Source organism: Pseudophryne corroboree, chromosome 9, assembly GCF_028390025.1.
Source record: "Pseudophryne corroboree isolate aPseCor3 chromosome 9, aPseCor3.hap2, whole genome shotgun sequence".
NCBI classification, from domain to species: domain Eukaryota; kingdom Metazoa; phylum Chordata; class Amphibia; order Anura; family Myobatrachidae; genus Pseudophryne; species Pseudophryne corroboree.
This window is the reverse complement of record NC_086452.1, coordinates 133,556,241-133,628,329: the sequence shown is the minus strand read 5'-3', so window position 1 is coordinate 133,628,329 and position 72,089 is coordinate 133,556,241.

The following is a 72,089-nucleotide window of genomic DNA, read 5'->3' as shown; positions in this document are numbered from 1 at the left end:
GGCCGACACAAACACCGGGCCCATCTAGGAGTGGCACTGCAGTGTCACGCAGGATGTCCCTTCCAAAAAACCCTCCCCAAACAGCACATGACGCAAAGAAAAAAAGAGGCGCAATGAGGTAGCTGTGTGAGTAAGATTAGCGACCCTAGTGGCCGACACAAACACCGGGCACATCTAGGAGTGGCACTGCAGTGTCACGCAGGATGTCCCTTCCAAAAAACCCTCCCCAAACAGCACATGACGCAAAGAAAAAAAGAGGCGCAATGAGGTAGCTGTGTGAGTAAGATTAGCGACCCTAGTGGCCGACACAAACACCGGGCCCATCTAGGAGTGGCACTGCAGTGTCACGCAGGATGTCCCTTCCAAAAAACCCTCCCCAATCAGCACATGATGCAAAGAAAAAGAAAAGAAAAAAGAGGTGCAAGATGGAATTATCCTTGGGCCCTCCCACCCACCCTTATGTTGTATAAACAAAACAGGACATGCACACTTTAACCAACCCATCATTTCAGTGACAGGGTCTGCCACACGACTGTGACTGATATGACGGGTTGGTTTGGACCCCCCACAAAAAAGAAGCAATTAATCTCTCCTTGCACAAACTGGCTCTACAGAGGCAAGATGTCCACCTCATCTTCACCCTCCGATATATCACCGTGTACATCCCCCTCCTCACAGATTATCAATTCGTCCCCACTGGAATCCACCATCTCAGCTCCCTGTGTACTTTGTGGAGGCAATTGCTGCTGGTCAATGTCTCCGCGGAGGAATTGATTATAATTCATTTTAATGAACATCATCTTCTCCACATTTTCTGGATGTAACCTCGTACGCCGATTGCTGACAAGGTGAGCGGCGGCACTAAACACTCTTTCGGAGTACACACTTGTGGGAGGGCAACTTAGGTAGAATAAAGCCAGTTTGTGCAAGGGCCTCCAAATTGCCTCTTTTTCCTGCCAGTATAAGTACGGACTGTGTGACGTGCCTACTTGGATGCGGTCACTCATATAATCCTCCACCATTCTATCAATGTTGAGAGAATCATATGCAGTGACAGTAGACGACATGTCCGTAATCGTTGGCAGGTCCTTCAGTCCGGACCAGATGTCAGCATCAGCAGTCGCTCCAGACTGCCCTGCATCACCGCCAGCGGGTGGGCTCGGAATTCTGAGCCTTTTCCTCGCACCCCCAGTTGCGGGAGAATGTGAAGGAGGAGATGTTGACAGGTCGCGTTCCGCTTGACTTGACAATTTTGTCACCAGCAGGTCTTTCAACCCCAGCAGACCTGTGTCTGCCGGAAAGAGAGATCCAAGGTAGGCTTTAAATCTAGGATCGAGCACGGTGGCCAAAATGTAGTGCTCTGATTTCAACAGATTGACCACCCGTGAATCCTTGTTAAGCGAATTAAGGGCTGCATCCACAAGTCCCACATGCCTAGCGGAATCGCTCCCTTTTAGCTCCTTCTTCAATGCCTCCAGCTTCTTCTGCAAAAGCCTGATGAGGGGAATGACCTGACTCAGGCTGGCAGTGTCTGAACTGACTTCACGTGTGGCAAGTTCAAAGGGCATCAGAACCTTGCACAACGTTGAAATCATTCTCCACTGCACTTGAGACAGGTGCATTCCATCTCCTATATCGTGCTCAATTGTATAGGCTTGAATGGCCTTTTGCTGCTCCTCCAACCTCTGAAGCATATAGAGGGTTGAATTCCACCTCGTTACCACTTCTTGCTTCAGATGATGGCAGGGCAGGTTCAGTAGTTTTTGGTGGTGCTCCAGTCTTCTGTACGTGGTGCCTGTACGCCGAAAGTGTCCCGCAATTTTTCTGGCCACCGACAGCATCTCTTGCACGCCCCTGTCGTTTTTAAAAAAATTCTGCACCACCAAATTCAAGGTATGTGCAAAACATGGGACGTGCTGGAATTTGCCCATATTTAATGCACACACAATATTGCTGGCGTTGTCCGATGCCACAAATCCACAGGAGAGTCCAATTGGGGTAAGCCATTCCGCGATGATCTTCCTCAGTTGCCGTAAGAGGTTTTCAGCTGTGTGCGTATTCTGGAAAGCGGTGATACAAAGCGTAGCCTGCCTAGGAAAGAGTTGGCGTTTGCGAGATGCTGCTACTGGTGCCGCCGCTGCTGTTCTTGCGGCGGGAGTCCATACATCTACCCAGTGGGCTGTCACAGTCATATAGTCCTGACCCTGCCCTGCTCCACTTGTCCACATGTCCGTGGTTAAGTGGACATTGGGTACAACTGCATTTTTTAGGAGACTGGTGAGTCTTTTTCTGACGTCCGTGTACATTCTCGGTATCGCCTGCCTAGAGAAGTGGAACCTAGATGGTATTTGGTAACGGGGGCACACTGCCTCAATAAATTGTCTAGTTCCCTGTGAACTAACGGCGGATACCGGACGCACGTCTAACACCAACATAGTTGTCAAGGACTCAGTTATCCGCTTTGCAGTAGGATGACTGCTGTGATATTTCATCTTCCTCGCAAAGGACTGTTGAACAGTCAATTGCTTACTGGAAGTAGTACAAGTGGGCTTACGACTTCCCCTCTGGGATGACCATCGACTCCCAGCGGCAACAACAGCAGCGCCAGCAGCAGTAGGCGTTACACGCAAGGATGCATCGGAGGAATCCCAGGCAGGAGAGGACTCGTCAGACTTGCCAGTGACATGGCCTGCAGGACTATTGGCATTCCTGGGGAAGGAGGAAATTGACACTGAGGGAGTTGGTGGGGTGGTTTGCGTGAGCTTGGTTACAAGAGGAAGGGATTTACTGGTCAGTGGACTGCTTCCGCTGTCACCCAAAGTTTTTGAACTTGTCACTGACTTATTATGAATGCGCTGCAGGTGACGTATAAGGGAGGATGTTCCGAGGTGGTTAACGTCCTTACCCCTACTTATTACAGCTTGACAAAGGGAACACACGGCTTGACACCTGTTGTCCGCATTTCTGGTGAAATACCTCCACACCGAAGAGCTGATTTTTTTGGTATTTTCACCTGGCATGTCAATGGCCATATTCCTCCCACGGACAACAGGTGTCTCCCCGGGTGCCTGACTTAAACAAACCACCTCACCATCAGAATCCTCCTGGTCAATTTCCTCCCCAGCGCCAGCAACACCCATATCCTCCTCATCCTGGTGTACTTCAACACTGACATCTTCAATCTGACTATCAGGAACTGGACTGCGGGTGCTCCTTCCAGCACTTGCAGGGGGCGTGCAAATGGTGGAAGGCGCATGCTCTTCACGTCCAGTGTTGGGAAGGTCAGGCATCGCAACCGACACAATTGGACTCTCCTTGTGGATTTGGGATTTCAAAGAACGCACAGTTCTTTGCGGTGCTTTTGCCAGCTTGAGTCTTTTCAGTTTTCTAGCGAGAGGCTGAGTGCTTCCATCCTCATGTGAAGCTGAACCACTAGCCATGAACATAGGCCAGGGCCTCAGCCGTTCCTTGCCACTCCGTGTGGTAAATGGCATATTGGCAAGTTTACGCTTCTCCTCCGACAATTTTATTTTAGGTTTTGGAGTCCTTTTTTTTCTGATATTTGGTGTTTTGGATTTGACATGCTCTGTACTATGACATTGGGCATCGGCCTTGGCAGACGACGTTGCTGGCATTTCATCGTCTCGGCCATGACTAGTGGCAGCAGCTTCAGCACGAGGTGGAAGTGGATCTTGATCTTTCCCTAATTTTGGAACCTCAACTTTTTTGTTCTCCATATTTTATAGGCAGAACTAAAAGGCACCTCAGGTAAACAATGGAGATGGATGGATTGGATACTAGTATACAATTATGGACGGACTGCCACGGTTAGGTGGTATAAAAAAACCACGGTTAGGTGGTATATAATACAATTATGGATGGACGGACTGCCTGCCGAGTGCCGACACAGAGGTAGCCACAGCCGTGAACTACCGCACTGTACACTGGTTGATAAAGAGATAGTAGTATACTCGTAACAACTAGTATGACGACGGTATAAAGAATGAAAAAAAAACCACGGTTAGGTGGTATATATTATAATACAATTATGGTTGGACGGACTGCCTGCCGAGTGCCGACACAGAGGTAGCCACAGCCGTGAACTACCGCACTGTACACTGGTTGATAAAGAGATAGTAGTATACTCGTAACAACTAGTATGACGACGGTATAAAGAATGAAAAAAAAACCACGGTTAGGTGGTATATAATACAATTATGGTTGGACGGACTGCCTGCCGAGTGCCGACACAGAGGTAGCCACAGCCGTGAACTACCGCACTGTACACTGGTTGATAAAGAGATAGTAGTATACTCGTAACAACTAGTATGACGACGGTATAAAGAATGAAAAAAAAACCACGGTTAGGTGGTATATATTATAATACAATTATGGATGGACGGACTGCCTGCCGAGTGCCGACACAGAGGTAGCCACAGCCGTGAACTACCGCACTGTACACTGGTTGATAAAGAGATAGTAGTATACTCGTAACAACTAGTATGACGACGGTATAAAGAATGAAAAAAAAACCACGGTTAGGTGGTATATAATACAATTATGGTTGGACGGACTGCCTGCCGAGTGCCGACACAGAGGTAGCCACAGCCGTGAACTACCGCACTGTACACTGGTTGATAAAGAGATAGTAGTATACTCGTAACAACTAGTATGACGACGGTATAAAGAATGAAAAAAAAACCACGGTTAGGTGGTATATAATACAATTATGGTTGGACGGACTGCCTGCCGAGTGCCGACACAGAGGTAGCCACAGCCGTGAACTACCGCACTGTACACTGGTTGATAAAGAGATAGTAGTATACTCGTAACAACTAGTATGACGACGGTATAAAGAATGAAAAAAAAACCACGGTTAGGTGGTATATATTATAATACAATTATGGTTGGACGGACTGCCTGCCGAGTGCCGACACAGAGGTAGCCACAGCCGTGAACTACCGCACTGTACACTGGTTGATAAAGAGATAGTAGTATACTCGTAACAACTAGTATGACGACGGTATAAAGAATGAAAAAAAAACCACGGTTAGGTGGTATATATTATAATACAATTATGGATGGACGGACGGACTGCCTGCCGAGTGCCGACACAGAGGTAGCCACAGCCGTGAACTACCGCACTGTACACTGGTTGATAAAGAGATAGTAGTATACTCGTAACAACTAGTATGACGACGGTATAAAGAATGAAAAAAAAACCACGGTTAGGTGGTATATAATACAATTATGGTTGGACGGACTGCCTGCCGAGTGCCGACACAGAGGTAGCCACAGCCGTGAACTACCGCACTGTACACTGGTTGATAAAGAGATAGTAGTATACTCGTAACAACTAGTATGACGACGGTATAAAGAATGAAAAAAAAACCACGGTTAGGTGGTATATATTATAATACAATTATGGATGGACGGACTGCCTGCCGAGTGCCGACACAGAGGTAGCCACAGCCGTGAACTACCGCACTGTACTGTGTCTGCTGCTAATATAGACTGGTTGATAAAGAGATAGTATACAATACTACTAATATACTGGTGGTCAGGCACTGGTCACCACTAGTCACACTGGCAGTGGCACTCCTGCAGCAAAAGTGTGCACTGTTTAATTTTAATATAATATTATTTATCATGTACTCCTGGCTCCTGCTATAACAACCTGCAGTGCTCCCCAGTCTCCCCCACAATTATAAGCTTTATATACAATACATTGATGTGCAGCACACTGGGCTGAGCAGTGCACACAGACTGAGTCACTGTGTGACTGTGTATCGTTTTTTTCAGGCAGAGAACGGATATATTAAATAAAACAAACAACTGCACTGTCTCTGGTGGTCACTGGTCACTGTGGTCGTCAGTCACTAAACTCTGTCTGCACTCTCTTCTAATCTACAGTATCACAGCAATCTCTCTCTCTCTCTCTCTTCTAAATCTAATCTAAATGGAGAGGACGCCAGCCACGTCCTCTCCCTATCAATCTCAATGCACGTGTGAAAATGGCGGCGACGCGCGGCTCCTTATATAGAATCCGAGTCTCGCGAGAATCCGACAGCGTCATGATGACGTTCGGGCGCGCTCGGGTTAACCGAGCAAGGCGGGAAGATCCGAGTCGCTCGGACCCGTGAAAAAAAAAGTGAAGTTCGTGCGGGTTCGGATTCAAAGAAACCGAACCCGCTCATCTCTACAGTATATAGGGGCATTTAGTGCACTGATGTGGTGTAGTATATAAGGGGATGTAGTGTAGCATATAGGGTATGTAGTGCAGTGCATATGGGAATGTAGTGTAGATGTAGTTCAGCGTGTAGGGGATGTAGTATAATGATGTAGTGCAAATGATAGTGGAATGTAGTGCAATGATGAAGTGTTATGATATAATGCAATGTATGGGGACACACAGAGGAGCATGTAGTTGAACACGCTGGTGGGTCATGTGACGCTTAGGGCATTTGATGCACATAGGGTAATATTGTCCAAAAGTATCTAATTTTTTCTATTTTTTTTATTATTTTAGTCTGACAGAGTTTGTTTTGCTGTTTTTTATTTTTTGTTTGTTTTATTTTGTTTGTTTGTTGGGTGAGCGCCAAATTACTGCCTTGCCCCAGGTGATGAAAATCCTAGTTTCGGCCCTGTTTCATGTACCGTATATAGCTTTCTTAAAATTTGTGTTTCCTACTGACATATATATATATATATATATATATATATATATATTTAGCTACCATGTGACCTATTTACTAAAGGAAAGAAAGATTTAGACATCCTGACATCTGCTGCATCTTAAATGATACGAATATCCATTTTAACCTTTCTTGACTTTGGGCCTAATTCAGATCTGATCGCAGCAGCAAATTTGTTATCTAATGGGCAAAACCATGTGCACTGCAGGATGGGCAGATATAACATGTGCAGAGAGAGTTAAATTTGGGTGTGGTGTGCTCAAACTGAAATCTAAATTGCAGTGTAAAAATAAAGCAACCAGTATTTACCCTGCACAGAATCAAAATAACATACCCAAATCTAACTCTTTCTGCACATGTTATATCTGCCCCACCTGCAGTGCACATGGGTGGACATTCCGAGTTGTTCGCTAGCTGTTTTCGGTCGCTGCGCAGTGATCAGGCAAAAAAATCAGCAGTTCTGCGCATGCGTATGAGGCACAATGCGCATGCGCGACGTACTTTCACAACACCCAAAGTAGTTTTGCACAATGTCTAGCGACGCATTTTAGTCGCACTGCTGGCCGCAGAGTGAGTGACAGGAAGTGGGTGTTTCTGGGAGGTGACTGACCGTTTTCTGGGAGTGTGTGGAAAAACGCAGGCATGTCAGATACAAATGCAGGCGTGCCTGGGGAAACGCAGGCGTGGCTGGCCAAACGCAGGGCGTGTTCGTGATGTCAAATCAGGAACTAAACAGTCTGAAGTGTTCGCAAGCTAGGAGTAGGTCTGGAGAAGCTCAGAAACTGCACAATCTTTTTTTGTAGCATCGCTGCGATCCTTTCGTTCGCACTTCTGCTAAGCGACGGCGGCGGCTTAGCGTTTGCACGGCTGCTAAAAGCAGCTAGCAAGCAAACAACCAACTCGGAATGAGGGCCATGGTTTTGTCTATTAGCTAATAAACTTGATGCTGTGATCTGTATTAGGCCCTATATTACAGACATTGTCTGTCTTGTGATTTAGGGGTACATTTACTAAGCAGTGATAAGAGCAGAGAAGTGAGCCAGTGGGTAAGTTGCCCCATCAACCATGCAACAGCTCTGTATTACTTTATAGTATGCAAATTATATATGTCACTTCAGTGCTGATTGATTGCCATGGGCAACTTCTCCACTGGCTTACTTCTCCGCTCTTATCACCGCTTAGTAAATGTCACTTTTAGTCTTTTTCAAATACATACTGCTTTCCAGTATACTGTATAATATGATTATTACAAGACCCATTGCAAAACTTGCTATATGGTTCACTCAATCAGACTCTGCGTATCAAAACATCACCTGATTATAAGCTTAAATTCATTTTTTTATGGTGTGAAAGTACAGTGTTAACTGACTGTGTTAATAGCCTTTGTGATATCCTTACATATCACACACCCTTAACAAAAACCATCAAGTATCCACAATTCCATGGTAACCACCTGAACCTTATTCTCAGAAGAGGTACATAATTATTAAATGTTGGGACACAATGCAATCTGTGACATTTCACTACTTCTGTCAATTAAAAAAAAAATGCACCTGTGGCATCTTAGATGTACTTAAGTGGCATGAAATTCATCTTGTACCCCACAACCATAAACAAGGAATCTCAGTTGCTGTGCTAATGCATCACAACTAGAATTTCATAAGAGCTACTGAACTTATGCAGTTCCTTTGTTCGATCAGGTTATGTACCACCCATGTATTACACATTTATACTTGTGTAAATTAGAGATGAGTGGGTTCGGTTCTCAGAGAACCGTACCGTACCGAACTTCACCATTCAAATCTGGTTCCGAGCCCGGCTCGGGTTTTCCCCGCCTGACTCGGAAACCCGAACAAGGCAAAATGTCATAATCCTGCTGTTGTATTCTAGCGGGATTTGGATTCCATATAAGGAGCCGCGTGTCACGGCCATTTTCACTCCAGTCTCGGAGAATGTAGTGAGAGGACGTGTCTCCGTCCTCAGTGTCTGTGTGGGGGTGGGAAAGTGGGGTGGCGAGTCTTGTGCTGTGTTGTGCTGCTCAGTCTAGTCCAGTGTAGTCAGTGTATTGTGCTGCATCAGTCCAGCCAGTCACACAGCCAGATGTACTAAGCTTGAAAAGTGATAAATATCACTGTGATAAAGCACCAGCCAATCGGCTCCTAACTGTCATTTTTCAAACACAGCCTGTGACATGGCAGTTAGGAGCCGATTGGCTGGTGCTTTATCACAGTGATATTTATCACTTTTCAAGCTTAGTACATCTGGCCCATAGTGTTGATGTCCTCTGCTGCTATATGTCCCCAGTGCTGCTGGCTGCGGTATAAGCCCCTTGCATTTTTGCTGTGTTGTCTTGCATCAGACCAGGGGTAGTGTCTTGTGCAGCATCTGTCCAGTGACCAGTCACAATGGTGGTGTCCTCTGCTGCCATATATCCAGTGTAGCTGTATAAGTCCCTTTCAGTGGTGCTGTGTTATCCTGCATCAGACCAGTGGTAGTGTCCTGGCCATCAGTCATTCCAGTGATCAGACAGTCACAGTGGTAAGGGCTCCGCACCAGGGCAAGATCCGCTGCTGGTGTGTGCCCCTGCTGCCCGCTGCCCGCTGCCCCCGGCCGCTACCGCTGGGAAGGGAAACTAGACGCGTACGCGTCTAGTTTCCCTTCCTGGAGAGGTCCTTTACTGTGCGGTGCGCGATGACGCCACGCCCCCTAAAGCCGCCCGGGGCGCCACAAGCGCCGGAGCCGGCCATGGGTATACACTGCTGCTATATATCCACTGCTACAGTATTATAATAATAATAATAATAATAATAAAAACCACATGTCCCTCACAATGTTGCTGTGTTGTGCTGTATCAGACCAGTGGTAGTGTCCTGGCCATCATTCATTCCAGTGACCAGGCAGTCACAGTGGTATACGCTGTTGTTATATGTCCACTGCTACAGTATTATAATAATAATAATAATAATAACAACAACCACAAGTCCCTCACAGTGTTGCTGTGTTGTGCTGCATCAGACCAGTGGCAGTGTCCTGTCCATCAGTCATTCCAGTGACCAGGCAGTCACAGTTGTACACGCTGCTGCTATATGTCCACTGCTGCCGTATAATAATAATAATAATAATAATAATAACAACAAGTCCCTCACAGTGTTGCTGTGTTGTGCTGCATCAGACCAGTGGTAGTGTCCTGGCCATCAGTCATTCCAGTGACCATGCAGTCCCAGTGGTATATGCTGTTGTTATATGTCCACTACTACATTATTATTATAATAATAATAATAATAATAATAATAACAACCACAAGTCCCTCACAGTGTTGCTGTGTTGTGCTGCATCAGACCAGTGGTAGTGTCCTGTCCATTAGTAATTCCAGTGACCAGGAAGTCACAGTGGTATACGCTGCTGCTTTATGTCCGCTGCTGCAATATAATAATAATAATAATAACAACAACAAGTCCCTCACAGTGTTGCTGTGTTGTGCTGCTTTAGACCAGTGGCAGTGTCCTGTTCATCAGTCATTCCAGTGACCAGGCAGTCACAGTGGTATATGCTGCTGCTATATGTCCAGTGCTACATTATTATAATAATAATAATAATAATAATAATAATAACAACCACAAGTCCCTCACAGTGTTGCTGTATTGTGCTGTATCAGACCAGTGGTAGTGTCCTGTCCATCAGCCATCAGTCATTCTTCTGCTGCATATTGTGTTATATAACTTCAGAAACATAATGGAGAACAAAAATTTGGAGGATAAAATAGGGAAAGATCGAGAATCACTTCCTCCAAGTGCTGAAGCTGCTGCCACTAGTCATGACATAGACGATTAAATGCCATCAACATCGTCTGCCAAGGCCTATGCCCAATGTGATAGTAGAAGGCATGTAAAATCCAAAAAGCCTAAGTTCAGTAAAAACACCCCAAAAAATAAATTTAAATGGTTTGAGGAGAAACGTAAATGTACCAATATGCCATTTATGACACAGAGTGTCAAGGAACGGCTGAGGCCCTGGCCTATGTTCATGACTAGTGGTTCAGCTTCACATGATGATGGAAGCCCTCATCCTCCCGCTAGAAAAATTAAAAGAGTTAAGCTGGAAAAAGCACAGAAAATAACTGTGCGTTCTGAGATGGTATCACAAATCCCCAAGGAGAGTCCAAGTGTGTCGGTGGTTGCGATGCCTGACCTTCCCAACACTGGAGGGGAAGAGGTGGCTCTTTCCAGAATTTGCACACCCCCTGCAAGTGCTGGAAGGAGCACCCACAGTCCAGTTCCTGATATTGAAATTGAAGATGTCACTTTTGAAGTACACCAGGATGAGGATATGGGTGTTGCTTACGCTGAGGTGGATCAGGATTCTGATGGTGATGTGGTTTGTTTAAGTCAGGCACCGGGGGAGACAACCTGTTGTCCGTGGGATGAAGAAGCCCATTGTGATGCCTAGCAAACTACCAAAAATGCCACCTCTTCGGTGTGGAATTATTTCTCCACAAATCCGGACAACAGGTGTCAAGACACCTGTTGCCTCTGTCAATCTGTAGTAAGTAAAGGTAAGGATGTTAACCACCTAGGAACATACTTCCTTACACGTCACCTGCTGCGCATTCATCAGAAGTCAGTGTCAAGTTGTGAAACTTTGGGTAAGAGCATAAGCAGTCCACTGACACCTAAATCCCTTCTTCCTCCTGTACCCAAGCTCCTGCAAGCCACACCATCAACTCCCTTAATGTCAACTTTGTCCTCAGTCAGGATCATCAGTAGTCCTGCAGGCCATGTCACTATCAAGACTGAGGAGTCCTTTCCTTATCAGGATTCCTCCAGAGGATCTATGAGTGGTACGCCTGCTGTTGCTGCCGCTGCTGTTGTTGCTGCTGGGAGTCGATCGTCATCCCAGAGGGGAAGTCAGAAGACCAATTGTGTTATTTCCAGTAAGCAATTGCCTGTACTTTATGAGGAAGATGAAATATGACAGCAGTCATCCTTTTGCAAAGCGGATAACTGAGGCCTTGACAGCTATGTTGGTGTTAGACGTGCTTCCGGTATCCGTCATTAGTTCAGTGGGACTTAGAGAATTGTTTGGGGTACTGTGTCCCCATTATTAAATCCCATCTAGGTTCCACTTATCTAGGCAGGTGATACCGACAATGTACACAGACGTCAGAAAAAGAGTCACCAGTGTCCTACAAAATGTGGTTGTATCCAGTGTCCACTTAACCATGGACATGTGTACAAGTGGAAGAGGGCAGACTAAGGACTATATGACTGTAACAGCCACCTGAGTAGATTTATGGCCTCCTGCAGCAACAACAGCAGCGGCACCAGTAGCAGCATCTCGCAAACGCCAACTCGTTCCTAGGCAGGCTACGCTATGGATCACCGCTTTCCATAAGAGGCACACAGCTGACAACCTCTTACGGAAACTGAGGAACATTATTGCAGAATGGCTTACCACAAAAGGACTCTCCTGGGGATTTGTGATATCGGACAACGCCACCAATATTGTGCGTGCATTACATGTGGGCAAATTCCAGCACGTCCCATGTTTTGCACATACAATTAATTTGGTGGTGCAGAATTTTGTGAAAAATTACAGGGGTGTGCAGGAGATGGTGTCGGTGGCCCGAAAAATTGTGGGCCACTTTCGGCCTTCAGCCACCGCGTGCCGAAGACTGGACCACAGCAAACACGCCTGAACCTGCACTGCCATCAACTGAAGCAAGAGGTGGTAATGAGGTGGAATTCAACACTCTATATGCTTCAGAGGGTGGAGGAGCAGCAAAAGGCCATTCAAGCCTATGCATCCACCTACGATATAGGCAATGGGGGGGTAATTCACCTGACTCAAGCGCAGTGGAGAATGATTTCCGTCTTGTGCAAGGTTCTCCAACCCTTCGAACTTGCCACACGTGAAGTCAGTTCAGACACAGCCAGCTTGAATCAGGTGACAATGCCTATTCTATACCTTGAATAAAACACTCTAAAAGGCTAAAGAACACAGTACGCAATTGGCGTATGGAATACCGTAAGAGTACGCACGTAGCGTAACGAACGCTTAGCCGTGGACGAGATGCACGAGCGTCACGTTTGCTCATGGCTTAGGGCGTAAAGGCAAGCACGCTATAGGCTGCCGACTGACGTAATGATACGCTATCAGCGTAGCGGACGCTTGGGACCACGAGGAGATCACAAGCGGCGCTGACGCTCACAGTGTTAAACCTTTAAAACAATACCATAAACAATGTACTTATACTGTAAACCCTTGTGCAGTGATAAGGTGTAAATGCAACACAGTGTAACCTTGTTAGTTTAAAAGCTGTATGAGCGTATGTGACTCTCAGAGAACCCCTTAGCAATATAATAAACACTCAAATACCGGTCTAAGGGTCTAACGCCTTTTAAGGAAATGAATGAACGTTCAATCGCAAAAGAATAATACAATACAAGTTATACACTACCAAGATAATATAAAATACCTAACCAGATAACTACACATAAAATACACTACAGATACAGTTACATTTAAAGGAGGGGAAGGAGAGAGAGAATGGCATATAACATTAAATAAGAGACAATATGGTTGCAGAGAACTTACGCTCCAGGGGAAACAATCGCAAGCGCCTTTCTGGATATCCAGCTCCCGATTATCAGCAATGAGAACCGTTGAAGAGAGTAGAGCGCTGGCCCAGATCGGCTTGTCTTTATATACACTTACACACAGTACAGTACAATGGTCCCTACATTCTTATTGCTCATTGGACACAGGAATTCGTCTCTGTATTATAACAAAAGGCCATAGGTTGGTTCATACAGGTGGGCTGTGACTATTTCAAACTGCTCAGGTGGGAGGGAAACTGTGTTTCCCGCCGCATGGGTAATAAAGTGCAAATATAGTAAATGTCTATAAACTTCTGATAAAGCTAAATATTTATCATATATAATACCCTTTATGAGGTCTAAGAACACTGTACGCTATCTACGTATGAAGTACCGTAAGGGTACGCACGTTGCGTAACAATCGCTTAGCCGTAGTCGAGACGCTCAAGCGTCACGTTCGCTCACGGCCAAGAGATCACAGGCAGGCACGCTATTGGCTGCCGACTAACGTAATGATTCGCTATAGCGTAGCGGACGCTCGGGACCACGAGGAGATCACCAGCGGCGCTGACGTTCACAATGTTAAACCTTTGTATCTAAACCATAAAAAGTGTATTGTGCAGTAAAAACTTAGTGTAATGATAGAGTGTAAATGCAACACAGTATAACCTTATTACCTCAAAAGCTGTTCGAGCGTCACCGACGCTCTGAGAATACTTAACACTATAAGAAATACACAGATACCGTGCTCAGGGTCCAAAGCCTAATATATATATTATGAATGGTATACTTGCAAAAGAATTAATACAAATACAAATCATACACTACAATATAACATAGACTACCTAACCAGATAACTACACAGGAAATACAATACAATTACTATTTAAGGGAAGATGAGAGAGAAAGAGGAGAAGAGAGAGAGAGAGAGAGAAATTGGCTCACAATAACAAGAAGATCAATATGATTGCGGAGAAACACTTACGCACAAGGGGAAACGATCGCATGCGCCTCGATATCCAGCTCCCGATTATCAGCAATGAGAACCGTTGAAGAGAGTGAACTGGATATGGTCGGCCTGCCTATTTATGCCCCACACACAATACAATTCAATGGTCCCTACAATCTCATTGTTCATTGGACACAGGAATTCGGCTTTGCATTATAACAAAAGGTCATAGGTTGATTCATACAGGTGGGCTGTGACTACTTCCAACTGTTCAGGTGGGTGGGATACTGGGTTTCCCGCCGCATGACTAAGTAAGAACAAATAATAGTAAATGGACATAAACTTCTTATGTCCATAACTATTCGCACGAGCGATTAATCCGCTCCAAACCAACACCGGAATATTGCTATTTAAATACTCTTCCGATGGGTACCAAACACCACTGTATGACCCCTGTTAGACCCTTCGTACAATACAAAGAGGGATCTCTCTGTTCAGGAACATGCTATGTTAACTAAACTTTCAGAATCTATCAAAGGGACCATGATCTACAAAATACATTATATAGTGAAAATATGTAACGATTGAGTCGCACGCTACGATCACATAAACTCTACCGTAAATACGCATACCGTGCGCCTGCGGGTGCCCGCGACTGTGAGTATGCGCACGTACGGGAGAGCGTACGCATGCGCAGCACGGACCTGTATGAGGTGCAAATATGGCAGTGTGTATAGAGATATTTTTCTGACTTTGACAGTCCACCCTTTGGCAGTCAATAATAACTGCCACCTTCTAAAACATTTCAAAAAGAGAAAAATATATGTCAGGGGTTAATACATTTCCATGGTTGGGTAAGGGAGGAGAGAGGAGAAGGTGTGAGGAGGGTATGACCTAGTGAGATAGCAGAAGCATGTGTGTATGAGTCCATGTTTGGGGGGTCATGTATCATCGTGCCGTACGTGTGGTACATCAAGCTTCGAGGTATTGCGAAGTATACATTTGAATTCCTTCTTATCCCGTATTAAGGGTCTGTGGATGGGCTGTCAAACTCTACCGAGCTCTTTTCGGCTGTGGTTGTAACAAAATGGGGGAGCACATTTTAGTTGATGATACATGAATGGGGGAGATATGTGATTGCTGATATCTGTGCCTGGATTCCCTATCGACTATGTGTGTCATTACCTGAGGGTTGTAGAAATGAAGATAAAGAACACTTATGGTAAATGCAGTGGTATTCTATGTCAGGTTAATGTACATTTGTCGGTTGAAGTCTTGTTCGGTGTCTGTTGGTTGCAGTCTTCTTTGTGCTTTTGCCCATAAGGTGCGGGCAAAAGCTGTCAATGTCCATAGATTTACAAAAGTGTTGGGCTAGCGTAATTTTAAAATTTCTAGGGAAACTGGGGATCCATGGCATAGTTCATCAAAAATCTGTGTATAAGGTTGTCAAAACTTCTTCTTTAATCCATCTGTTGTCTGTATATCGGCTCATCAAATTCCTCGTCCAAGTGGGTCTTTTTACCTTGGAGAAAAACGGAAAAACAGGTGAAAGAAACGGACCGTATAATCGCATTTTCATTACATCATAGTTTCTACCGTTGGGTCATAAATCAAGTCCATTGGAATTACAGTTTCCTCACTCCTCAAACTCATTACCCTGGTACGATGTTTGCACTTCATTAAAGCCTGACCGCATCTAAATATCAAGCCAATTGATATGACAACACCTAAGATACATAGGAGAAACTTCCCAACATCCATTATGACTCCTTGAGCCCATTCTCCTAAACCAGAAAACCAATTTCGCGGGTTCAACCATGACACCCAACCAGTCAGCTCATTACCTACAGCAGCAAGAGTGAGATTGTGTCTCTTGCGAAATTCCCACTTTAATTGGAGAATATCGTCCATCTTTTGGTCTATGACCTCGACTGGATCCTCGGTGCTATTCGTAATATATGTGCAACATTTCACGCCGTATTGTGTTGCCAGTGTGACACAATATCCGCCTGTCACTGCTGTGAGGTAATTAAGAACCATTCTATGCTGTACCAGTTCTGTTTTGTAAGCTTGAAGTTCCCTTCCAGTATACCTAAACGTGTCATCATACATTTCAGTGATATTATCTAACAAATTTGCAAGCGCAGTGATGTATCTATAGTTCATCACTCCTCGAGCGGTGCGAGTGAAATCTAGTGCGAGTAGAACCTGAATCCCGGTGGATTCATGGATCATGTCAGAGGCCAAATGCTCTGTTCTCTCTGTCAGTTGCCTTTTAACAACGTGCTCGTAATGGGTGTGAGTATAAGGAGCTTGGGCACCACGGTGTATGTCTTTCATTTTGTCATGTGATATAGTCATTACTTCAGGCAGTACTTTTCCAATATAACACAATCCTTCAGAGTTTGGGGCAAGCCACTTATACGCCTTTCTCCCGCATATGAAATATGCATCATCGGGGAGAACATATGGGACGGAGTAGGACATAACCATATTACACACCTTCCATGTGAAATCTCCTAACCCTAATTCTTCCATCTGCTTAGTACACGTATCAGGTTGTACGATATGTGCACAGTATCCTGGTGATACCTCTCCAACTCTCGTAATCCTATTTCCTAAGGTATACCTATACCGGAAAGATTTTCCTCTACTGGCTATGTGGCGTACAAGCTCTGTATCTGTAGGCATTCTATCTGCTCTATGCGAAAAGGTCATGGTTTGGTTACTCCATGACACTTCCCAATTTCCCGGCTTTCGGGGATTGGAGATGTTGAAACATAATAGGGACCTATCCACATGGTATTGGTGGAGCTTCAAACTAGGAGGGCTGGAGATATTAAACCTCCTGTCCACCGGTCTCCCACCACTTAACTCAAGTACCTCCCCTAACGTTAAAGGAAATGGTACTAGCCCTGATTTGCTATGACCTTGAGGTACTTGAGAGCATACCCAACAATCTGTTTTATTCAACACACTACCCACTAAGGAGTGATAGTCACTCAATGGATGCCGGTCCATATGGATATTAAAACTGGATTGGCATTTCTTAATGCACCCATCCTCAATGACATTGTTACAGAGCCTACAGATACAGTTTTCTTCAGCTAACAATCCTTCACAATTCCTTCTATGGTCAATGCTATCGGATCGTTTTCTGATACTCGCCTTTACTTGTTGGTTAAGTTGTTCTTGGAAAACTACGCCTCCATCTTTATCATCAGAACCCATTCCAGAACCTCTCTCGACCTCCATGGTACTCTCGCCGGAACAGACTGCTCTGGTCAACATCATGGTCAACAGGAAAATCTGGATCACAGTCTCTTGGGGCAAGTCCATCTTATAGGAGGAAACGGAGAAGAATGAGAAGGGGGAAAAAAAATTTGAGGGAGATGGGATGGGAAGTTGGAGAAAAACAATAAAAGGGAACAGGGGATCGACAACTGCTTTTGGTCTTGTGATTTTCAAGGCTCAGGTGCCGCCTCAGTCCTCCTGGAACAGACACTCCAGTGATACAACCTCTACCGTCTGTTCCTTATCACAGGACTTCTCTGGATCAGCGACCTTCTTGCAGTGGGACGAATGAACCCAAGTCTCTCTCTCAGCAACCTTCAATGCTGTAGTGCTAGTCAATAAGACCTGGTATGGTCCTTCCCATCTGTCAATAAGGCAACCTGAGCGTAGAAAATTCCGTATCATTACATAATCCCCAGGTTCAATGTCATGACAATTACTATCTGGTAAATCAGGAATCACCAACTTCAGATTATCATTTTGATTCCGTAACTGTTTACTCATGTTAATCAAGTATTTTACAGTCACTTCATTGTTACATTTCAAATCATCCTGAGGGTTAATCATGACATGCGGTTGTCGACCAAACAAGATTTCAAAGGGAGACAGATTAAGAGGGGACCTGGGAGTGGTTCTGATACTGTACAATACAATGGGTAAAGCTTCTGGCCATGTCAATCCTGTCTCTGCCATAACTTTACTCAGTTTATTTTTAATAGTGCTGTTCACTCTTTCCACTTTCGCACTCGCCTGTGGACGGTATGGAGTGTGCAGCTTGCTATCAATTCCCATCAACTTACACATTCCTTGAAAGACATCACCTGTAAAATGGGTACCCCTATCACTTTCGATTATTCTAGGGATACCATATCTACATACAAATTCCTGCACAATTTTCTTAGCAGTAAACATAGCAGTATTTGTGGCCGCAGGAAATGCTTCAACCCAATTTGAGAAAACATCTATACAAACAAGTACATATTTCAAATTCCGACAAGGGGGTAATTGAATGAAGTCAATCTGTATTACCTGAAAAGGGCCGCCGGCAGGTGGGATATGAGATGGTTCTGTAGGTATTGCCTTTCCGATGTTCTTTCTCAAACAGGTAAGGCATGACATTGCTCTTTTACTCGCATGAGATGAAAATCCTGGGGCGCACCAATATGCTCTTACCAACTTGCACATCCCTTCCTTGCCCAGATGAGTCAGCCCGTGAGCTGCTTCAGCTAAACATGGAAGGTATGCTCTGGGGGCCACTGGTTTACCATGTCCATCCGTCCAGAGTCCTGAGGACTCCTGGCCATATCCTTTTGCCTTCCAGACTGCCTTTTCCTGTGTGGAACACAAATTTTGCATTTCACACAACTTCTGTGTGTTGATGGTATTAAATACCATCAGTTGTGTGGTGTCTGTCTGTCTGGGGGTAGCAGCTGCTAACTTAGCAGCTTCGTCTGCTCGGCTGTTACCAAGTGATACTGGGTCCTGGCTATATGTGTGTGCTTTACACTTGATAACAGCCACTCTGTCGGGTTCCTGTATCGCTGTTAGAAGCCTTTTTATGTGAGCTGCATGCGCTACCGGTGTACCAGCTGCCGTCATGAAATTTCTGAGGCACCATAGGGCTCCGAAATCATGGACTACCCCGAATGCGTATCTAGAATCGGTGTAGATATTGGCTGATTTTCCCTTAGCCAATTCACATGCTCTGGTTAGGGCGACCAGTTCAGCAACCTGGGCTGAGTGAGGTGGGCCTAGCGGTTCCGCTTCTATGGTGCCTAGGTCATCTACGACTGCGTATCCAGTACACAAGTCTCCCGAGTCTGACTGTCTATGACAACTACCGTCCGTGTAGAACGTAAGTTCTACATCTTCCAGTGGGTTGTCACTGATGTCAGGCCTTGCGGTAAAATTTTGGGTCAAATATTCCATACAATCATGAGTGTCTTCCTTTGTATTAAATCCTCCTTCCCCACCACTCTCATCCTCCACCCTTTGTGTCTGTCCAGGCACACCCGGGAGATATGTTGCAGGATTTAATTCACTGCATCTCTTTATGGTGATGTTTACGGGGCCATTAGTGCCAATTCCCATCTTGTAAACCGCGCTGATGAGACGTGCCTGGTTTGGGCAGAATTTAACAAGGCTGACACTGCATGTGGTGTATGAATTGTGAGGTTGTGACCTAGCACGACGTCTTCGCTTTTCGTTACTAGCAATGCTATCGCAGCAACGCTTCGCAAGCATGTGGGGAGGGATCGCGCTACCGTATCTAGCTGAGCGCTGTAGTATGCTACTGGCCTGCTGGCATCACCGTGCTTTTGGGTTAGTACGCCTGTCGCGCAACCAGCACTTTCTGTTCCGTATAGTTCAAAGGGTTTCCCATAGTCTGGCATACCTAATGCTGGTGCCTGCGTTAGGCACTGTTTAAGTCTCTCAAATGCTGTCTCAGACTCGTCTGTATGCGAAATCCGATCAGGTTTGTTTGAGGAGACCATCTCCTGCAAAGGTAACGCTAGAATGGAAAATCCTGGGATCCAATTACGGCAATACCCACACATTCCTAAAAACGTTCTGATCTGTTGCTGGGTTTGTGGCAGAGTCATGTCTCTAATTGCTTGAATTCTATCAGCGGTCAGGTGTCTCAGTCCTTGTGTTAGACAGTGTCCCAAATATTTTACTTTAGTCTGGCATAATTGCAACTTGTCTTTGGAAACCTTGTGTCCTGTGTCTGAAAGATGAAACAGGAGCTGTTTCGTATCCTTCAGGGACGCTTCCAGTGAATCTGAACACAGCAGTAAATCATCCACATACTGTATCAATACTGATCCACTCTCTGGTTGAAAAGACTGTAAACAATCATGCAAAGCCTGGGAAAATATACTTGGACTATCTATGAAACCTTGAGGTAATCGAGTCCATGTGTATTGGACTCCTCTGTATGTAAATGCGAACAAATATTGGCTGTCAGGGTGTAGAGGTACCGAAAAGAAAGCGGAGCAGAGGTCAATAACAGTGAAAAATTTCGCAGTGGGAGGGATCTGCATAAGGATGACAGCTGGATTTGGCACTACGGGGAACTGACTCTCAACTATTTTGTTAATCCCCCTTAGATCCTGCACTAGCCTGTAACCCCTCCCCCCACTCTTTTTAACAGGGAAGATGGGACTATTGGCAGTGCTGGACGTTCTTACCAGAATGCCCTGTTGTAGCAAGCGCTCTATTACTGGGTAAACTCCTAACTCCACCTCTGGCTTCAGAGGGTACTGTGGGATTTTTGGAGCTATCCTACCATCTTTTACTTGTACAACTACCGGAGCTACGTTTGCCATTAATCCAGTGTCCTGTCCATCTTTAGTCCAAAGTGACTCTGGTATCTGAGATGTCATTTCTTCTACTTGGGATGGAGTCCTATTTGTCATAATGGTATGTGACATTAATTTTGATGGGGAGTCTAACATGTCTCGCACTTCCTGAGCGTGATTCTCAGGTATGTCCAAGAATACACCTTCAGGAGTACAATAAATGACGCACCCCATTTTACACAGTAAGTCTCTTCCCAGGAGATTGGTCGGTGCCGATGCAGCCAGCAAAAAGGAATGCTTGGTATGTAAAGGCCCTATTGTAATCTCAGCTGGTTTGCTAACAGGGTAATGCTGGACTACTCCTGTTGCTCCCACGGCTGGAATTGTCCTACCAGTGGTTCTCATGCCCACTGTCGAATTTATCACTGATTTGGCCGCCCCCGTATCTACAAGAAAGTTTAATGATTTACCAGCTACATTAATTGCAATTTCGGGTTCACTTCCAAGGCTTGCAATCAATTTTACTGGCTGCAGATTACAGGTATGGCCACACCCCTATTGGGTATGGTGACCTCCCTGAATCCCGCTGGCAGCAACTATTTGTGACGGAGTTAATTGGGAGCTACCAGAGGCTTGCCAGTCTCTGTTCGGGGGGTATCTTTTTGTTTCCCCTGCATGTGGCTCATAACTCCGTTTCTGCGGACCCTGATCCCAATGTCGTGTGTCGTGTCGTTGTCTAGGGGGTTGATAAGGTTTTTGTATATTTCTCGATCTACAGTCTCGTGCAAAGTGTCCCTGTTTGTGACAAAAATAACATGTTACCACAGTTGACTTACCCACAGGGTTTGGTGATATTAACACAGGCTGTTTTGTGGTCAGGGCCTGTATACTTACTGCCATTAACTTATCACCTTGTTGTTCCCTGTGTCTGGTGATGTTCCTATCGTGATCAATAGCAGCCTCTCTCAAAGTAGCCACAGACAGACCTCGCCAACATGGTTGTGTGGTCTGTACCCTAGTCTTCAATGACTCTTTTAAACCATCCATCAGTACCGATACTGCTACTTCTCGATGGTTTATGTTTGTTTTAATGTCCTCTATGCCTGTGTATTTTGCCATCTCTAATAATGCTCTGTGAAAATACTCTGTAGCTGTTTCTGACTCCTTTTGTTTAATGGAGAATATCTTGTCTCATTTAACTACCGCTGGGAAATACTCTTTTAACTGTAAGCTTATTCTTTTTACATTGTCTTTGTTGTACACTTCTGTAAGAGGTACATCCTGATCTAATCCACAGTCAGCTAAAAATTGAGCTGCGTCGACATTGGAGGGTAAACATGCTCTCAGCAATATCTGCCAGTCTTTATTGTTGGGCTCTACAGTGTTACCTAGGTCTCTGATGTATTTTTGGCTGGCAACTAAGTCTTTTCTAGGGTCCGGGAATTCAGACACTATGGTCCTTAATTCCATTCGGGAAAATGGGCTGTACATGGCAATGTTCCTAACAGGAGTGACTCCTGAAGTGTCTGTTTTCCCATTTGGAACTACTATTACCTTAACAGGATTAACTCTAACAACCTCATTCTGTGTAGATTCTACAGGCTGTGGTGAAATAGTTTCAGCATAGTGTATGGTGCCGTACTTACCCGTTGATACGACCTCACCTATCCCTCCGCTAGGGGCCTTTGTTACTAATCTCGGGGGTGGAGCTGTGCCTACTGTGGTCTCTGCTATGGTGGCTGCTAGAGAGAGCGCTGAAATTGTTGCCGATTCGTCCTCTTGATCACACTCCTGAGGAAAGTTCAAAACAGGGTACAACTTGCACGGGTTAATACTTGCATTGGTTAATTGGTTAACATTATCTTTAACATTTACACAGTTGCTAAGTGTTTGTTTGTTACACCTTAATGCGTCATTCTCCGCAACCAATTTTTCTCCCGATATATATGGTGGCGGTGGGGCCGTGGCGATCAGTTTCCTGATAGAGCCAGATCCCGCCGCCTGAGCCAATCCTCTCTGTATGTCACCTTCCTGTTGCCACAGCTGCAAATAATCATAATGCTTGATTCGTCTCTTTGTTGATTTAATGAGACATATCCTTCTCCTTAAATTCGCTAACACTTCTGAGCTGAAGCTACCTACTCTTGGGAATTTCTCCCCGTCCTGTACTGTCATTCTCTCCCATTCATCACATAAAGCTTCTGTGTGACTCCCGTACTTTTCACACATTACGTACCTTGCCGACCCAACTGGTCGGTTTATGGAATCAACCCGAACCGAGGTTGATCGCCCCCTTCCTGAACAACTGGCCCCCATAATTTGCAGGTGTTACGGACCCTTACAAAAAACCAAGATATTCACGATAGGTTGACGGTAAGGTTTACCGAGCACCTTACTCACTCTGCCCACGCCGACCAATACGACCTGATCACACCGATATGGTGCTGGCGTACTCGACCCAGGACACCTATTTAACCTTTGTTTACTGGAACATGCGAGGGATATCCGCAGAACACTTACTCTTTCCAGTAAAGGTGAGGTTGTTGGATAATTCCTGAGTGACCAGCGAACTTCCCTTTTTAAAAATAAAAAATTACACAAATCACGTCAGAATGTACAAATAGCGTTTATGACCCTTGGTACGTAAATGGTACTGGTCAGGTTTACTAATGCACACAATTACGTGCGGTACAATCGTTCAGTACATAAGCAACTAATCTTATGTACGGAGCGACCAACGGAATCGAAAATTGCGGCTGCGAATTCCTTCAGCGAGCTTGTATGGCCTATATGGGTGTTGCACCAACCCTTTTAGGTGTTGTGCCTGTGGACTGTATAGCGGACTTCCTTGTCTGCTGTACCTGAACCTGCTGGTCTGCTATGACCTCCTGGTCTGTTACAGTATGACCTCCTGGTCTGCTATACTCTAATGCTCAATTTTTATGTTTAACCAAGGATGCCTCCCTAGCCACCGTGCATGTCACTTACACGTATGTACCTCACGAGAACTCGGTGATTTCTTTTGGTTCAACCTCAAAATTGTATGTAAAAACACTCACTCACCACATGTATACTTTTGTTTCTATTTCTATTTCTGCGCAGAAATTTCTCTTTAGACCAGATGTGTTACAAATTAGGAGAAGGATCTATTAATTTAAATTTCGAATGTTAAAATAAATTTGCGCTACTTATCGCCTGTTGCGTTATTTACCGCGTGTTGTTTGAGTTACGTGGGCGTACCCAGACGCTCCGTTGCGTAATTTACGCTGCGTGCGTCGGCCTTTGCGTACGCGAGTCTCACCCTTTGTTTGAGACACGTGTATACCAGTGTTTATCCACCGTAACACAACTAACACGTTTATCAATGTAGATGATCCTTGATCGTCTACCAAGCACCACACCAATCTCTCCTTATACCTTTAGGTAGAGTTGCGTGTGCGCTTTACACTTTATCCCTTTAATGTATTACTTTTACACTTTAACTATGAAATAGCGACAAATCTCTCTGAGCACGTTTATCAATTATAAAAAGGCAAACAGGAGAGTGATATACGAAAATACACAAATGAAAAAGGAATGCAGATATATATATATGCGTGCGTGTGTACGCAAGACAGAAAAATAAACAGTTTTAAAAGAGACTATCGTTTTGTTCTTACCTCCGGTCCCGGATTCCTTCAGCACCCTTTACTAAGAGAAGCAGACGCTTATCCCGACAGCACTACGAGGAATATAACCTCCCGCCCTTTGCTGATGGATAATGTCTGCTGTATCTACCTAGCAGAGATGTGTGAAGGACAGGACGAGCCCGCAATTGATAAAGCTAAATATTTATCATATATAATACCCTTTATGAGGTCTAAGAACACTGTACGCTATCTACGTATGAAGTACCGTAAGGGTACGCACGTTGCGTAACAATCGCTTAGCCGTAGTCGAGACGCTCAAGCGCCACGTTCGCTCACGGCCAAGAGATCACAGGCAGGCACGCTATTGGCTGCCGACTAACGTAATGATTCGCTATAGCGTAGCGGACGCTCGGGACCACGAGGAGATCACCAGCGGCGCTGACGTTCACAATGTTAAACCTTTGTATCTAAACCATAAACAGTGTATTGTGCAGTAAAACCTTAGTGTAATGATAGAGTGTAAATGCAACACAGTATAACCTTATTACCTCAAAAGCTGTTCGAGCGTCACCGACGCTCTGAGAATACTTAACACTATAAGAAATACACAGATACCGTGCTCAGGGTCCAAAGCCTAATATATATATTATGAATGGTATACTTGCAAAATAATTAATACAAATACAAATCATACACTACAATATAACATAGACTACCTAACCAGATAACTACACAGGAAATACAATACAATTACTATTTAAGGGAAGATGAGAGAGAAAGAGGAGAAGAGAGAGAGAGAGAGAAATTGGCTCACAATAACAAGAAGATCAATATGATTGCGGAGAAACACTTACGCACAAGGGGAAACGATCGCATGCGCCTCGATATCCAGCTCCCGATTATCAGCAATGAGAACCGTTGAAGAGAGTGAACTGGATATGGTCGGCCTGCCTATTTATGCCCCACACACAATACAATTCAATGGTCCCTACAATCTCATTGTTCATTGGACACAGGAATTCGGCTTCGCATTATAACAAAAGGTCATAGGTTGATTCATACAGGTGGGCTGTGACTACTTCCAACTGTTCAGGTGGGTGGGATACTGGGTTTCCCGCCGCATGACTAAGTAAGAACAAATAATAGTAAATGGACATAAACTTCTTATGTCCATAACTATTCGCACGAGCGATTAATCCGCTCCAAACCAACACCGGAATATTGCTATTTAAATACTCTTCCGATGGGTACCAAACACCACTGTATGACCCCTGTTAGACCCTTCGTACAATACAAAGAGGGATCTCTCTGTTCAGGAACATGCTATGTTAACTAAACTTTCAGAATCTATCAAAGGGACCATGATCTACAAAATACATTATATAGTGAAAATATGTAACGATTGAGTCGCACGCTACGATCACATAAACTCTACCGTAAATACGCATACCGTGCGCCTGCGGGTGCCCGCGACTGTGAGTATGCGCACGTACGGGAGAGCGTACGCATGCGCAGCACGGACCTGTATGAGGTGCAAATATGGCAGTGTGTATAGAGATATTTTTCTGACTTTGACACTTCTTATGTCCATAACTATACGCACGAGCGAGTAATCCGCTTCAAACCAACACCGGAATATTGCTAATTATATTCTCTTCCGATGGATACTAAACACCACTGTGTAACTCCTGTCTGACCCTTCGTATCAAACAAAGAGGAATCTCTCTGTCCCCGAACATGCTATATTAACTAAACTTTCAGATTCTATCAAAGGGACCATAATCTACAAAATACATTATATGACTAAAATATGTTACGATTGAGTCGCCCGCTAGACGCACACAAACTCTACCGTAAATGCGCATACCGCGCGTCCGCGAGTGCACGCGACCGCGAGTATACGCACGCACGGGAGAGCTCATGCGCCCAGCGGGCACACGCATGAGGTGCATATATGGCAATGTGTAGCGTGATATTTTTCTGACTTTGACAGTCCACCCTTTGGCAGTCACCAATAACTGCCACTTCCTAAAACAGTTCAAAAAGAGAAAAATATATGTCATGTATAATACATTTCTATGATTGGGTAGGGGAGAAGAGGAGAAGGTGGGAAAACGGTGTGACCTAGTGAGATAGCAGAAGCATGTGTGTATGAATCCATGTTTGGGGGGTCATGTATCATCGTGCCGTACGTGTTTTAAATCAAGCTTCGAGGTATTGCGAAGTATACATTTGAATTCCTTCTTATCCCGTGGTAAGGGTCTGTGGATGGACTGTCAAACTTTACCAAGCTCTTTTCGGCTTATGGTTGCGACAAAATGGGGGAGCACATTATAGTTGATGATACATGAATGGGGGAATATGTGAGTGCTGATATCTGTGCCTATATTCCCTATCGACTATGTGTGTCATTACCTGAAGGTTGTAGAGATGAAGATAAGAAGCAATTATGGTAAATGCAGTCGTAAACTATGTGAGTTTAATGTACATTTGCCGATTGAGGTCTTGTCTTGTGTCTTGTCTTGTCTTGTCTCAATGTTCATGTTGACTGTAGTCTCCTTGAGCTTTTGCCAAAGTGCGAGCAAAAGCTTTCTCAATGTCCATAGACTTACAAAAAGTGTTGGGCTAGCGTAAAATTAAAGGTACTAGGGATATGGGGGTCTATGGCATAGTCCATCAGTTGTCTGTGTAAAAGGTTGTCAAATTCTTCTTCCAAGCGGATGTCTTTGTACCTTGGAGGAAAACAAAGGAGAAACGGGTGAAAGAAACGGGCCGTGGAATCACATTTTCATCACAACATTGTCTCTATCGTTGGGTCATAAACCAAATCAGTCGTTGTTATTACAGTATCTTCACTTCTTAAACTCATCACTCGGGCGCTACGTTTACACTTTGTTAAAACCCGAACGCATCTAAATATCAGACCGACCACTATGATGACACGCAGAATACACAAAAGAAATTTCCCTACATCCATGATAATACCTTGGGTCCATTCTCCTAAACCAGAGAACCAATTTCGTGGGTTCAACCATGACACCCAACCGGTCAGCTCATTACCCACAGCGGCAAGGGTGATATTGTGTTTCCTTCGGAACTCCCATTTTAATTGCAAAATGTCATCCATCTTTTTGTCTATGAACTCGACCGGGTCCTTGGTGCTGTTTGTAATATATGTGCAGCACTTTATTCCATACTGAGTCGCTAGGGTAACACAATACCCGCCTGTCACAGCTGTGAGATAATTGAGAATCATCCTATGCTGAACCAGTTCTGTTTTATAAGCTTGGAGCTCCCTTCCGGTATACCTGAATGTGTCATCATACATTTCAGTGATATTGTCTAATAAATTTGCAAGCGCAGATATATATTTATAATTTATCACTCCTCTGGCGGTACGAGTGATATCTAACGCGATTAGGAATTAAATCCCGGTGGATTCATGGATCAGGTCAGAGGCCGGATGCTCTGTTCTTTCTATTAGGTGCCGTTTAACGATGTGCTCGTAATGAGTGTGAGTATAAGGAGCTTGGGCACTGCGGTGAATATCCTTCATTTTAGTGTGGGATACGGTCATTACCTCAGGCAGTACTTTTCCAATGTAACATAACCCTTCTGGGTTTGGGGCAAGCCACTTATACGCCTTCCTCCCGCATATGAAATATGCATCATCGGGGAGAACATATGGGACGGAGTAGGACATTACCATATTACACATTTTCCATATGAAATCTCCTAACCCTAATTCTCCCATCTGTTTAGTACACGTATCAGTTTGTACGTTATGTGCACAGTATCCTGGTGATACCTCTCCAACTCTCATGGTCCTACTTCCTAGGGTATACCTATATCGGAAATATTTTCCGCTACCGGCTATGTGGCGTATAAGTTCTGTATCTGTAGGCATTCTATCGGCTCTGTATGAAAAGGTCATGGTTTGGTTATTCCATGACACTTCCCAATTTCCCGGCTTTCGGGGATTGGAAATGTTAAAACATACTAGGGATCTATCCACATGATATTGGTGGAGCTTCAAACTAGGAGGACTGAAGATATTAAACCTCCTGTCCACCGGCCTCCCACCATTTAGCTCAAGTACCTCCCCTATAGTTTAAGGGAAGGGCACTAATCCTGATTTGCTATAGCCTTGAGGTACTTGAGAGCATACCCAACAATCTGTCTGATTTAACACTTTACCCACTAAGGAGTGATAGTCACTCAATGGATGCCGGTCCATGTGGATATTAAAACTGGATTGGCATTTCTTGATACACCCATCCTCAACTACACTGTCACAGAGTCTACAGATACAGTTCTCTTCAGCTAACAATCCTTCACAATTTCTTCTATTGTCAATGCTACCAGATCGTTTTCTGATACTCGCCTTTACTCGTGATTATGTTGTTCTTGGAAATCTACGCCTCCATCTCTGTCATCAGAACCCATTCCAGAACCTCTCTCGACCTCCATGGTACTCTCGCCGGAACAGACTGCTCTGGTCAACATCATGGTCAACAGGAAAATCCGGATCACAGTCTCTTGGGGCAAGTCCATCTTATAGGAGGAAATTAAGAAGAATGAGAAGGGGGAAAGAAACAATTTAGGGAGATGGGATGGGAAGTGGAGAAAAACAATAAAAGGGAACAGGGAATCGACAACTGCCTCCGATCTTATTATTCTCAATGCTCAGGTGCCGTTTCAGTCCTCCTGAAACAGACACTCCAGTGATACAACTTCCTCTACCGTCTGTTCCTTATCACGGGACCTCTCTGGATCAGCAACCTTCTTACAATGGGACGAATGAACCCAAGTCTCTCTCTCTGCAACCTTCAATGCTGTCGTGCTAATCAATAAGACTTGGTATGGTCCTTCCCATCTGTCAATAAGGCAACCTGAGCGTAGAAAATTCCGTATCATTACATAATCCCCAAGTTCAATGTCATGACAATTACTATCTGGCAGATCAGGAATCACTAACTTCAAATTATCATTCTGATTCTTTAGCTGTTTACTCATCTTAACCAAATACTTTACAGTCACTTCATTGTTACACTTCAAATCATCCTGAGGGTTAATCATGAAATGCGGTTGTCGACCAAACAGAATTTCAAAAGGGGACAGATTAAGAGGGGACCTGGGAGTGGTTCTGATGCTGTATAATACAAGGGGCAAAGCTTCTGGCCATGTTAATCCTGTTTCCGCCATAACTTTGCTCAATTTATTTTTAATAGTGCTTTTCACTCTTTCTACTTTCGCACTCGCCTGAGGGCGGTACGGAGTGTGCAGCTTACTATCAATTCCCATCAACTTACACATTCCTTGAAAGACATCACCTGTAAAATGGGTACCCCTATCACTTTCAATTATTCTAGGGATACCGTATCTACACACAAATTCCTGTACAATTTTCTTAGCAGTAAACATAGCGGTATTTGTGGCCGCGGGAAATTCTTCGACCCAATTTGAAAACACATCTATACAAACTAGTACATACTTCAAATTTCGACAAGGGGGTAATTGTATGAAATCGATCTGTATTACCTGAAAAGGACCGCCTGTAGGTGGGATATGAGATGGTTCTGTTGGTATTGCCTTTCCGATATTCTTCCTCAAGCAGGTGAGGCATGACATTGCTCTCTTTCCCGCATGGGAAGAAAATCCTGGGGCGCACCAATATGCTCTTACCAACTTGCACATCCCTTCCTTGCCTAGATGAGTCAGCCCATGTGCTGCTTCAGCCAAACTTGGAAGGTATGCTCTGGGTGCCACTGGTTTACCCTGTCCATCTTTCCAGAGTCCTGAGGACTCCTGGCCATATCCCTTTGCCCTCCAAACTGCCTTTTCCTGTGTGGAACACAAATTTTGCATTTCACACAATTTCTGTGTGTTGACGGTATTAAATACCATCAGTTGTGTGGTGTCTGTCTGTCTGGGGGTACCAGCTGCTAACTTAGCAGCTTCGTCTGCTCGGCTGTTACCAAGTGATACTGGGTCTTGACTATATGTATGTGCTTTACACTTGATAACAGCCACTCTGTCGGGTTCCTGTATCGCTGTTAGAAGCCTTTTGATGTGAGCTGCATGCGCTACCGGTGTACCAGCTGCCGTCATTAAATTTCTGAGGCGCCATAGGGCTCCGAAATCATGGACTACCCCGAAGGTGTATCTAGAATCGGTGTAGATATTGGCTGAATTGCCCTTAGCCAATTCACATGCTCTGGTCAGGGCAACCAGTTCAGCAACCTGGGCTGAGTGAGGTGGGCCTAGCGGTTCTGCTTCTATGGTGCCTTGGTCATCTACGACTGCGTATCCAGTACACAAGTCTCCCGAGTCCGTCTGTCTGTGACAACTACCATCAGTGTAGAAAGTAAGATCTACATCTTCTAGTGGGTTGTCACTGATGTCAGGCCTTGCCGTGAAATTTTGGGTCAAATACTCCATACAATCATGCATGTCATCTTCTGTATTAAATCCTCCTTCCCCATCACTCTCACCCTCCACCCTTTGTGCCTGTCCAGGCACACCTGGGAGATACGTTGCAGGATTTAATGCACTGCATCTCTTTATGGTGATGTTTACGGGGGCCATTAATGCCAATTCCCATCTTGTAAACCGCGCTGATGAGACGTGCCTGGTTTGGGCAGAATTCAGCAAGGCTGACACTGCATGCGGTGTATGGATTGTGAGGTTGTGTCCTAGCACTACATTTTCGCTTTTTGTAACTAGCAATGCTATCGCTGCAACACTTCGCAAGCATGTGGGGAGGGATCGCGCTACCGTATCTAGCTGAGCGCTGTAGTATGCTACCGGCCTGCTGGCATCACCGTGCTTTTGGGTTAGGACGCCTGCCGCGCAACCAGCACTTTCTGTTCCGTACAGCTCAAAGGGTTTCCCATAGTCTGGCATACCTAATGCTGGTGCCTGCATTAGGCACTGTTTAAGTCTCTCAAATGCCATCTCGGATTCGTCTGTATGCGAAATCCGATCAGGTTTGTTTGATGAGACCATCTCCTGCAAAGGTAATGCTAGAATGGAAAAACCTGGGATCCAGTTACGGCAATACCCACACATTCCTAGGAATGTTCTGATCTGTTGCTGGGTTTGTGGCAGAGTCATGTCTCGAATTGCTTGAATTCTATCAGCGGTCAGGTGTCTCAGTCCTTGTGTCAGACAGTGTCCCAGATATTTTACTTTAGTCTGGCATATTTGCAACTTGTCTTTGGAAACCTTGTGTCCTGTGTCTGAAAGATGAAACAGGAGCTGTTTCGTATCTTTCAGGGACGCTTCCAGTGAATCTGAACATAGTAGTAAATCATCCACATATTGGATCAATACTGATCCACTCTCTGGTTGGAAAGACTGTAAACAATCATGCAAAGCCTGTGAAAATATACTTGGGCTGTCTATGAAACCTTGTGGTAATCGAGTCCATGTGTATTGGACTGCTCTGTATGTGAATGCAAACAAATATTGGCTGTCGGGGTGCAGAGGTACCGAGAAGAAAGCGGAGCAGAGGTCAATAACAGTGAAAAATTTCGCAGTGGGAGGGATTTGCATTAGGATGACAGCTGGATTTGGCACTACGGGGAACTGACTCTCAACTATTTTATTAATCCCCCTTAGATCCTGCACTAGCCTGTAACCCCTCCCCCCACTCTTTTTCACAGGGAAGATGGGACTATTGGCAGTGCTGGATGTTCTTACCAGAATGCCCTGTTGTAGCAAGCGCTCTATTACGGGGTATACTCCTAACTCCACCTCTGGCTTCAGAGGGTATTGTGGGATTTTTGGAGCTATCCTACCATCTTTTACTTGCACAACTACTGGAGCTACGTTTGCCATTAATCCAGTGTCTTGTCCATCTTTTGTCCAAAGTGACTCTGGTATTTGGGATGTAATTTCTTCTACCTGGGATGAACTCCTATTTATCATAACGGTTTGTGACATTAATTTTGATGGGGAGTCTAGCATGTCTCGTACTTCCTGAGCGTGATTCTCAGGTATGTCTAAGAATACACCCTCAGGAGTACAATAAATGACGCACCCCATTTTACACAGTAAATCTCTTCCCAGGAGATTAGTTGGTGCCGATGCAGCCAGCAAAAAGGAATGCTTGGTATGCAAAGGCCCTATTGTAATCTCTGCTGGTTTGCTAACAGGGTAGTGTTGTACTACTCCCGTTACTCCCATGGCTGGAATAGTTTTACCAGTGGTTCTCATGCTCACTGTCGAATTTATCACTGATTTGGCCGCCCCCGTATCTACAAGGAAATTTAATGATTTACCAGCTACATCAATTGTGATCTCGGGTTCACTTCCAAGACTTGCAATCAATTTCACTGGCTGCAGATTACAGGTGTGGCCACACCCCTATTGGGTATGGTGACCTCCCTGAATCGCGCTGGCAGCAATTACTTGTGGTGGGGGTAGATGGGAACTATCAGAGATTTGCCAGTCTCTTCTTGGGGGATACCTTTTTGTTTCCCCTGCATATAGCTCATAACTCCGCCCTTTCGGTCCTTGCTCCCAGTGTCTCGTATCAGTTCGTTGTCTATAGGGTTGATATGAATTTTGTATTTGTCTTGCTTTACAATCACGTGACATGTGTCCCTCTCTGTGACAACTATAACATTTTATACCTCTTGACTTACCCACAGGGGTCACAGTTCTGGGCTGAGGTGGCCGGGTAGTGAGGGCCTGTATGCTTACAGCCATTAACTTATCAGTCTGTGACTCCCTGTGTCTGATGATATTCCGATCATGCCCAGCAGCAGCCTCTCCCAATGCATCCACCGACATACCTCTCCAATCAGGCCTAGTGGTTTGTATTCTATTCCTTAAAACTTCTTTTAGACCGTCCATTAATACTGAAACAGCTACTTCCCTGTGGTGTACATTTGTTTTAATGTCATCTATACCAGTGTACCTAGCCATATCCTGCAGAGCCCGGTGAAAATACTCTGGTGTGGATTCACCTTCTTTTTGTTTTATTGTAAAGATTTTATTCCACTTTACTACTGCAGGAAAATATACCCCTAACTGTAAGTTGATTCTCTTTACATTATCCTGATTATACTCGTCTGTTAGTGGTACTTCCTCATCTAACTTGCAATCAGAGATAAACTTTAACGGATCAACACTGGGGGGTAAACATGCCCTCAAAACTGTCCTCCAATCTTTGTTATTTGGCTCTGCAGAATTTCCTAGCTCTCTAATATACTTTTGACATGCAGCTAAGTCTTTTCTAGGATCAGGGAATTCAGACATCATTGACCTTAATTCCGTTCGGGAAAAGGGACAGTGCATGGCGATGTTCCTGACAGGAGTTGCTCCTGAAGCTTCAGTTTTCCCATTTGGCACTGCTATTACCCTAACGGGATTAAGTCCAATAACATCATTCTGAGTAGATTCTACAACATGTGGTGAAATGGTTTCAGCATAGTGTATGGTGCCGTACTTACCAGTCGATACGACCTCACCTGTCCCTCCGCTAGGGGCCTTTGATGCTAATCTTACGGGTTGAGTCGTGCCTACTGCTGTTTCTGATATGGTGGCTGCTAGGGAGAGTGCTGATATTGTTGTGGGCTCATCCTCTTGGTCACAATCCTGGGGAAAGTTCAAAACAGGGTACAACTTGCACGGATTAGTGTTAGCATTAATTACTTTGGTTACATTATTCTTAACTTCTACACATTTAACATGACCCTGAGTGCCATTCTCTGCAACCAATTTCTCTCCAGGTATGTATGGTGGTGGGGGAGCAGTGGCTATCAGTTTCCTGATAGGGTTAGATCCAGTGGCTTGCGCCAACCCCCTTTGTATTTCACCTTCCTGTTGCCACAATGTTAAATAATCATAATGTCTAATACGCTTTTTTGAAGACTTAATCAGACAAACTCTTCTCCTTAAATTCTGTAACACTTCTGGGTTAAAACTACCTACCTGGGGAAACTTTTCCCCGTCATGCACAGTCATCCTCTCCCATTCATTGCACAACATTTCTGTGTGATGACCATATTTCTCACACATGATATACCTTGCCGACCCGATTGGTCGGTTTACCAAATCAACCTGAAGCTGGGTTGATCGCCCCTTACCTGAACAACTGGCCCCCATCTCTGCAGGCGTTGCTTTCACTACCTCTAACTTCCAAACAGGGTCTCCGGCAACCCTCACAGAAAACCAAGATGCTCGGGGTAAGGCTGCGGTGGGGGTTTTGCTCCGAAGTCCGCCCACTTAACTCCCGTCCACGCTGGCCAATACGGCGACCAAAGTTCCCAGAGGTTCCGTACCCAGCCTAGGGCACCTAAGTACGTCTACTTACTCCGGCGTGTGGGAGTGTCTTACCCTCCCCAGCAAGTGTCAGTCGCTGGAATGTCCCTGAGTGATCAGGCTACTTCCCTTAAAATAAAAAAATTGACACAAATCACGTTAACAATGTGCAAGTAGCGTTCTTCTGAATTCAAGACACGCTAATGCACACAATCACATGCGGTACAATCGTATCTGCACACAAGCAACTAATCTTATGTGCGGAACGATCAGTGGAATCGAAAATTTCGGCTGCGAATTCCTTCAGCAATGAGCTTCTTTGGCCTATATGAGTCTAGCACCAACCCTCTTCGGTTGGGCTTCTCTACTTCTAGTCTGCTGTACCTGAACCTCCTGTTCTGTGACCTCCTGGTCTGTGACCTCCTGGTCTGTTATGTACAGCAGACTCTACTGCTCATAAATGAGTCGAGTCTAACAAGGGACGCCTCCCAAGCCACCCCACGATATCATTCTCGCTGGTGTATCTCTTTCTACTGGCCTATGGTTCCCACTTCCGTAATAAAAGAGAAATCTTATGTATACACACACTCTTACCACATGTACACTTTAATTTTTATTTCTGCGCAGAAATCCTTTCATTCGGTATTAGCCTAACCCAGAAGAATTGCAACAGAGAAAGTCTTTTTCTTTTAACTTTTAAACTTTTGGATTTGAGATAGATTTGTGTTATTTTTCGCGTTATTTCCTTATTGCTTACTAAACAATACTATCGTGCGGTTTGTATCATGTGGGCGTATCCGTACACTCCATTGCGTAATACACGCTCCGTGCGTCGACCCTTGCTGCGTACGCCCTGCCCTTGTAAGGACACGTGTACACAGACCAAGTACGTCCACAGTTACACACTACACGTTTATCAATGTGAATGATCTTTAACAGTAATCCTTCACTGACCACCACTCAAATCTCCCTTGTATTCTAGGCGAGATTGTGTGCGTGCCTTTTACAATTATTCCCTTAAATATTACTTTTAACTATTAATAACAACACATGTCTCAACACGTTATCACTAATGTGTGGCAATCAGGAGAATGAAATACGGACAAATAATACTAACCAAGGAATACAGGTGTGTGTATTTATGCGTACGTTCGCAAAACAAAAACTAAACAGGTTTTAAAAGACAATAACGTACTGTTCCTACCTTTTTGTTCCGGATTCCTTCAGCACTCCTTACTAAGCGAAGCAGACGCTTATCTGGTCAGCACTACGAGGAATATTACCTCCCGCCTTTTGCTGACCGATAATGTCTGCTGGAATTACCTAGTGCAGATATGTGAAGAGCGGGCAAGTCCCCAATTGACAATGCCTATTCTATACCTTGAATAAAACACTCTAAAAGGCTAAAGAACACAGTACGCAATTGGCGTATGGAATACCGTAAGAGTACGCACGTGGCGTAACGAACGCTTAGCCGTGGACGAGACGCACGAGCGTCACGTTTGCTCACGGCTTAGGGCGTAAAGGCAAGCACGCTATAGGCTGCCGACTGACGTAATGATACGCTATCAGCGTAGCGGACGCTTGGGACCACGAGGAGATCACAAGCGGCGCTGACGCTCACAGTGTTAAACCTTTAAAACAATACCATAAACAATGTACTTATACTGTAAACCCTTGTGCAGTGATAAGGTGTAAATGCAACACGGTGTAACCTTGTTAGTTTAAAAGCCATATGAGCGTATGTGACTCTCAGAGAACCCCTTAGCAATATAATAAACACTCAAATACCGGTCTAAGGGTCTAACGCCTTTCAAGGAAATGAATGAACGTTCAATCGCAAAAGAATAATACAATACAAGTTATACACTACCAAGATAACATAAAATACCTAACCGGATAACTACACATAAAATACACTACAGATACGGTTATATTTAAAGGAGGGGAAGGAGAGAGAGAATGGCATATAACATTAAATAAGAGACAATATGGTTGCAGAGAACTTACGCACCAGGGGAAACAATCGCAAGCGCCTTTCTAGATATCCAGCTCCCGATTATCAGCAATGAGAACCGTTGAAGAGAGTAGAGCGCTGGCCCAGATCGGCTTGTCTTTATATACACTTACACACAGTACAGTACAATGGTCCCTACATTCTTATTGTTCATTAGACACAGGAATTCGTCTCTGTATTATAACAAAAGGCCATAGGTTGGTTCATACAGGTGGGCTGTGACTATTTCAAACTGCTCAGGTGGGAGGGAAACTGGGTTTCCCGCCGCATGGGTAATAAAGTGCAAATATAGTAAATGTCCATAAACTTCTTATGTCCATAACTATACGCACGAGCGAGTAATCCGCTTCAAACCAACACCGGAATATTGCTAATTATATTCTCTTCCGATGGATACTAAACACCACTGTGTAACCCCTGTCTGACCCTTCGTATCAAACAAAGAGGAATCTCTCTGTCCCCGAACATGCTATATTAACTAAACTTTCAGATTCTATCAAAGGGACCATAATCTACAAAATACATTATATGACTAAAATATGTTACGATTGAGTCGCCCGCTAGACGCACACAAATTCTACCGTAAATGCGCATACCGCGCGTCCGCGAGTGCACGCGACCGCGAGTATACGCACGCACGGGAGAGCTCATGCGCCCAGCGGGCACACGCATGAGGTGCATATATGGCAATGTGTAGCGTGATATTTTTCTGACTTTGACACAGGTCATTCCCCTCATCAGACTTTTGCAGAAGCAGCTGGAGAAAATGAAGGAGGAGCTAATACGGAGTGTTTCCGCAAAGTATGTGAGACTTGTGGATGGAGCCCTTCATTCACTTTGCCAGGATTCAAGGGTGGTCAATCTGTTGAAATCAGAGCACTACATTTTGGCCACCGTGCTCCATCCTAGGTTTAAAGCTTACGTTGTATGTCTCTTTCCGGCAGACACAAGTGTGCAGAGGTGCAAAGAACTGCTGGGGAGTAAATTGTCAGCTCAAGCGGAACGTGCCCCATCAACAGCTAGTTCTTCAATTTCTCCAGCCACTGGGGCTGCAAGGAAAAGGATAAGATTTCCTAGCCCACCCGCTGGCGGGGATGAAGGGCAGTCAGGAGCGAAAGCTGACATCTGGTCTGGACTGAAGGACCTGCCAACATTTAGTAACATGTCTACTGTCACTGCATATCATTCTGTCACCATTGAAAGAATGGTGGAGGATTATATGGGTCACAGCATCCAAGTAGGCATGTCAGACAGTCCGTATGTATACTGGCAGGAAAAAGAGGCAATTTTTAGGGGATCAGTACTAAATGCTGCCGGCCGGAATCCCGGTGGTCGAAATACCGACGTCGGAATCCCGACCACACAATCCCGACAGGGGTGGCGAGCGGAATGCAGCCCCTTGCGGGCTCGCTTCGCTCACCACGCTGCGGGCACGGTGCCTCGCTACGCTCGGCACACTATTATATTCTCCCCCTATGGATGTCATGGACACCCACGGAGGGAGAATATGTCGGGATTGTGGCAATCAGGATTCCGGCGTCGGTTTTTCGACCGCCGGGATTCCGTCCGACGGCATCTTGACCGGATCCCATTTGTAGGCCCTTGCACAAACTGGCTTTATTTTACCTAAATTGCCCCCCTCCAGTGTGTACTCCAAAAGCGTGCTTAGTGCAGCCAGAAACCTTGTCAGCAATCGGCGTAGGAGGTTACTTCTACTAATTGTGGAGAAGATGAATTATAAATTCCTCCGGGAAGATCTTCACCAGCAATTGCCTCCAGAAAGTACACAGGGACCTGTGATGGTGGATTCCAGTGGGGATGAATTAATACTTTGTAAGGAGGAGTATGTACACAGTGAAAAGGGTGAGGAATCAGAGGATTAAATTGAGGTCGACATCTTGCCTCTGTAGAGACAGTTTGTGCAAGGAGAGATTGATTGCTTCTTTTTTGGTGAGTGCCCAAACAAACTAGTCATTTCAGCCACAGTCATGTGGCAGACCCTGTCACTGAAATGATTGGTTTGGTAAAGTGTGCATGTCCTGTTTATACAACATAAGGGTGGGTGGGAGGGCCCAAGGACAATTCCCTCTTGCACTTTTTTTTCTTCTTTGCATCATGTGCTGTTTGGGGACTAGTTTTTTTTAAGTGCCATCCTGTCTGTAACTGCAATGCCACTCCTTTTCGTTGGTACTCAAACAATGAGCACAAAAACAGAAGGTGTAAAATTCAAATCATGTTTCACATTGGTATTAAATGCCAGTTCCTATATAAAGCATTATTTTACTAACAAGCATTAGAAAATTTGTGTCATTACATCAGCACACTACATTGGAACATATTTACAATACAGTTCAGTTCAACCGAAAAAAAATACCTAAATAAATTTCCAATTACATTAATTTGCTTCAGAAATATGAAAAATAAATTATCTAAAAATTCATTCATATTTAGGTTTGCTGCATTTAATTATTAATTCTCTAGGTCTTTGAGAACCATAACCACAGCAGTTTGTCCTGGCTCGTACTCCTCTTATTAACCTCTTATTCCTAAAGCAAATGTATTATTCTTATACCATTTTGTGACTTTTAATATATTTGCAAGGATAATTATATTCAAGAAAGATTTGCACACAGGATTAGAAAGAATGTATTTTCATTACAATTGATTCTCAAAAAGTTCACATATATCATAAAACAGTATTTGTACATTGAGAATCACCATACAATATTTCCACAAGTTTAAACCATATAAGAAATAAATATAAGATAGTATGAAAGATGTGTGTGTGTGTGTGTGTGTGTGTGTGTGTGTGTGTGTGTGTGTGTGTGTGTGTGTGTGTGTGTGTGTGTGTGTGTGTGTGAATAATATATCTATTACTGGGTAAATTTACCGTCATGCGCTCGGCAAACCACATACTTTTTTAAACCCTAGACTTATTAATTAAAGCTGGACAGCACCTATCTGAAGGAACATCTATAGGAAATATAGATTTTGGATCACGTGTGTGTGTGTGTGTGTGATAGAGAGAGAGAGTGGGAGAGAGAGATTAGAAAGAGAGGTAAGATATTTATTATGGTGGTCATTCCGAGTTGTTCGCTCGCAAGCTGATTTTAGCAGCTTTGCACACGCTAAGCCGCCGCCTACTGGGAGTGAATCTTAGCTTATCAAAATTGCAAACGAAAGATTCGCAATATTGTGAAAAGACTTCTCTGTGCAGTTTCTGAGTAGCTCAAGACTTACTCTTCCAGTGCGATCAGTTCAGTGCTTGTCGTTCCTGGTTTGACGTCACAAACACACCCAGCGTTCGCCCAGACACTCCTTCGTTTCTCCAGCCACTCCCGCGTTTTTCCCAGAAACGGTAGCGTTTTTTCAAACACTCCCATAAAACATCCAGTTTCCGCCTAGAAACACCCACTTCCTGTCAATCACACTCCGATCTCCAGAACGAAGAAAAAACCTCGTAATGCCGTGAGTGAAATACCAATCTTCATAGCAAATTTACTTGGCGCAGTCGCAGTGCGAACATTGCGCATGCGCAAATAGTGGAAAATCACTGCAATGCAAAGAAAATTACCGAGCGAACAACTCGAAATGACCACCTATATGCATTACATAACTTCTACAGTAAGGAAAATACACCATATAGGGGAAACATATGATACATATCTACCACCCTGCAAGTCCATCTGACTTCCATCTCCACAGCCTTCTGTGTCTCCTCCATCTTCAGCCTACATTCAGTACTCACGTAACTAAACTGCAGAGAACAGCCTAATATCTATGCTCTATACCATATATATCTAACTGCCTTTTTCTCAGTGTGTTGAGATCTAGAAATAACCAGTATTCTCTGGCTATTGACAGCCGTGTAAAATACCCCAAACGACATGTGATTCAAAGGTTGCAGTACACCCTTCTGTTTCAAAAACTGTGCAAGAAATGGGAAAACTGAATACTCCAGTAAGGTATGGGTGAGGTGGGCTATCTTTTAGGGTATGTACCGAACATGAGCGCCATCTTGATTCTAAGTTCGTTTTCCCATTTTATGCACAGCTTTTGAAACAAAAGGGTGTACTGTGACTTTTGAATCACCCTATAGTTTCCTGTCACTACAGGGAACTCTCATTTAGATTAGATCAAGGCGATATTAAATATCCTCTTTCTAATGCCCCTTTGTCCGTGATCTGGCATTTGACAGATTAACTGATATGTATAGGTATTTGTCCATTTTAGCATATGTTTTTGTTAATTTATTATGACCATTACTTATGAGCCCTCATTCCAAGTTGTTCGCTCGCTTGCTGCTTTTAGCAGCATTGCACACGCTAGGCCGCCGCCCTGTGGGAGTGTATCTTAGTTTAGCAGATTAGTGAACGAAAGATTAGCAGAATTGCTAATAAATAATTCTTTGCAGTTTCTGAGTAGCTCCAGACCTACTCACAGATTGCGATCAGCTCAGTCCGTTTAGTTCCTGGTTTGACATCACAAACACGCCCTGCGTTCGGCCAACCACTCCCCGTTTCTCCAGACACTCCCGCGTTTTTTCCTGACACGCCTGCGTTTTTTTAGCACACTCCCAGAAAACGCTCAGTTACCACCCAGAAATGCCCCTTTCCTGTCAATCATTTACCGATCAGCAGAGCGACTGAAAAGCGCTGCAGAATCCACAGCAATTCTGCTAAGTTTTTAGTTAAATAACTAAGCGCATGCGTCCTGCGTACCATGCGCATTTAGCAACAAATCGCAGCATAGCGAAAATTGGCAACGAGCGAACAACTCGGAATGACCCCCATGGTTCTGTATTCATGAAAAAAGTGGCACCAAGCAACACCACAGACCTTCCCCACCCAGACATCCGAAACACCATACCACAGCTGAATTATAGTTATACTGTTGTTTATCTGTGTCCATCTTCTGTACTGTGCTAGCAGTAATTTGCTGTGGTAGAACTGTCATCTGCGTGCTTTGCTGTTGGAGATGGTTAAATTTGCAATATGGAGGAAGTTGGATTCCTTGTAGAAGCAGCCAATTTGCTGTACAGAGGGCTGGGAACCTTGTGAGCAGTGGTCCTAGAGAAGTGGTGGAACTCACCCCCCCTCCCATGGTGCCCATGCAATAAAGGTATTGCGTGCACCCCAAAAAAGGGCATGGTTTCAAAAAGAAAGGGAACTGGTCACACAATAGTAATAATGCCCACAGTCGTAGCACTTCTAATACACATAATGCCCACAGTAGTAGCACCCCATAATACACAATACCCACAGCAGTAGCACCCCTTTTACAATGCCCACAGTAGTAGTGCTCCTTATGCAATGTCCACTGTTCTGGTAGTGCCCACAGTGTTAATGCCCCTTACATAGAGCCCATAGTAGTGGTGCCCCTTATGTCCCTAGGAGTGATGCCCCTTATGAAGTGCCCCCTTTACAATGCCCTCATTAGTAGTAGTGCCTCCATTAGTAATGCCCTTAATGGTAATGCCCCTGTGTAGTATTGCCCCCAGTAGCAATGTTGCCTGTAGTAATGCCCTCAGTTATTTTGCCACCTGTAGTTTAGCCCCAGTAGTTATACCCCCAGTGGTAATGCCCCTGCAGATATGACCACAGTAGTTTACCCCCACTTTAGTTTAGCATCCCAGTGGTAATGCCCCCAGTAGTTTAGCCCCTGCAGTTATGCCCCCAGTAGTTTATCCGCCCAGTAGTAATGCCCCCAGTAGTTTACACCCTGTAGTTTAGCCCCATGTAGTTTGCCCAAAGTAGTCTGCCCCATGTAGTAAAGCCCCAAGTAGTTGATCCCCCAGTAGTTTAGCCCCCAGTAGTAATACCCCCTTGTAATTTGCCCCTTGTAGTTTAGCCACCCTGTAGTTTAGCCCCTAAGTAGTAATGCCCCCAAGTAGTAATGCTTCCAGTAGTAATGTGCCCCTGTAGTTATGCATCCAGTAGTAATGTGCCCCTTTTGCTTGCCCCAGTAGCTTGCCCACTTGTATTTAGCCCCAGTAGTTAGCCCTTAGCCCCTGTAGTTTAGCCCCATGTAGTTTTCCCCAAGTTGTTTGCCCCAAGTAATAATGCCCCAGTAGTTTAGCCCCCAGTAGTTTAGCCCTCATGTTGTTTGCCCCCTTGTAGTTTAGCCCCCAATAGTAATGCCTCCTGTCATTGTTCCCTAGTAGTTTATCCCCCTGTAGTTTAACCCACCTGTAGTTTAGCCCACAAGTAGTAATGCCCCCAGTAGGTTAGCCCCTGTAGTTATGCCCCCAGTAGTTTGCCCCAAAGTATTAAAGCCCCCAGTAGTAATGCCCCTCTGTAGTTATGCCCCCAGTAATAATGCACCCCTGTAGTTATGCCCCCAGTAATAATGTGCCCTGTAGTTTGCCCCCTTGTAGTTTGCCCCCAGTAGCTTGCTCCCTTGTAGTTTGCCCCAGTAGTTAGTCCCCTTATAGTTTGCCCCAATTAGCTTGCCGCTAGTAGCTTGCCCGCTTGTAGTTTGCCCCCAGTAGCTTGCCCCCTTATAGTTTGCCCCAGTAGTTAGCCCCCTTGTAGTTTGCCCCTAGTATCTTCCCAATTGTAGGTTGCCCCCAGTAGCTTGCACCCTTGTACTTTGCCCCCAGTAGCTTTCCCGCAGTAGTTTGGTAGTACTGGGGGAGTCGACGCGCCGTTAATACAATAATTCAAACATATAGTATGCTTATAAAAAACAAAACACCATACTTACCAAGCCCCGCTCCCACGTCCGACCGCTGTGATCTTCCTGGCATCTGCTCCTCAGCACTATGAGAGAGACGTCATGATGTCTATCCCATAGTGTGCACTGAGTCGGAAGAGGGAGCTCAGTAGAAAGCTCCTGCTGCCGGCTTCCACTCTGGAGAGGGAGCCGGGCACTCGCTTGTAAATTAATCTCAGCGGGCACCTGACATCTCCCTGCGGCGACAGGCACACATCGGGTTAGGTTAACCGGAGGAGGCGGAACTGCAATCCATCTCCAAGTGGAACTGAAGAACGTTCCAGCTCACTTTAACCCCTGCTTGTGAGTGCTTTCGTCATCATCCATTTTTCTATCTATGCTGGATCTTGGTACTTCTGTTATCAACCTCAGTTATACAGTATTTCACAGTTGTGTACTGTGAATCCTTGACATTTATCCAATGTAACTGTCATGACAAGTGTCCATTTCTTTAAATCCATCTTTCTGTTTAGTCCAAAAACAGGGTTTGACATTGAATAGAGAAGAGTTATCTGTAACAGGTACTGGGGGTACTCACGGAGCGATATTCTAAGCAATCTGACTAGATTGCTTAGAATATCAGCATGATCGCTCCGTGTGTAGCCCCTCAGCGATAGTGATGCGCGGCCCCACACATCGCTATCGCTGCTGCTAGATTGGCCTGCATGCAGGCCAATCTAGCGGGTCGCTCACTTCACCCACTGGGTGAAGTGAGCGCCCCCCCCCCCCCGTCTCCCCCCATACGCTCAGCACAGATCGCGCTGTGCTGAGCGGCAGGAGAGATGTGTGCTGAGCGGTTCGCTCAGCACACATCTCTCCATAATCGGCCCGTGGGTACTGGGCTTTAGTCTTTTCTTGATAGATAATTGCTTTTGGGCAGTGGTATCTCAAATGGCTGGGAAAGAAAACCCCACAGTACCACTCTATGTCCCGCCCCCCACTGAATATATCACCACAGTCAGGTCTCATTCCTATATACTGTCTTTATACCTTGAACTATTATAACCCGATACCAATTTAATCCCATATAAAAGTTTTCTCTTTTCAATGTACAAAGTGGCTTATATGGCAGCATCCTATCAAAAAAATAATATATATATGCTCCAAAAGATACTAAATATCTTTTAGGAAAGGTATACAATATACTGTATGTAGCCTAACTTAGCATTATGCAATGTGCATATATTTACCCCTTTTGAGCTACCATTAATTCTTTGAGACTTGTTGCAGTCTGTAGTAAGAGGTTAATTTCACCCAATTAATAAATTTGCCCCATTTTGTTAAAACGGTTATATCATCCTTTATCAGATATTTAATTCTGTTTAAAGCCATTACAAAGGAAGCATACGTGTAACATGTTTACAAGGTATATTTTCACAATATGCAATATGTAAAGGTATGTGCATAAAGGTACATACAAAAAACAATTATCTATAGTTGTGGTGATACACTGTACACTAGTAGATGCGTATATGTGTTTAAAGTATCTTCACCAGGGACGTGCAGTCAGGGGAGGCAGGGGAGGCAGTGCCTCCCCTGTCATTAATGATTAAAATAATACAAAGAAGATGCATATGACACATATTCTGTGTCATATGTATCCTCTTAATATTATTCTTATCATTGCTCCCCTCCTTATGTGTTTGGGAGGCACCGATCGTGGTGCCTCCCGTTGTCTCTGGGGAAAGGTATGGGAGCGGGGGGCGGGCACGGGTGGGGACTAGCCATGGGCAGTAAAAGCCCATTGAAAATGTATGGGAAAGCGGCACCATTAGAGGTGCCGCTTTCATACAGGGACGTGCTTTCAACCTATGAAAGCACATCCCTGTCAGTGAGGCCACAGTGATTGGCCAGCGGATCCGTCACTGGATCCGCTGTCAATCACTGTGTGGGCGACGCTGGCGGAGGAGGTGCGGGCGGCTGGATGCGGCGGTGGTGCGGGCGGCAGGATGGGTGGTGCGGGTGGCGGGATGCGGCGGTGGTGCGGGCGGCGGTGGAGCGGGCGGCGGGTTGTGGCGGCGGTCCGGGCGGCGGAGGTTTACCTTTAGCCTGCAGAGTTTGGCAGCGGAGCGGTACCAGTTTCAAAAATGGCGCCTCAGCGTCATTTTTAAAATTCAAGATGGCCGCCGCGAGGCAATCACGGCTAGCCGCGTCATCGCCCCGCCCCCTCCGGCTGACTTATATAAGTCAGCGCGAGGCAGAGGAGCATCAGTCCGACGGCGGAGGAGGAGCTGTGAAGAGCTCCTGAAGAAAGAAGACGCCGGAAGTCCTGGATGGGCGGCGGCTATGCAAAAGAGCTTAGCAGCCGCAGCCCACCAGGTGAAGACGCTGGAAGCCCTGGGGAGGTGGCGCCCCCCCAGGTGAAGACGCAGGAAGCACTGGGAAGGTGGCGGCCAGGCAAAAGAGCTTAAAGGCCGCCGCCCCCAGGTGAAGATCCAGTTTAATAAAACTTATTTTTAAGACCGTGTGGTGTTTTATTTTAATATTTTCTTTACAGGTGGACTACAGGTGCCAGCGGGCCCTTTATGTCCAGGCATGCTGGCACTTGTGGTTCTCCAAGTGCCAGCATGCTGGGGCAGGCTTGCTGGGACCTGTAGGCCACCTGTAAAGAACAATATTACTATTCTTTGCAGGTGGACTACAGGTGCCAGCGGGCCCTTTATGTCCGGGCATGCTGGCACTTGTGGTTCTCCAAGTGCCAGCATGCTGGGGCAGGCTTGCTGGGACCTGTAGGCCACCTGTAAAGAACAATATTAACACACAATGAACCCCGCACCCACCGCCACCAGGGGTGCGGGGCATAGCACTGGGCTGTCAGCCCAGTGCTGGTTATTGCTCGGGAGGAGGGACCCCATTTTTATTTTTAGGGGTTCCCAGTTTCCGTGGAATTCCAACCCTGGGCTGACTGGCTGGGGGGATGATTAATGTTATGGCAGGGGGACCCCACACTGAGTGTCTCCCCTGCTATGGCATTACTCCCCCTGGTTGGTTCTGCCTAGTGCTGGTTTTATTGATGTATCGGGGGACCACACTTTTTTTTTTTTCTCGGGGGTGGGGGGGCTTGTTAGCTGCCAGTGCCTCCCCAACCAGTGACCTCACCACACGTCACTGATCTTTACATAGACAAACATATATCTCATAATTGCAGTGATTAAAAGGTTAATAGAAGCATTTCCCTTCCTAGTGAACTGGAAACTTGTTTTAAATGTCCATGTGTCAGTATTTAAGATACTGTGGATTTTGCTGTGCTGACAATCACTTGTTTCGTGTACAGTACTATGTGGTGCAAGATGTACTTCTACCCTGAAATTCAAATAAAAAGAACACAATGAATATCACAGCCATTTACAAACATTGCTTGTTGTTACCCATTCTGTCCTGACTTTAGCATGCTGTGCAAGGTACATATTTATGGTTCTTTGTCTTTAAAGATCTAAAAACTCTGATCTATGCCAGACTATTCTTTAATTGTAATCTTGTATCCCACTGACTACACAAATTGTGCTGCAGATACAGTACAATGCAAATTGTAGATATCAGGATTACGTGGAATGTCTTTGGAGCAATCCGGTTTCAATCCCCATTAATGATCGCTGCATTATCTGATCCTAACAAGTTAAGGGAACATTACTACTGTTTTCCTTAGTTTGTGTGATTATACTCCCTGGTGAAATGTTCAGGTTGGTGGGTTACTTCTACTGTGGAGCTTGACATTTAGTACTATTCCTTATGGCGTGTATATATACACGGTGAGATTTTTTCTTACGATTTTGACTATATAGTCTAAATCATAAGAAAAGTTATTGCAGATCGCAAGGTGAAAGTCACCTTGCGATCCCAATTCGATGACGATGCGCGGTCCCATACGGTCGGCATCGCAAGAATAAATAGACTGTGCAGGCAAGTCAATTTTGACTTTCTCTATAGAAGAGATAGTGAAAACTGACACTTAGCCAAAATCACACATAGTCAGTATCACAAGCACTTAATGAGTGTGCTTGCGATACTCTGTGTCGACCTAGCCCCTGTCGCATAGTGAGAATTGGGCATAGCCCGAATCTCACCGAGTGTATGGGCCATTAGCCTTGATAAATCTTGAGACCCTGCAAAATATTCTTGTGGGGAGAGAAACATGTTCTTACACCCATCGCAGGCCCATGTTGCCCCTGGCCAGCCCGCACAACCCCCAGTTGCACCGCTTCACATACACTTGCTGTCAATACCAGCCAGCATGCCCAGGCCAAGATGGCAGGCTCCCCCTCTCAGGTGCCTTATACAAGCAGATGGCCCCCCGTCCACTCCCACCCGCGATGCACCAGCGCGGGCCAACATCCCCCCCCGCGCGCTGCACGGCTCAGTGCGGCGGCCAGAGCGGCCCACGGTTCCCCCCTGCAGTCGTGGTTAGCACGCGGCGAGGCAAAGCAGGGGCTCAGCACCCCGGAACCCAGGTGCATTAACGCTCCGGCGCCCCCCCTTCCACCGCAGTGTGACCTCATTGCAGCGAGCGCTCCCCTCGGCTCCGGCAACCTTGTTCCTCCCACCGGGTCTGGAGCTCCACATCCCCGCACCGCCAAGCACAGCACTGGAGGACACCATGGGGTTAAGCCATTCCTTTCCACCCCAGCTTACTCGCAGCAGCCATACCCCCCACTCAGCTCGCACAGGCTGTGTGTGCACAGCAGCCACAGGCATCAGCTACCTTAGCAGGAGCGCTGGCCGCTAGGTGGGAACAGCATATTATGGCACTCCCATCAGGGTGGCAGGCAGGCCAACACCTACCCCCAGCCCACTACTCGAAATGGGCAAACTACTGGCCCCCACCAGGCCACCCCCCTTGGTATCAGCAGACAGCATACTACCCGCAATTCTAGGTGGGCGCAAGCCAGTACCCCCCTCTCTGCAGCCAGCCCATACCACCCACCCCCACCCCGCTAGCCATACCTCCATCTCCCACGGTGCCCGGCCCGCAGCAACACCATGTAGCCCAAAACCACCAGCTTACAGCAGAGACACAACAGCCCTCCACAGGGCTGCCTCCTTCACAAGCGGCAGTTACTTTACCTAATCCTGCTTCAAGCTTGCAGCCTACGGTACCCAGCATAGAAGCAGAAGAGCGCACCCAGACGGCGGATGGGGCATCGGCAGTGCAAGTCGCGGTGAGTGCACCGCTAGACGGGGGACAGAAGGAATCCACAGAAAAAGCTGGGCCAGTGCCATCGACATCAGGAGCAGGTGATCATGAGATTTTCCTCAGCCAGTAGCGCTTCACATACTGATTCTAGCGACTCATCTAGTTCTGCCGAAAGACAGCGCTTTCAGAAAGTACTTTAAACGCAAGCGGAGTGGCAAAAGGCATAGCAAAGACACAGGAACAAAGCAAGGGGAGGCAGGGGTAGAGGGTCAGGAAAGTAAAGTGCACTGCGCCAACACAGCAATTTTGAGGGGTGTCAGGTCAAAGGTGAAGGAAGGCATATGCAAAGGCAAATTTGTGGACGTCTTCACAATGACGGAGGACGCAAAGCACAACTTGGATGCAGCCAAGGCTGCGGGCCCAGCGGCAGAGGAGACGCGAAGAGATTATGGGGGTCATTCCGAGTTGATCGCTAGCTGCCGTTGTTCGCAGCGCAGCAATCAGCCTAAAAATCGGCACTTCTGCGTATGCGTATGCGGCGCAGTGCACACGCGCGACGTACTTTCACAAATGCCGATGCAGATTCACACAAGGTCTAGCGACGCTTTTCAGTCGCACTGCTGATCGCTGAGGGATCGTCAGGAATGGGGCGTTTCTGGGAGGTAACTGACTGTTTTCAGGGAGTGTGCTGAAAAACGCAGGCATGTCAGATACAAACGCAGGCGTGCCTGGGGAAATGCGGGTGTGGTTGGCCGAACGCGGGGGGTGTTAGTGACGTCAAAACAGGAACTAAATAGTCTGAAGTGATCGCAAGCTAGGAGTAGGTCTGGAGCTACTCAGAACCTGCTTTAAAAAAATGTTGTAGCCGCGCTGCGAACCTTTCATTCGCACTTCTGCTAAGCTAAGATACACTCCCAGAGGGCAGTGGCTTAGCATTTGCACGGCTGCTAAAAGCAGCTAGCGAATGAACAACTCGGAATGAGGGCATATGTGCATTGGACGGAGGGTATGTACGTTTTTGCAGCCAGCTATTTAGAATCCATGATGAGCGAAGCTATAAACATACTCCGCTGCATGCACATGATACATAGCATGTACATGACAGCAAGAGCATGGGTGTGGAGACAGTACAACGAGAAGTTTAGAAAGAAGCAGGAAGGAATGAAGGTAATCAGCTTTGGGGTAAAAGACATAGAAGTTTGGCTGGAAGTCACCAACCAGGCAGCGCAAGCAGCAAAGCGCAGGCAGCCCTTTCCGCAAAAGCCTGGGGTCAGCGCTGCAGCAAAGGGGAAATGCTATGCGTTCAACTTCGCACTGTGCCACAGAGGGACAGCTTGCCACTATAAGCACACATGCATGCGCTGTAATGCAACTCACCCAGCCAAGGACTGCAATCGGCAGGGAAAAGGGAGCGATATGCAAAGCGCCCTCACCAGTTGATACTAATGCACTAGTTAAATGGCTAAGCCGCTACCCGAGCAAAGCGGAGGCAGCCTTTTTGGGGAGGGGTTTCAAAGAGGGGTTCTCATTACTGGTAATGCAGCCAGTGATAGCAGCAGCTAAGAAAAATCTAAAATCAGCAATGGATTTTCCAGACGTGGTCAGGGCTAAGGTCGAAGCGGAAATACGGCTAGGTTGCATGTGCGGCCCCTTTCCCTCACCACATCTCGAGGGTCTATGCATCTCCTCATTAGGAGTAGTACCTAAGAAGGAACCAGGGAAGTTCCGACTGATACAGCATCGATCTTCCCAGAAGGGGGTTTTGTAAATGATGCATTAGACCCCCGGGTTTGTAGTGTCTCCTACAAATCATTCGAACAGGCTTTGCCAATGGTGCAAGGCTTCAGAGAAGGGGCGTTGCTGGCAAAGGTGGTTATCGAGTCTGCGTTTCAGCTGATACCACTCCACCCTGATTCCTTCAAGTACATGGGATTTAGTATAACGGGACCAATACTTTATAGACAAATGCTTGCCCATGGGTTGCTCAATTTCATGCGCTTACTTCGAACGATTCAGTTCATTCCTAGAATGGTGCATAAAAGCCAGAACGGGCAAGGAGGGAGTAGCCCATTACCTGGACGACTTTCTGCTGGTGGGCCCCAAAGGCAGACAGGCGTGCAAAGAGCTGTTCTTCTCGACACAAGCCCTGTTTCAGGTCCTAGGGGTCCCGATAGTAGCAGAAAAGAGCGAAGGGCCCAAGACGAGGTTGACATTCCTGGGTATAGAGATTGACACAGAGTTAGGGGTGTGTCGGCTGCCGGCAGGAAAGGTGAGAAAGCTGAAAATCAGGTTGCAGGAATGCTCAAGGGAGAAGAAAGTCACTCTTAAGCAAATGCAGTCGCTCCTGGGGTTGTTAAATTTTGCATGTAGGGTCATTCCAATGGGAAATGTTATTTGTCATAGGCTAGAGAAAGTAACCAGCGGTATCAAAAAAGCGCACTACCTCATATGCATATCAAGCGAGCTGAGGGAGGACATGCGAGTGTGGTTGCAATTCCTAAGTGGTTTCAACAGAGTACCAGTATGGCTTCCCAAGTCAGTTACTAGTGAGAGGTTACAGTTACACACGGATGCCTCCGGAGCGATTGACTTCGGGGCCTACTTCAAGGGCGAATGGTGCGAGCAACAATGGCCAAACGCATGGCATGTAGCCCGGTGGACAAAAAACATGCCGCTACTGGAGCTGTTAACAATAGTAGCAATAGAGTTATGGGTGGACAAGCTGGCGGACAAAAGCATAGTGTTTTGGGGGTAGTCCAGGCAATAAACAACCAGAAGGCAGAGTCACAACAGGCGCTTAAGTTGCTAAGCATCTAGTTCTGCGCTGCTAACAAAGAAATATTGAGTTTGCAGCATGCCACGTACCCGGAGTTAGGAACGAGATCGCAGATGCGCTGTCACGGTTTCAGTGGGATAGATTTAGAGAGCTCGCGCCCGAAGCCAGGGAGGAAAGATTACAGTGTCCTGATTATATCTGGCAGATTATCAAGCCGTCCTAGCGGGGCTGGTGCGAGAGGCCATAGCTCCAGGAACGTTGAAGACATACGAATCAGCTTATGGCGATTGGCAGGCATTCCGGATAGGCAAGGGAAGAGCTGGTAAGAAAGCATGTGAAGAGTTGCTGGAATATGTTTGGCAGGGTTATAACAAGGGCCGCTCCAAAGCAGCCATGTCCGCAGTGCTAGTGGGCATAGCGTACTTCTCAAAGCTGGAAGGGGCCGAAGACCCCACAAAACATTCTTATTGTCAAAGGTGCTAAAGGGTGGGGCGAGGGAGCAGGCGTCACCAGGTGACGCGCGTAGGCCCATCAGCCGCCCGCTGCTAAGAGCTTTGATCGGGGTGGTCAAGCACATTCAGTGTCGGACTGAGGCATGTAGGGCCCACCGGGGGAATGCAGTAGTAGGGGCCCTTGTTTAGGGATGTGGCCATGTGGCCAGTCTGCTGTGGAGGTGTGGCCTGCCACCTCATTGGTTTGACTAACAATTAAACAGTGCAACATCTGGACCCCTTCATAAATATACACAGTAAATACAGCAGCTGCATGCATGATAATGTATCAGATTAATAACAGCAATGCACTGTAGAAAATACACCATAGTCCAGTATAAGGTAACATATGTATAATGTATAACTCAAGTGCACAGTCTAGAACCTGATCCTTGGAGCAGGAGGTGGGGCCCCAGGCAGTGGGACCCACCAGTGGTTTCCCCTGTACCCCTGTGGGCCAGTCCAAGCCTGAGCGCATTTCATTAGACAAGAGATGGGGCTCTTCCACCTCGCCTTTTTCCTCGTATTTTTTGGAGCATTCAGAATAGGGGAGTTGGTAGCTAGTGCCAAGAGTTCCAAGATTACAGGGCCCCTGATAAGCAACGTAGTGGTAGAGAAGGATAGGATACTTTGCAAAAAATACAGGTCAAAGTCGGATCAGTTGGGCCGGGAGCGCTGGGTAACATTGGTCAGGCAGGAGGAGGAAGCCCTGTGTACGGTGTCGCTAGCAAGCAAGTACAAACAAGCTTGCCCGCAAGGCCAGTGGCCCCAGTGGCTGGTGCACCGCAATGGGTCACCCCTGATGAAATGCCAGTTTCAGAGTTTAATCAAGAAAGGGCTTAGTGCGCTACAGTTGCCTAGCGCGCAATACAGTATGCAGTCTTTTAGAATAGTGGCAGCAACCTGCGCAGCGGCGGAGGGATCATCAGCAAGCGCTATAGAAAACTTAGGCCGGTGGAAGTCAGGAGCGTACAAGGTTTATGTTATGCACACCAGTGCCTGCAGGAAAGTACTGGTGTCAGAACTGTTATGCACTCCAGTGCCTGCAGGAATGTACTGGTGTTTGAACTGTTATGCACTCCAGTGCCTGCAGGAATGTACTGGTGTTTGAACTGTTATGCAAAACAAATGGACTCACAGACAGACTGGGGAATATGACATAACGTACACAGAAGGTGATAGGGTAACAAAATACACACAAAGTGAACAGAGAAGCCCAGAGGCTAAGGAACTGGGTATCTCCCTTGTATTAGAACTGCTCAGATGGGAAAAGCAAAATGTTGTGTTTTAATACGTAGAGAACCCGAAATGCTGTTGCTAAGGGCAACAGCAAAACCCTAAAGGGTTACCAACGGGTGTGGCAGTAAACTCCTTGGTCAGAGATGGAATGATAGACACAAGGAGAGTCTCCACAATCCTAATTCTCACTTGCAGTGCACAGGTTCAGCTTACTGCCACTAAACTGACCCCTGACACCTAGCACAGTGAGACAGGATTAGACAGGCAAGTCTTAGAATACAGCCGCAAACTTGCTAAGTTCACAGAGTAGTAACAGAACCCCAGCAAGCTAATCGACTGACTCCAGTCTTACTGCTAGGTCTGGATTGGCAGAGTGTAATACCAAATCCCCAGGCCTATTTGCAGTAAGCAACAAACAAATACAAAGCTACACAGTACTGGCTAATTCTCAGGAACTGACTAACCAACAAAGATTCAGCAGCATCTGCTTACCCTGAGAAGAGGCCTTATAAAGCAGGTGCTGTCCACGCCCCACTCAGACCTCACAGACTGTGAGCACAAAAACTAGCACCGGATCCCCTGCCGTGCACAGAGCCTATAACCACTGCACAGCAAAAGACCCGAACCGGACTATCAGCTGCGCTCAGGTTACTCCGCTAGCACTTGTCTCCCGGTTGCCATGACGACGTGGCAGCACAGGGCAGGAGACCCTAACAGTTTATTTGCGGCTCGAGAAGCAGGAATAGGCAGGCGCGGTGACTTTCTTGAAACCCAAGGCCTTAAGCTGCCCACCAAACTGGGGGAATGAAGGACTTTCCAATTTTGCCCTCAAATAGAGGGTTTGTGGTTTTCACCTTAATATGGGTCGCAAGAAAGTTCACAATATAGGATTGCGGTGATTTATATAGATAGCAGTATAAAAGAATAGGTAACAATTAGAGATGAGCGGGTTCGGTTCGTCGAGATCCGAACTCCCCTGAACTTCACGTGTTTTTCACGGGTCCGAGGCAGCCTCGTATCTTCCCGCCTTGCTCGGTTAACCCGAACGCGGCCGAACGTCATCATCCCGCTGTCGGATTCTCAGGAGATTTGTATTCCATATAAAGAGCCACGCGTCGCTGCCATTTTCACTCGTGCATTGGAGATTGAATGGAGAGGACGTGGCTACGTTCTCTCCCTGAAAAGCTCCATATCTGTGCTCAGTGTGCTGAAAATATCTGTGCTCAGTGCGCTGCATTGTGGGGACCACCAGTATATAATAGTAGTACAGTAGGCCATTGCTGTATCTTGCAGCTCTGTGTCAGACTCAGTTCTAGACAGTATCCTGATCAGTGCTCAATATCTGCTGCATTATTGTGTGACCAGTATACTATATAGTAGTACAGTGCAGCATTTTGGTGACCACCAGTATAGTACAGTACAGTAGGCCATTGCTGTATCTTGCAGCTCCATGTCACTGCAAGTATCCATATCTGTGCTGCATTGTTGCGAGCAGTATATATAGTAGTACAGTGTAGCATTTTGGTGACCAACAGTATATAGTAGTACAGTACAGTAGGCCATTGCTGTATTTTGCAGCTCCGTGTCACTTCAAGTATCCAAATCTGTGCTGCATTGTTGTGAGCAGTATATAGTAGTACAGTGCAGCATTTTGGTGACCACCAGTATATATAGTAGTACAGTACAGTAGGCCATTGCTGTATCTTGCTGCTCTGTGCCACTTCTAGTATCCGGATCAGTGCTTAATATCTGTGCTCAGTGTCAGTGCTGCATTGTGGTGACCAGTATACTACAGTACAATAGTCCAGTGCTGTTCTCGCTGCTCAGTGTCAGTTCTCCATAGTATCATCAGTGATCAGTATAATCAGTGCTCAGTATAATTAGTGATCAGTATAATCAGTTCTCAGTATAATCAGTGCGCTGTTAGACGTGCGCCCGTTTTCCGCCATTAGTGCATTGGGATTTAGATAAATGATGAAGTTATTGTGTCCCCGGTACAAAATCCCATCTAGATTCCACTTCACTAGGCAGGCGATAGCGAGACTTTACCAATTAATATCAGTGATTTATAATTAATTATTAATTACAGTGATCTTGCCAAATGATTCCTGTGATTTTGTAATTTTCTTCCAGTGATTTGGACCAATAAAACCATTGATTAGAACGAATAATTCCAGTGATTTTGTCATTATCTTCCAGTGATTTGTACCAATAATACCATTGTTTAGAATGAATAATTCCAGTGATTTTGTAATTTTCTTCCAGTGATTTGGACCAATAATACCATTGATTATAATGAATAATTCCTGTGATATTGAGGTATTTGTGTCGCTTAGCTTAACCATCCAGCGACCACAGTGCACCTCTTTTTCTCTTTTCTTTGCATTATGGCCCTCATTCCGAGTTGTTCGCTCATTATTTTCCTTCGCATCGGTGCGTTTTTCCGCTAACTGCGCATGCGCAATGTTCGCACTGCGGCTGCGCCAAGTAAATTTGCTAAGAAGTTTGGTATTTTACTCACGGCATTACGAGGTTTTTTCTTCGTTCTGCTGATCGTATTGTGATTGACAGGAAGTGGGTGTTTCTGGGCGGAAACTGGCTGTTTTATGGGAGTGTGTGAAAAAACGCTGCCGTTTCTGGGAAAAACGCGGGAGTGGCTGGAGAAACAGGGGAGTGCCTGAGCGAACGCTGGGTGTGTTTGTGATGTCAAACCAGGAACGAAACTGACTGAACTGATCGCAGTGGCAGAGTAAGTGTCGAGCTACTCAGAAACTGCTAAGAAATTTCTATTCGCAATTTTGCGAATCTTTCGTTCGCAATTCTGCTAAGCAAAGATTCACTCCCAGAGGGCGGCGGCTTAGCGTGTGCACTGCTGCGAAAAGCGGCTAGCGAGCGAACAACTCGGAATGAGGGCCAATGTGCTGTTTGGGGACTATTTTTTTAAGTGCCATCCTGTCTGACACTTCCGTATATGTCCAGTGGTACTGCCATTTGATATAATTCCCGACATTACTGCCATTTAATTCCAGTGATTTTGTCATTTTGTTCCAGTGATTTGGACCAATAATACCATTGATTAGAACGAATATTTCCTGTGATTTTGTAATTTTCTTCCAGTGATTTGGACCAATAATACCATTGATTAGAATGAATAATTCCTGTGATTTTGTCATTTTCTTCCAGTGATTTGGACCAATAATACCATTGATTAGAACAAATAATTCCTGTGATATTGAGGTGTTTTTGTCGCTTAGCTTAGCCATCCAGCGACCACAATGCACCTCTTTTTCTCTTTTCTTTGCATCATGTGCTGTTTGGGGCCAATTTTTTAGTGCCATCCTGTCTGCCACTGCAGTGTCACTCCTAGATGGGCCAGGTGTTTGTGCCGCCCTCTTGGGTCGCTTAGCTTAGTCATCCAGCGACCTCGGTGCAAATTTTAGGACTAAAAATTATATTGTGAGGTGTGAGGTTTTCAGAATAGACTGGAAATGAGTGGAAATTATGGTTATTGAGGTTAATAATACTATAGGATTAAAATTACCCCCAAATTCTGTGATTTAAGCTGTTTTTGAGGGGGTTTTGAAAAAAAATACCTGAATCCAAAACACACCCGAATCCTACAAAAAAATTTCAGGGAGGCTTTGCCAAAATGCGTCCGAATCCAAAACACGGCAGCGGAACCGAATCCAAAACCAAAACACAAAACCCGAAAAATTTCCGGTGCACATCTCTAGTAACAATGATGTGGAATTCTTCTTTTCAGGACGGTCAGCGAAGGCCTTGCAGGTGTGGATCATCGGCCACTTATACATTTACTGGGCCAGTAGGCATAGGTCAGCAGGGAGCTTAGCCCAGGTATGTGGGGCAAAAGTAGAGTGGATAGTGATCAGGGGAATGAAGTGGAATGGGCTACAGGGACTGTTACAGAAAAGCGAGGAGTCAAAGGGGATACCAGATAGTAGAGTATTCATACACTTAGGTGGCAACGATCTGGGAAAAAGCACTGGGATCCACCTAATCAAAGAAATCCAGGCAGATATACAGTGGTTAAGAGGGTGATGGCCAATGACGACAATCAAGTGGTCAGAGATAGTTCCAAGGGCGCAAGGGGGGCCGGGATTAGAGAGAGAAGAAAAGTGAACAGGGCAGTGGCCCAGGTCATGACGGGGGCAGGCGACGCGATCGCCAAGCACCCAGCTTTAAGGTTTGGGGAGGAAGGTATGTTCAGACAGGACAGAGTGCACCTGACAGAGGCAGGGCTAGAAATATTCTTAGAATACATTGCAGAAAGCAGTCAGTAGGTAGCAGGGGGTCGCAGCGGGTGGTGGGTCTTGGTTCTGGGAACAGGCTTTGGTGGCAAGCAGTGCTCCTCGGCGGTCTGTAGTAGCATAACAATGGTTGGCCGGCACTTCCCCCAGATAAGCGGTGAGTTTGTCGTGGCCTCAAGGGCCGATGCAGTCATCATCTTAAGAGTGGACCGATGCTATGCCAGATGGTGGGAAGTGGTACTACTCAGCTAAAGTACACAAGAGCAGGAGTTACAGTCCCACCGCATTGTTGTTTAGGTAAAACTTATTATCATGATGTCTCTCCCATAGCGCGCACTGAGTCGGAAGAGGGAGCTCAGTAGTGAGCTCCTGCCGCCGGCTTCCACTTTGGAGAGGGAGCCGGGCACCCACTGGTAAATTAATCTCATCGGGCACCCGACATCTTTGGTCATCATCCATATTTCCATCAATGCTGGATCTTGGTACCTCTGTTATCAACCTAAGTTATACAGTCTTTCGCAGTTGTGCACTGTAAATCCTTGACATTTATCCAATGTAACTGTCATGACAAGTGTCCATTTCTTTAAATCCATCTTTCTGTTTAGTCCAAAAACAGGGTTTGACATTAAATAGAGAAGAGTTATCTGTAACAATTAGTCTTTTCTTGATAGATAATTGCTTTTGGGCAGTGGTATCTCAAATGGCTGGGAAAGAAAACCCCACAGTACCACTCCATGTGCCTCCCCCCACTGAATATATCACCACAGTTAGGTCTCATTCCTATATACTGTCTTTATACCACATAATATAACTGCAAAAATGCCTGCTTGGTTTAATGTGTATCTGCCAATACTACATGGCTTTTAAAGGTACACTAGTCACCTGACACTAGCTGATAAATTACTAAAGAACAGCTGACCCAGGTTTAAGATAATTGGGCTTGCATAGGAGTGCATGAACAAAGCTTGTGGCCACAGTTAATATGAGTTAACCAAAGATTAACCCTACTTAAACCAAGTAGGCATTTTTGCAGTTATATTATGTGTGATACAGTTGCTAGGTTTTAATTTTTGAGACTCTGTGATAGTGTAGGACCTGCATGAAGATGGGGTACCTTGGAGAGCGGTTTGCAGGCTTCCGTGCATTGGCCAATTCACTAACTAAAGCCCCATCATTTATTGATGTTGTGAAAATAAGTGAGCTTGCTTTGGTGAGTGCTGAACTTTCTGTTTATATATATATATATATATATATATATATATATGCTCCAAACAGATACTATATATCTTTTAGGAAAGGAATACAATATATGTAGCCTAACTTAGCATTATGCAATGTGCATATATTTACCCCTTTTGAGCTACATTTACTCCTTTTAGACTTGTTGCAGTCTGTAGTAAGAGGATAATTTCACCCAATTAATAAATTTGTCCCATTGTGTTAAAACGTTTATTCCATCCTTTATCAGACATTTAATTCTGTTTGAAGCCATTACAAAGGAAGCATACGTGTAACATGTTTACAAGGTATATTTTCACAATATGCAATATGTAAGGGTATGTGCATAAATGTACATACAAACACAATTCTCTATAAGGCGCCCATAATTTTATTGCGATTAACATAAACACTAAAATAAACGACACACACTAAAATAAAGACACGGACACGGTAACTGGAGTTAAAGGTCAGACGATATTTATTGATCGCTGACCAACTCTTTAAACTATAATTGTAAATGAAATTGAAATTAATTTTAGATTGTGAAATTAAATTTAGATTGGAAGATGGCAAAGGAAAAGCCACTACCAGATACCAGCTCCAGTCACTTAGATGAAATCCAACAAACCAAGGAGGGGACTAACCAACAACACCGCCTCCTACCTGCATAACTCGAATTGTGCTGGCCTCACCACTCTTATCTCTGGCAAACGTTCTGTTCCCGCAGCGGAACGTCTAAATGTCCACCCGCAAGGGAAGGACACACCTGCCGTCCTTCTAAAGAGGGTGCCCCACAATGACCACTTATGCCTATCTGACTGCTGGTTGGTAGCGACTTCCCGCCACAAAGGTTTAACAAAAAGCCACCGCCATCCAAACAAGAAACCAAGAAAAATCTAAAGACCCCTAACGAAAAGGACCAAAAACATCATCCCGGAAAACCTGAACTCTGGCCGGAGAAAGGTGAACCCCATCCTGCTTGTAGAACTGCCTATTACGCAGCACAAGTAAAGGATGCCTGACCAGCACTCCACCTATGGCCCTAACAAACAGCGACACCGCGGAATTCATCTTCTTGCGAGCCTTCTCAAGAGCCGAGAAACGCACCGCACCCCTCCAATGAAAACGCGGAACTATCTCTGACCACACAATCTGGACACTCGGCCAGTGACAACGAATCACCCCCAAATCAGCCTTAATGGACAAAATTAGGTCGATGCCTTTAACTCGGCACAAATCGTTGCCGCCGAAATGCAGGACAATACAGCTGGGGCGACCCCAGCGGCGCTCACGGTGAAAAAGGAGTCGCAACAAATTACCCCAAAGCATACCACGAACACCTAACCAACGAATCTCCCTAGCTCCAAAAACGTCAGCTGCCCTAAGTGCCATAGGATGTGTTGCCGCCTAAAAAATGTAAGAATGGCCAACCAGCCACACTTGCTCCCCAAAATCGACGACGGCTGAAAAAGAAAAACACCCTAACATCAGAAAATTGAAATACAAGACTTAGAAAACAAATGCAAGAAAACAAAAGTAACCCAAGTGAAGGAGAAAACTCAAAAAACCTCCCATGGACCTTCAGAGTATAGCCAATTGAAATTAGGCCCCCTCGGAGGAAAATGTAAAAACTCACTTCTAACCCTAGATTCCTGAACGCTAATTGTTCAAAAACCGACAAGTAAACAAGTTTTTGGGTTAGCGCAACAGGCGCACTTAAATCTTATCAAAACGAACATAAGACTTATAGGAGGCAGACTTCCAACGGCCCAGCTCCTGAATAGCCCCTGGGGAGGAGCCTGTAGCTGCAGCATGCGTAGCCGCCACAATCCGAAAGGAATGGGTACCGAAGTCCACACAGCGCAAACCCAAAGCCTCCAAACATTTTTTAAACACAGCAGCAAATTGGAACTTAGTCAGGGGACCGGCGTGCGCATGCACTAGCAACTGGTCGCCACCCGGAGGCCTCAACCGGAAATACTCCTGGGCCAGGCGCAGCGGGCAGACACCCGCATCCTCCCGGGCCTCCAAGGACACCCAGCGACCTTGACCTGTTTGATCTGTCTTGGACCGCACAATCCTACAGAGCAACAGGCCATCCTGCAGGCGCACATTTCCGTAAAGCATACCGGAATCCCGGGATGACTTACTGTTCACCACTAACTTGCTCACCCTGAAAGCCCCAAAGAAAGCTAAAGCAAACGCAAACCTAAAAAGGTCCGCCTCGAACCCCGAGTCGGCGATTTGAGGCAGCACACCCAGCAACTCCGTCAGAAGCTGCAAAGTTACGGGCCTACAGGAGTCCGCAGCCATGGGTCGCATCCTGGCCCATCCCTTGAGTGCTCTGGAAAGGACAAAAGATCCAGTGGGGTCCGTCATCCCGTGGAGCCGAGAGTGAAAGGAAATGCCCGCAAGGGCAGAAGACATGGCCGCTTTGGACCTACCCCTTTGATAATGTTCCCAAACAAAGGCCATCAACACATCTACCGGGGACTCACCTGCCATACGGTACCTACTTTGAAAGCTCGACCAATCACGCAAGGCCGCATCATACACCCTGAGCGTGGAAGGAGCCAACGCCCACCTGGCCAGAGCAGCTAATCCAACTCGACAATCTGCCAGACAGATGGTGGGCACGGTAAACCCTCCGCCGCCGCTCCCGGAACCAACCCACAGAACTTATCAAACTGAAACCGAGACAAAGCATCCGCAATCCCATTGTCGATTCCGGGAACATGACAGGCCCTGAAATTAATACTGTGCCACAAGCAGACAAGCACGAGATGCCGCAACAGCCGCAAAGCCTGGGGAGAAGAGGAACGCTGATTATTGATAGCGTGTACTACTCCCAAGTTGTCGAAACGGAACAAAATGTCCCGATTCGAAAACTGGCAGGCCCACAACTCCAGGGCAACAATGATCTGAAACAATTCTAGCAACAGGAGGTTCCTAGTGAAACCCCGTGCAAACCAAGAAGGCGGCCAAGCAGCAGCGCACCTGGACCCGTCAAAAAAGGCCCCAAAACCATGACTGCCCGAGGCATCCGTGAACAACTGGAGGCCATGGTTGGAACTACAAGGAGGAGCCCACAAAACCTCCCTGTTGAAGGACACCGGGAAAGAAGACCAAACCCGCAAATCATCCCTGATCTCGCGGGATAGGTATACAGTGTGATGCTGCCTGACCGTCCCCGCAGTGGCCCATTCAAGCTTGCGACAGAAAACCCTACCCATGGAAATAATCCGGCACGTAAAGTTGAAAGAGCCAAGCAACGACTGCACCCGCCTAAGCCGCACGCTGCGCTTGCCCAAACAATCGTCAATCAAACCTAAAAGCTTTTGCACTTTATCAGCAGGGAGGCGACAGCAACTGGCCACGGTGTCTATCTCAATCCCCAGATAGCACAGACAACTAGTGGGGCCCTCGCAATTGTCCGGCACAACGGGAACCCTCATCCCTTCGAACAAGGACCTGGCAACTGACAAAATATCGCCACAGACAGAACAGCCTCCCGGACCCACAAAGAGAAAATCGTCCAGGTAGTGATCAACCCCGGGGTGACCGGAGGCGGCCTGGATGCATCAATGCAAAAAAATGCTAAATATCTCAAAATAGGCACAGGAAACTGAACAGCCCATGGGAAGACACCTATCCACGTAAAACTCGGCACCCAATTTGAAACCCAAAAACCATAGGGAATCAGGGTGCAGGGGAAGAAGCCGAAAAGCCGACTCCATGTCTAATTTCGCCAACAGGGCACCAGGACCACAGTCGAACCAAGCGCAGAGCCTCATCAAAAGACTGATAGTGCACTCTGCACTCTGCACACGGCCTCGGGAATGGAGTCATTAACCAAACCACCCTGAGGATGCGACAAGTGCTTTATCAAGCGGAAATTACCCGGGGCCTTCTTGGGCACCACCCCTACGGGGGAGATGCACAAGGCGGGAAGAGGGGGAATGGCTTAGAGCCCACACATGCACCCCAAACCGATCTCCGCGTCCACCTTCCGCCGAACCTCATGCGGGAATTCACAAGCCGATTTCAAGTTCTGGCGCGCCACCACATGCATCGAATCCGAAATGGGCAGGTGAAAACCGTGACTAAAACCCTCCAAAAGGAATAACGCGGCCGACCTGTCGGGGTACAAACTAAGCCAGCGCCGCAATTCAGGAACCCGAATAGGGGAGGGAGCCTTACTTACCAACTCCTGTGGCCTCGGTTGGAGCGGAGGGCTTACTGCTTGCGGCCGAGGGGCAGCCCTTGACGGGGTGACCGGCCCCACACGCTTTGCACGAGTGGCAAAAATGACAATTCGCGCCCCTGTTGCACTTACCCTCATTGTAAGCGAAACACTTACCCTTACCTAAGGAGCGTGAATCGGAAGTGCCAACCGCACGAGTCTTCTTACCCGGGACCTGCCCAGTGGGCTTAACCTGTTGGGTAACCTCCAACCATACCTCCACGTCTTTGAAACCCGCGGGCAAAATGGTGTTACCATACTGATTACGACAGAATTTCTCGTCGTAATCCCGCCAAGCATAGCCCTTGGATTTCAAGTACATGTCGTGTACCAAAAACAGGTATTTAACCATGTTGGGATACTGCGCCGGACCCGATTCGGCATAACAAGCCGAAAAAACCAAGAAACCCCACAACCACTGATGAAAATTACGGAAAGCATTCTCCCCTATGCCCCCCGCTTTCTTGGCCGCATCAAAAGCCTGCCGCATCTCATCCGTAAGGGTGAAAATGTTGACATACTTTCCCTTCCTAATTTTCTCCCGCATCCTTTTGCGAACCCCCAAAGTAACGGCCGTATTGGCGCAATGCACCATCTCAGCAAAACGAGGGGGATCAGAGGGAACCAGAACCGCCGGCGTCGCCGCCTTCCGGGATTCCTTAGCCACGTGCCGTGCAATGAGCTTAGCAAGCTTACGCGGGCGCCGAAGAGAACCTGAAGAAACGCTACCAGAAGATGTAGAATAAGTACTAGAAGAACAGGGAGAAGGAACAGCATGCTCACCAGTGCCTGAAGGACCCGGAACTGCTTCAGTTGTCTCGCCTGCCACCGGCCGGGGCGGAACGTCTTCTTCCGTCATCGCGGCCGCCGGTCTCCTCAACCTCCGACCCCCCCCCGGACTCGCCAGCACCTGAGCGGAGGAATTAGAAGGGACAACAGGTGCAGGAGAAACCTGCGCATCAACAACAATGGGGGAAACAGACGGGGGCGGGGTCACAGCAGCCTCGCTCGATGGCGGGGGACCAGGGGGCAGCAGTGGGAGGGGGCATCCCGCAGATGGGAAAGGACTGCCGTGGGAGAGGGCCGGCCCATGGGCGAGGGAATGTAACCAGTCGACCAAGGAAACCCAGCCGAAACGGGGGGGAACTGAGCGGAAGAGAGGGACGGGTGCCAAAACTGGGCAAATGCGGCGATAGCAGCAGGGGAAGACCCGAGATACGGGCCCGAAAATGCTGGGGTTGGCATTGCAACCCGAGGGCCGCCGACCAACCACGTGGGCAGGACCCCAGCGGCCGAACTCGGGAAACATGTCGCATAGTGCGGCACGGAGGAAACCGGGGGCCCTGTGGAAAGTGCCCAAGGGGTTGCAGGGAACGCCTGCGCAACAGGCCAGGGGAGGCCACCGGGGAACAAATGACACTCGGTCAACCCCCCAGGCGCGGCAAATTACAGAGGAGGGCCGGGCAAGTGGAACGCAGTCGCAACGGACGACCGCATCACCATCACTTGCACTGTGCCCACCGGGCCAGTAGGTGGAGCATGGGGCCCAACAAAAAGGGGCGCAGCAGCATGCACCAAACCCGCGGGGGAATGGGGGCCGAGCAGGAGAGCCCCCGCCGGGGACACCCCAGCCAGGGACCCCAGAACTGTTGGCGCGAACGAGGCAGCAACCCCCTTAAATTACAGCCGCCAACCCCATCAGCCCCCTCACCCCTTATATAGACCGTTAGCGAAGGCCCCCCCGCATGGGGGGGTCCAGAAAACCCAGACGCTGATACCTCAACTGGGGGCACAGTAAAAACCTGTGGACTCATAGGCACAGCGTCCCCTAGCAGCGGCCGCCCTCCTTCACTCCCCGCAGCCCGCCCGCAGACACCGGCACCACGTGGGCGCCAGCGCCACCGGCCGGAGCCATCAGCGGGGAAGCTACGGGGGATGCCAGGCCGGGCGAGGGAGCCTCCAGGCAAAACTGAATAATACTATTGCAAGAAAAAAGCAGAACAGAAAAACTAAACCACAAGGGCACTTATATGATAAAGCAAATACTCAGCCTTCCTGTACCATTCAAAATGGCAAGAGGAAGTCTGAGGCACATGACATTGGATTATATACTATCCTAAAACCAACCCCTAAACACCCTGATGGGCAGCCCAATAATCCTATAGGAAAATACAACCGAAAACCATAAACTACCTAGCAACTGCTTAGTCATAAACAACCAATCACAAAAAATTGGGCTCTTATATGGCCTCAGGCTTATGCAGCCTGCAGCTTATCTAGTTGTGGTGATACAATGTACACTGTAGTAGATGCATATATGTGTTTAAGGTATCTTCACAAAGACAAACATATATCTCATAATTGCAGTGATTAAAAGGTTAATAGAAGCATTTCCCTTCCTAGTGAACTGGAAACTTCTTTTAAATGTCCATGGGGGTAATTCCAAGTTGATTGCAGCAGGAAATTTTTTAGCAGTTGGGCAAAACCATGTGCACTGCAGGGGAGGCAGATATAATATGTGCAGAGAGAGTTAGATTTGGGTGTGGCGAGTTCAATCTGCAATCTTAATTGCAGTGTAAAAATAAAGCAGCCAGTATTTACCCTGCACAGAAACAAAATAACCCACCCAAATCTAACTCTCTCTGCAAATGTTATATCTGCCACCCCTGCAGTGCAAATGGTTTTACCCAACTTCTAAAAAATTTCCTGCTGCGATCAACTTGGAATTACCCCCTATGTGTCAGTACTTAAGATGCTGTTGATTTTGCTGTGCTGACAATCACTTGCATCATGTACAGTACTATGTGGTGCACAGGGCCGGATCAAGGCTCCAGGGGGCCCGGGGTACTTTAGACAAGGGGGGCCCCTGAGGGCTAAATATAGTGTATTTACTGAGGAAGGGGAGGTTTCTTACAAATATATATATATATATATATATATATATATCTAAAGGTGGGTACACACTGGAAAGATATATCTGCAGATCAATTGATCTGCAGATATATCTATGGACGGATCGGGCAGTGTGCTGTGCATACACACTGCCCGATCCGTCGGGGACTGACGTCATGAACTGGGCGGGTGTGTACACACACCCGCCCAGTTCAGCTGTCAATCACCACCGGCCGCCGCAGCATGTGTACGGGCGGTCGGCCGACCGCCGTACACACACAGCGACGCGCCAATATATCGGTAGATATATTGGCCGTCGGCTGTGCTGCGGGGCCGACGCGATACGTCTGTGAACGACGGAGTTCACAGACGTATCGGCCGTACACACTGGCCGTCGGACCCGCGATATATCGGCCGTTTAAGAGAACGGACGATATATCGGCCAGTGTGTACGGGCCTTAAGATTGATAAAAGTGTGAGCAGAAAGCTGTTGGAGGCAGCAACAAAGGATAGCACTTATTATTAAATAGAAAATTAGCATACATACACACAACACACACATAGCATACATAAACACTCACAAACAGCATACATACATACCACACAGCATACACACTACACACCAACAACATATATACACACACACACACACACACACACACACACACACACACACTACACACCAACAACATATATATATACACACACACACACACTTCACACCAACAACATATATATACACACACACACACACTACACACCAACAACATATATACACACACACACACACACACACACACACACACACATACACACAACACACACATAGCATACATAAACACTCACAAACAGCATACATACATACCACACAGCATACACACTACACACCAACAACATATATACACACACACACACACACACACACACTACACACCAACAACATATATATACACACACACACACACACTTCACACCAACAACATATATATACACACACACACACACTACACACCAACAACATATATACACACACACACACACACACACACACACACACACACACACACACTACACACCAACAACATATACACACACACACACACACACACACACACACACCACTAACCAACTGAACAGAGGAGAGGAGAAGAGGAGGAGATTCTGCCGGAGTCCATGTGAGTTAAACACAGGAGCTGCTGCTGCTGCTGCTGCTGCACATGCTCAGCAGCTCCCTCTATGGTGTTAGAGAGGCAGAGAGCTCAGCTGATCAGAGGCAGAGCTCAGTGAGGAGCAGCCAATTCATTCACGGCAGCTCGTAAGTGCCTGTGGGTGGCCCCGTCGGGTGCAGAGACGGGGACAAGGCTGTCTCCGTCTCTGAAACACAAAATTTGTCTGCAGAGGGGAAAGTTTGCACCACTGCCACCAATGAATGAACTTCCTAAAATAAAAAAAACTACCAGTGTTTGACGGCAGGCACGGGGGGCCCTTAAATATGGGGGGCCCAGGGTAATGTGTCCCCTGGGCTCCCCCCTTAATCCGGCCCTGGTGGTGCAAGATGTACTTCTACCCTGAAATTCAAACAAAAAGAACACAATGAATATCACAGCCATTTACAAACATTGCTTGCTATTCATTCTGTCCTGACTTTAGCATGCTGTGCAAGGTACATTTATGCTTCTTTGTATTTAAAGATCAAAAACTCTGATCTATGCCAGACTATTCTTTAATTGTAATCTTGTATCCCACTGACTACACAAATTGTACTGCAGATACAGTACAATGCAAATTGTAGATATCAGGATTACGTGGAATGTCTTTGAAGCAATACAGTTTCAATCCCCATTAATGGTAGCTGCATTGTCTGATCCTAACAAGTAAAGGGAACATTACTACTGTTTTCCTTAAATTGTGTGATTATACTCCCTGGTGAAATGTTTAAGTTTGTGGGTTACTTCAGCTGTGGAGTTTGACATTTAGTACTATTCCTTATAGCGTGTACACACAGTGAGATTTTTTTATATAGTCAAAATCATAAGAAAAGTTAGTGCAGATCGCAAGGTGAAAGTCACCTTGCGATCCCGATTCGATGCCGATGCACAGTCCCATGCGGTCGGCATCGTAAGAATAGATAGACTGTGCAGGCAAGTCAATTTTGACTATCTCTATAGAAGAGATAGTCAAAATTGACAGACAAAATCGCACATAGTCAGTATCGCAAGCACATAATGTGCTTGCGATACTGACTATGTGTCGATCTAGCCCCTGTCGCATAGTGAGAATTGGGCATAACCCAAATCTCACCGAGTGTATGGGCCATTAGCCTTGAAAAATCTTGAGACCCTGCAAAATATTCTTGTGGGGAGAGAAACATGTTAAACTGGCTTTTGTAGGACTGTCTGGTATTGCAAGACAATAGTCAGGGCACAAGGAAACATTTTAAGCTGATTATTTATTTCATTTTAAACCCTAAGAAATTCCAGGCTTTACCACCTCTGCTGGGTAGTAGATCTGTGTATTCACCATTAAGGCATGTGAGAGCCCCTATCAGAGATAAAAATATAAAAATCACCATAGGTGTTTAAAGCAAAATGTACATTCTTGTTGTTTTATTCATCAGAATCAGTGCCGTCTTTTCATATGGGCTCAATGGGCTCTTGCCCAAGGGCCCTAGAAGTCTAAGGACCCTAGGCTGATAGCTGAGGAGCTCCTCTTTCCAGGAGTACTAGATATTTAAAAATCGGCCTTGGGGAACCGGAGATATTTGACTTTGAAGCAGTTGTCCCCATCTAAGACTGTTTATTGCTCTTCCTAGCCAGATATCTCGGGTTCTGTCTGACTTAAGGGGGGTACTCACTAGAGATGAGCGGGTTCGGTTTCTTTGAATCCGAACCCGCACGAACTTCACTTTTTTTTTCACGGGTCCGAGCGACTCGGATCTTCCCGCCTTGCTCGGTTAACCCGAGCGCGCCCGAACGTCATCATGACGCTGTCGGATTCTCGCGAGACTCGGATTCTATATAAGGAGCCGCGCGTCGCCGCCATTTTCACACGTGCATTGAGATTGATAGGGAGAGGACGTGGCTGGCGTCCTCTCCATTTAGATTAGATTTAGAAGAGAGAGAGAGAGATTGCTGTGATACTGTAGATTAGAAGAGAGTGCAGACAGAGTTTAGTGACTGACGACCACAGTGACCAGTGACCACCAGAGACAGTGCAGTTGTTTGTTTTATTTAATATATCCGTTCTCTGCCTGAAAAAAACGATACACAGTCACACAGTGACTCAGTCTGTGTGCACTGCTCAGCCCAGTGTGCTGCACATCAATGTATTGTATATAAAGCTTATAATTGTGGGGGAGACTGGGGAGCACTGCAGGTTGTTATAGCAGGAGCCAGGAGTACATGATAAATAATATTATATTAAAATTAAACAGTGCACACTTTTGCTGCAGGAGTGCCACTGCCAGTGTGACTAGTGGTGACCAGTGCCTGACCACCAGTATATTAGTAGTATTGTATACTATCTCTTTATCAACCAGTCTATATTAGCAGCAGACACAGTACAGTGCGGTAGTTCACGGCTGTGGCTACCTCTGTGTCGGCACTCGGCAGGCAGTCCGTCCATCCATAATTGTATTATAATATATACCACCTAACCGTGTTTTTTTTTTTCATTCTTTATACCGTCGTCATACTAGTTGTTACGAGTATACTACTATCTCTTTATCAACCAGTGTACAGTGCGGTAGTTCACGGCTGTGGCTACCTCTGTGTCGGCACTCGGCAGGCAGTCCGTCCAACCATAATTGTATTATATACCACCTAACCGTGGTTTTTTTTTCATTCTTTATACCGTCGTCATACTAGTTGTTACGAGTATACTACTATCTCTTTATCAACCAGTGTACAGTGCGGTAGTTCACGGCTGTGGCTACCTCTGTGTCGGCACTCGGCAGGCAGTCCGTCCAACCATAATTGTATTATAATATATACCACCTAACCGTGGTTTTTTTTTCATTCTTTATACCGTCGTCATACTAGTTGTTACGAGTATACTACTATCTCTTTATCAACCAGTGTACAGTGCGGTAGTTCACGGCTGTGGCTACCTCTGTGTCGGCACTCGGCAGGCAGTCCGTCCAACCATAATTGTATTATATACCACCTAACCGTGGGTTTTTTTTCATTCTTTATACCGTCGTCATACTAGTTGTTACGAGTATACTACTATCTCTTTATCAACCAGTGTACAGTGCGGTAGTTCACGGCTGTGGCTACCTCTGTGTCGGCACTCGGCAGGCAGTCCGTCCATCCATAATTGTATTATAATATATACCACCTAACCGTGGTTTTTTTTTCATTCTTTATACCGTCGTCATACTAGTTGTTACGAGTATACTACTATCTCTTTATCAACCAGTGTACAGTGCGGTAGTTCACGGCTGTGGCTACCTCTGTGTCGGCACTCGGCAGGCAGTCCGTCCAACCATAATTGTATTATATACCACCTAACCGTGGTTTTTTTTTCATTCTTTATACCGTCGTCATACTAGTTGTTACGAGTATACTACTATCTCTTTATCAACCAGTTTGTGCAAGGAGAGATTAATTGCTTCTTTTTTGGGGGGGGTCCAAACCAACCCGTCATATCAGTCACAGTCGTGTGGCAGACCCTGTCACTGAAATGATGGGTTGGTTAAAGTGTGCATGTCCTGTTTTGTTTATACAACATAAGGGTGGGTGGGAGGGCCCAAGGACAATTCCATCTTGCACCTCTTTTTTCTTTTCTTTTTCTTTGCATCATGTGCTGATTGGGGAGGGTTTTTTGGAAGGGACATCCTGCGTGACACTGCAGTGCCACTCCTAGATGGGCCCGGTGTTTGTGTCGGCCACTAGGGTCGCTAATCTTACTCACACAGTCAGCTACCTCATTGCGCCTCTTTTTTTCTTTGCGTCATGTGCTGTTTGGGGAGGGTTTTTTGGAAGGGACATCCTGCGTGACACTGCAGTGCCACTCCTAGATGGGCCCGGTGTTTGTGTCGGCCACTAGGGTCGCTAATCTTACTCACACAGTCAGCTACCTCATTGCGCCTCTTTTTTTCTTTGCGTCATGTGCTGTTTGGGGAGGGTTTTTTGGAAGGGACATCCTGCGTGACACTGCAGTGCCACTCCTAGATGGGCCCGGTGTTTGTGTCGGCCACTAGGGTCGCTAATCTTACTCACACAGTCAGCTACCTCATTGCGCCTCTTTTTTTCTTTGCGTCATGTGCTGTTTGGGGAGGGTTTTTTGGAAGGGCCATCCTGCGTGACACTGCAGTGCCACTCCTAGATGGGCCCGGTGTTTGTGTCGGCCACTAGGGTCGCTAATCTTACTCACACAGTCAGCTACCTCATTGCGCCTCTTTTTTTCTTTGCGTCATGTGCTGTTTGGGGAGGGTTTTTTGGAAGGGACATCCTGCGTGACACTGCAGTGCCACTCCTAGATGGGCCCGGTGTTTGTGTCGGCCACTAGGGTCGCTAATCTTACTCACACAGTCAGCTACCTCATTGCGCCTCTTTTTTTCTTTGCGTCATGTGCTGTTTGGGGAGGGTTTTTTGGAAGGGACATCCTGCGTGACACTGCAGTGCCACTCCTAGATGGGCCCGGTGTTTGTGTCGGCCACTAGGGTCGCTAATCTTACTCACACAGTCAGCTACCTCATTGCGCCTCTTTTTTTCTTTGCGTCATGTGCTGTTTGGGGAGGGTTTTTTGGAAGGGCCATCCTGCGTGACACTGCAGTGCCACTCCTAGATGGGCCCGGTGTTTGTGTCGGCCACTAGGGTCGCTAATCTTACTCACACAGCTACCTCATTGCGCCTCTTTTTTTCTTTGCGTCATGTGCTGTTTGGGGAGGGTTTTTTGGAAGGGCCATCCTGCGTGACACTGCAGTGCCACTCCTAGATGGGCCCGGTGTTTGTGTCGGCCACTAGGGTCGCTAATCTTACTCACACAGCTACCTCATTGCGCCTCTTTTTTTCTTTGCGTCATGTGCTGTTTGGGGAGGGTTTTTTGGAAGGGACATCATGCGTGACACTGCAGTGCCACTCCTAGATGGGCCCGGTGTTTGTGTCGGCCACTAGGGTCGCTTATCTTACTCACACAGCGACCTCGGTGCAAATTTTAGGACTAAAAATAATATTGTGAGGTGTGAGGTATTCAGAATAGACTGAAAATGAGTGTAAATTATGGTTTTTGAGGTTAATAATACTTTGGGATCAAAATGACCCCCAAATTCTATGATTTAAGCTGTTTTTTAGTGTTTTTGGAAAAAAACACCCGAATCCAAAACACACCCGAATCCGACAAAAATAATTCGGTGAG